Source organism: Bufo bufo, chromosome 3 (genome assembly GCF_905171765.1).
Source record: "Bufo bufo chromosome 3, aBufBuf1.1, whole genome shotgun sequence".
Lineage (NCBI taxonomy): Eukaryota > Metazoa > Chordata > Amphibia > Anura > Bufonidae > Bufo > Bufo bufo.
Window position 1 is genome coordinate 17,944,075 of NC_053391.1, and position 68,466 is coordinate 18,012,540.

Consider the following 68,466-nt stretch of genomic DNA (forward strand, 5'->3'; position numbering starts at 1 on the left):
CTCTGCAATTAATGTCACACGGTATGCTTTATAGTTTGTAATACTGACTTTTACTTCCATTAGTTTTTTTTTTGACAACTGTGGTTTGTTTCTTTTTCATATTTCTTTGTCCTGCTCACTGAGAAGGCCGCACACGCTCAGTTTCATCCTTCAACAGCCTCCTGAGCTGTGATAGGGAGAGAGCTGCAGCAGAAAGGATACGCCCCCTGAGCTGTGATAGGGAGAGAGCTGCAGCAGAAAGGATACGCCCCCTGAGCTGTGATAGGGAGAGAGCTGCAGCAGAAAGGAGACACCTCCTGAGCTGTGATAGGGAGAGAGCTGCTGCAGAAAGGAGACACCCTCTGAGCTGTGATAGGGAGAGAGCTGCAGCAGAAAGGATACGCCTCCTGAGCTGGCAGCTTGATATAAATCTAGCAAAGGGGGAGATTTCTGGATCAATGTGAGGTACAGGGCTGATTTCAGCAGGATCAGCCGACAATGTAATTTATATGGTTGCCTCCCTGTATACTGTACACCAGAATAAGGAGGCTAAGAAGAGCAGAGGAGAGAAGACAGCGGATGAGAAACGGGGAGAATGTGGGGCCGGTGTATGGCAGTTCAGGGGAGTGCTATACCATAAATGGGGTGTATCACTGATCGCTATTATAATCAGGCACCGCAGCGGCCTCTGAGGACATCACGGACTACTGCAGACAAGAAGTGAGCAGGAGCAGCAGACAAATGGGAGACGGAGACAGGCGGAAGGAAGAAAGTGGTGTCACGGATGGTGTTGCAGAAAGCTGGAACTTATAAATAAACATCCGACTGGCTTGATCACAAACTAAGGAGCATATGGGTGAGCCCTATAAAACCCCTAGAGCTCTCCCTGACTGCTATGCCCATGCAAAGGTCTTTATGGTAGACGATTGCATGCCCACGTACCTTATACTGTGTGACACCTGAAAACCCTATAATAGTGAGGGGACACGACCACCGGCTCCCTGCACTTAATACGGACGGAGTCAGGGTCACCTAGAATCAAGCCAGCAAGGAAACACAAATAAAGGAAACAGACTTATCTGAGGAATCAGAAGGAGCAGCCTCCAGCAGTGAACAACTCATCCAGGAAGAAGTATAAACCGCAAAGTGAGGCAGTATGGGAGGGAATATAAAGGGAGACAATCAGTGCAAATAGGTGACAGCTGGGAGAAGGAAAGGAGATGACAAAGTGAAACCAAAACAAAGAACTTAATGCAAGAGGTAGAGAAGAACGTCTAACAGACCTTCTCACAGAACTGGCGGTGACAAGTGGAGGATGAGGGAGGAGGCTGAGAATGAGGGAAGTGAAGAATAAGAGAGGAGGAAGCCGAGAATGAGGGATGAGAGAGGGAGATATGCAGGAGGAAGAAAGTGGAGGATGAGAGAGGAGGCCGAGAATGAGGGATTGGAGGGGGACATGCAAATGAAGAGAGTGGAGGATAAGCGATGAGAAGGCTGAGAAGGGGGGGGGGGGTGGGGGGTGAGAGAGGGATATGCAGGAGGAAGAAAACAGAGGATGAAAGGAGAAGAAGAAGCCAAGAAGGGGCATTAGACAATAGGAGGATGAGGGGTAGGTGAATAGGAGAAGGGGACATGCAGGAGCAAGAAAGTGGAGGATGAGGCCAAGAAGGGGAAATTAGACAGCTTGAGAATAAGTGGTCAGTGGCTGAGAAACAGGGATTAGTCAGGCACAAGACAGACCTGTGTGGTCAATTGGCCAAAAGATTGTTAAAGACACTGGACAGAACGGAGCTCACACCCTTCAGATTTGTTCCTAGAACGGGGCTTTATTCATTTTGAAGCTTTCACTCTGTAATAATCAACAATAATGAACCATTAATAATAATGAAATCTTACTTAAAAAATAAAGAATTCAGGATTTTCCAGTCACTTCAGTATAAAACAATCCTGGTGTTCCCCTGTAAACCCTGTAACAGAAGGAGGGCACAGTTCGGCCGCCCCCCCACGCTGCAGGCGTTCACCAGCGGCTGGCTCTCGGCATCCTCAGGAAAGCGTTCAGAGTGTCCTTTATTTTTTTGGCGATTTCTGTGGTGATAAAATAATATTTCTGCGTTTCCTGAACGATCGCGTTTCTTAGGTTTTCTGGCAGTGCCCGCTTCCCCCTGGAGCCGTCATAGTTTACCGTATGTGTCCACGTCTTGTAGACATCATATGGGACAAGTTCTTGGAAAAGTAACTGGGCAAACCGGTGGGGTTCATTACGAGCTGTTTCATGAAGGCGATCAAGCGTCGAAGAGTCCACGACCGGAAGGGTAAAGTCTGAAACGGGGGCAACGACCGCCAGGGGAACTGTACTTTCCGCAGCACACGGGATACCGCAGAGATATTGCCCGTTTTCGGAGGCGCTGGTGCTTGATCCGTTGACATAATCCTCTGGTTCCTCCTTGACACTGGGTTCAGGGTAACTCTGGTTTGTGTCCTGTAATGGAGGTGAATAATCAAATGTGTTGACATCGTGGGGCACCACTAGGTTCATGGTGGAAAGGGCTTTCTCCACGGCTTTCTCCACCACTTCACTCACAGAGGACATTGCTCGGTTTACAGTTTCTTCCACCATTTGGCTCATGGATGAAATTGCCTCCTTAATTTCCTTGAGCTCCATTTCCATTGTCTCTAGTCTCTCTTGGGCCCCACATCTGCATGTGCCAAAGGGCTGGGAGGGGAGCACAATGGGAGAAGGGTTGAAATTCGGGCCCTGGTGACTTCCGTTAGGAGCTGAACACATATTCTGATTTGTGGAAGGTTGGACACCAGTGATCGCTTCATCACCTGCCAGTAAATTCCTACCGGACCTCATCTGACGACCTGTATGTATGTGAGGAGCAATGGGGGGAGCTGGTGGGAAGGGTCCATCATCACAGATGACTTTTTCTGTGCTATGCGGTAAGAGTTCATGAGTAACAGGTACCTCAGTGACAGTAGTACTCAGAGCGGTGTCCTCTGTAGTTTCCAGAAGACTGGGGTCTGTGCGATGAAGGGTTATGGATTTTACCTTTGCCTTACGTTTGCTTGCAGAATTAGGCAGGTTCTCCTTTCTGACCAAGACCTTCCTGTTTGTTGTGGCCTCCATCTTGTTAGTGCCAATTGGCAGAGAAGCCTCTGACGTCTCATACGTCTCATCATTAAACTGCTGGTTCTTTTCTATCCTTGCCTTGGGCTGGAATTTCCTTTTGACCTTGCTGCCATCTCTTATCATACGGCTCGTTCTGTGTAGAAAACAGACAAACTGTGACTTAGATCCAGAATCTAACACCGAGCACCGCGCCATCGTGCCGTGAGCGCTGCCGCCCCTCGTGTTACCATACATCAGTGTTCTTGCTCTAATCACTTACCTGGGCCTTCCATAGCTCCAGCCCATTTGCCGTCTCACAGTTCTTATGCTGCTCTCCGATATCTCTACGTCATATTTGTCCTTTAGGATCCTCCTTATGTCTCGGGCACACGTTTCATCATCTTCACAGGTCAGTTCGTGGATTAGGTTTCTCACTTCTCTGCCAGTGGAGGAAAGGATAACGGTAAGTACAGTCCTGCGGGTCACTAGAGAGGATCTATATTGTGAAAGAGGCCTGAAATCATCATTACTTACAGGGTGGTTTTTGGACGAGTAAAATGTCGGGGTTTTTGCAGACCTTTAGCGTAGTACCACACGCTGTGCTTGCTCATGGGCACCCCGCAGTTGCGCAGCCACATATGAATTTCGTGAACACGGTGTCCCTTTTTAGTCATCGCGAGAATCTTGTCGATCCAAACTTGACTGTATTTCTTCGGCATTTTCTCCGGTGTGACGATGTGGAGTGCTCGACAGTAGAAGCAAGTTGTCCTGTCAGTGCATCACGTCCTGTAGAGATATATATGTTACTGAGAATAATAGCACGCCCCCTACTGCCTGCCTCTAAAACAGCAGAAGAGGTCGGGGGAGGACACTGGGCGGGAGACGAGCTCTTCAGGGGCTTTGTCTTGTAAATCTCCAGTAGTCACTATATGCATGCGATCAGACGTGTGAACCAGTCCACGAAGCGTCTGCACTAATCCAAACGTCCTCCGACACCTCTTCTAATAAACAGGAATCTCTGTACTGGGACATTGTTCTGTTCTTTACAGTGATGGCGCCCACTCAGGAGCCCAGCGTGTGCCCTAGACGGTGGTTGTCTGTTGTTTTACATAACAGATGCTCACAGTCAATGTCCATGATTGGCGACAACTCCAATCATGGACAACTAACCCCGTCAAATGTCATGATTGCCTGTTGCGACCACAGCATCTTAGCGGTCATTTATCAGGAGCGGCCGACCAACCGAACAACCCGACAGGATAAGAATTTGGGAGCTATTTGGTTGCTATAACAGCTGGGAACCTTCTAAGAACTCCCAGTCCTGACATAGTTCAGTTCTTAGTGAGGCCTGTATTTATCCCATACAGCGAACAACATGGCCAAATCTCTACATTTTTGTTGCTTCACCTCTTGCCAAAAAAAAAAAAAAAAAAAGGAATAAAAAGTGATAAAAAAATAAATTAAAAAAATCACACACACCCCAATATGGTATCATTAAAAACTACAGATCATCCCGCAAACAAATGGGCCCCCACAACCACTCCATAGACTGGGATATAAGAAAAGTTATGGGGGTCAGGATATGGCCTCGCAAAGAAAAATATCTTTTTTCAAAGTATGAAAACACAAGGAAAACTAGATACATTGGTGTCTCTGTAATTGAATCGACCTACAAAATCAGAATAGCGAATCATTTTTACCACACAGTTCACGCCGTGAAAAACACGATGGCAGAATTGCATCTTTTTTTACAATTCCACCCATTTAGAATTTTTTCCCGGCTTCCCACTACAGTGTAAGGAATAGTAAATGGTTCCATTAGAAAGTACAATTTATCCCTCAAAAAACAAGCCTTCATCTGGCCGTGTGAGCGAAAAAATAATAAAGTTGTGGCTTTTGAAAGGCAGGGAGTGAAAAAAACAAAAACAATGAAAATAATTTACACTAGGAAGAGGTTAAAAGCGATTCTGGACGATCGGACTGCTTTTCCGGTCAACATGGGGGTATGTCGGCGCTCTAATGTGTTTGTCTCGATGTCTCTCCTGCCTCATAAAGTAAAGCGGGGGCAGTCACACCAGAGGTGTACATACAAATCATGGGGCCCCATATCAAGAATCTGAATTGAGCTCTCATGCCCCATCCCTGAGCTCATTATATAGTGTACCATACCCCCCATGAACTGTGCATGCTGATTACTATATAGTGTGCCATACCCCCCATGAACTGTGCATGCTGATTACTATATAGTGTACCATACCCCCCATGAACTGTGCATGCTGCTTATTATATAGTGTACCATACCCCCCATGAACTGCGCATGCTGATTACTATATAGTGTACCATACCCCCCATGAACTGTGCATGCTGATTACTATATAGTGTACCATACCCCCCATGAACTGCGCATGCTGATTACTATATAGTGTACCATACCCCCCATGAACTGTGCATGCTGATTACTATATAGTGTGCCATACCCCCCATGAACTGCGCATGCTGATTACTATATAGTGTGCCATACCCCCCATGAACTGTGCATGCTGATTACTATATAGTGTGCCATACCCCCTATGAACTGTGCATGCTGATTACTATATAGTGTGCCATACCCCCCATGAACTGTGCATGCTGATTACTATATAGTGTGCCATACCCCCCATGAACTGTGCATGCTGATTACTATAATAGTGTGCCATACCCCCCATGAACTGTGCATGCTGATTACTATATAGTGTGCCATACCCACCATGAACTGTGCATGTTGATTACTATATAGTGTGCCATACCCCCTATGAACTGTGCATGCTGATTACTATATAGTGTGCCATACCCACCATGAACTGTGCATGCTGATTACTATATAGTGTGCCATACCCCCCATGAACTGTGCATGCTGATTACTATAATAGTGTGCCATACCCCCCATGAACTGTGCATGCTGATTACTATATAGTGTGTCATACCCCCCATGAACTGTGCATGCTGATTACTATAATAGTGTGCCATACCCCCCATGAACTGTGCATGTTGATTACTATATAGTGTGCCATACCCCCTATGAACTGTGCATGCTGATTACTATATAGTGTGCCATACCCACCATGAACTGTGCATGCTGATTACTATATAGTGTGCCATACCCCCCATGAACTGTGCATGCTGATTACTATAATAGTGTGCCATACCCCCCATGAACTGTGCATGCTGATTACTATATAGTGTGCCATACCCCCCATGAACTGTGCATGCTGATTACTATATAGTAGGGCTGCACGATATGGGAATTTTGTGCGATTGCGATTAGGGCCCTAAAAATTGCGATAACGATATGCGATGCGATATTTTAAGGGAATTGTGCTAGAGGTCTATTTGCTTGGATTTTCCCATATGAGCCGCTAACGCGGCTGGGTATGACATAGTTATGGGGGATCTGTGGATGACGCTGTGTTGTGGGGGATCTGTGGATGACGCTGTTATGTGGGGGATCTGTGGATGACGCTGTGTTGTGGGGGATCTGTGGATGACGCTGTTATGTGGGGGATCTGTGGATGACGCTGTGTTGTGGGGGATCTGTGGATGACGCTGTTATGTGGGATCTGTGGATGACGCTGTTATGTGGGGGATCTCTGGATGACGCTGTTATGTGGGGGATCTGTGGATGACGCTGTTATGTGGGGGATCTGTGGATGACACTGTTATGGGGGATCTGTGGATAACGCTGTTATGGGGGATCTGTGGATGACGCTGTTATGGGGGATCTGTGGATGACGCTGTTATGGGGGATCTGTGGATGACGCTGTTATGTGGGGGATCTGTAGATGACGCTGTTATGTGGGGGATCTGTGGATGACGCTGTGTTGTGGGGGATCTGTGGATGACGCTGTGTTGTGGGGGATCTGTGGATGACGCTGTTATGTGGGGGATCTGTGGATGACGCTGTTATGTGGGGGATCTGTGGATGACGCTGTTATGGGGGATCTGTGAAGGACGCTGTTATGGGGGATCTGTGAAGGACGCTGTTATGGGGGATCTGTGAAGGACGCTGTTATGGGGGATCTGTGGAGGACGCTGTTATGGGGGATCTGTGGATGACGCTGTTATGTGGGGGATCTGTGGATGACGCTGTTATGTGGGGGATCTGTGGATGACGCTGTTATGGGGGATCTGTGGAGGACGCTGTTATGGGGGATCTGTGGATGACGCTGTTATGTGGGGGATCTGTGGATGACGCTGTTATGTGGGGGATCTGTGGATGACGCTGTTATGTGGGGGATCTGTGAAGGACGCTGTTATGGGGGATCTGTGAAGGACGCTGTTATGGGGGATCTGTGAAGGACGCTGTTATGGGGGATCTGTGGAGGACGCTGTTATGGGGGATCTGTGGATGACGCTGTTATGTGGGGGATCTGTGGATGACGCTGTTATGTGGGGGATCTGTGAAGGACGCTGTTATGTGGGGGATCTGTGAAGGACGCTGTTATGGGGGATCTGTGGATGACGCTGTTATGTGGGGGATCTGTGGATGACGCTGTTATGTGGGGGATCTGTGGATGACGCTGTTATGTGGGGGATCTGTGAAGGACGCTGTTATGGGGGATCTGTGGAGGACGCTGTTATGGGGGATCTGTGGATGACGCTGTTATGTGGGGGATCTGTAGATGACGCTGTTATGTGGGGGATCTGTGGATGACACTGTGTTATGGGGGATCTGTGGATGACGCTGTTATGTGGGGGATCTGTGGATGACGCTGTTATGTGGGGGATCTGTGAAGGACGCTGTTATGGGGGATCTGTGGATGACGCTGTTATGTGGGGGATCTGTGGATGACGCTGTTATGTGGGGGATCTGTGAAGGACGCTGTTATGGGGGATCTGTGGAGGACGCTGTTATGGGGGATCTGTGGATGACGCTGTTATGTGGGGGATCTGTGGATGACGCTGTTATGTGGGGGATCTGTAGATGACGCTGTTATGTGGGGGATCTGTGGATGACACTGTGTTGTGGGGGATCTGTGGATGACGCTGTTATGTGGTGGATCTGTGGATAACGATATGCGATGCGATATTTTAAGGGAATTGTGCTAGAGGTCTATTTGCTTGGATTTTCCCATATGAGCCGCTAACGCGGCTGGGTATGACATAGTTATGGGGGATCTGTGGATGACGCTGTGTTGTGGGGGATCTGTGGATGACGCTGTGTTGTGGGGGATCTGTGGATGACGCTGTGTTGTGGGGGATCTGTGGATGACGCTGTGTTGTGGGGGATCTGTGGATGACGCTGTGTTGTGGGGGATCTGTGGATGACGCTGTGTTGTGGGGGATCTGTGGATGACGCTGTGTTGTGGGGGATCTGTGGATGACGCTGTGTTGTGGGGGATCTGTGGATGACGCTGTTATGTGGGGGATCTGTGGATGGCGCTGTGTTGTGGGGGATCTGTGGATGACACTGTTATGTGGGGGATCTGTGGATGACGCTGTGTTGTGGGGGATCTGTGGATGACGCTGTTATGTGGGGGATCTGTGGATGACGCTGTTATGTGGGGGATCTGTGGATGACACTGTTATGTGGGGGATCTGTGGATGACGCTGTTATGGGGGATCTGTGGATGACGCTGTTATGTGGGGGATCTGTGGATGACGCTGTTATGTGGGGGATCTGTGGATGACACTGTTATGTGGGGGATCTGTGGAGGACGCTGTTATGTGGGGGAGTGGGGGATCTGTGGATGACGCTGTTATGTGGGGGATCTGTTGATGACGCTGTTATGTGGGGGATCTGTGGATGACGCTGTTATGTGGGTATCTGTGGATGACGCTGTTATGGGGGATCTGTGAAGGACGCTGTTATGGGGGATCTGTGAAGGACGCTGTTATGGGGGATCTGTGGAGGACGCTGTTATGGGGATCTGTGGAGGACGCTGTTATGGGGATCTTTGGAGGACGCTGTAATGGGGGATCTGTGGAGGACGCTGTAATGGGGGATCTGTGGAGGACGCTGTTATGGGGGATCTGTAGAGGGTGATGTTATGGGGGATCTGTGGAGGACGCTGTTATGGGGGATCTCTGGAGGACGCTGTTATGGGGGATCTGTGGAGGATGCTGTTATGGGGGATCTGTGGAGGATGCTGTTATGTGGGGGATCTGTGGAGGACGCTGTTATGTGGGGGATCTGTGGAGGACGCTGTTATGTGGGGGATCTGTGGAGGACACTTATGGGGACCTGTGGATGGCGCTGTTATGTGGGGGATCTGTGGAGGACACTTATGGGGACCTGTGGATGGCACTGTTATGGGGTGGATCTGTGCTATGACGCTGTGTTATAGGTGATCTGTGCTATGACGCATGGGGCCGGGGGGGGGGGGGGCAGCATAAGACATATAGCATCTTATGCTGGTCCCCCTCATGGCCCTATGTGTCCCCTCATGTGTCCTAAACTGCGCACATAACTGGCTTTGCGTGTAAAGTATTTTACTAGTGTGTGAAACAATCTCTCTCCTATTGATAACATGGCCGCCTCTGTACTCACTGTCACTATGAATGCACTGCAGCGAGCGGGAGCGAGCGGAGCGGCCGGCGCGTGACTGACGTCACTTAGTAACGCTCCTCCCACTTCAGGAAGCAGGAGCGTTACTAAGTGACGTCAGTCAAGTGCCGGCCGCTCCGCTCGCTGCCGTTAGCTGCAGTGCATTCATCGTGACAGTGAGTACAGAGGCTGGACCTGTTATCAATAGGAGAGAGATTGTTTCACACACTAGTAAAATACTTTACACGCAAAGCCAGTTATGTGCGCGGGGCCCCTTCATATATAATCGCAGCATTTTCGGGTCGGCCAAATCGCCATATCGCATTTGCAGATTATCGTGATTCGATTATTTTTTCGATTTATCGTGCAGCCCTACTGTATAGTGTGCCATACCCCCCATGAACTGTGCATGCTGCTTATTATATAGTGTGCCATACCCCCCATGAACTCTGCCTGCTGCTTATTATATAGTGTGCCATACCCCCCATGAACTCTGCCTGCTGCTTATTATATAGTGTGCCATACCCCCCATGAACTGTGCATGCTGCTTATTATATAGTGTGCCATACCCCCCATGAACTCTGCCTGCTGCTTATTATATAGTGTGCCATACCCCCCATGAACTCTGCCTGCTGCTTATTATATAGTGTGCCATACCCCCCATGAACTGTGCATGCTGATTATTATATAGTGTGCCATACCCCCCATGAACTCTGCCTGCTGCTTATTATATAGTGTGCCATACCCCCCATAAACCGCGCCTGCTGCTTATTACAGTCATTTATAAAAGATTACAGCACCCTGATAGAAACGTTGAATTGGTGCAAAACTCTGCATGCAGCTATGACTTGCCACAAGAGGGCGTAAAAGTGCTTCCTGCACTGCCCTATAAAAAAAAAAAAATGCTCTCACGGGCTACTTTTGGGTAGTGTACCTCTTGGTGAGAGATGGTCGACTGCTGAACTCACTTGAAGACATTTTTCCCCAGCTGACAGACTGAGAGAATGAACTGCCCGCCATCTAGGCCGTTCTGACCTAGCAGTTAGGAGCAGGGGCGTAACTAGAGAAGACTTTTTGAATGGGGCCCTCCCCCGGCTAGTCAAAGACTGCCCACCCCCCCCATCCACACAGTAGTTATACCCCCTTTGTGCCCCCACACAGTAGTTATACCCCCTTTGTGCCCCCACACAGTAGTGCTCCCCTTTAGTGCCCCCGCACCCCAGCAGGCACCGTGCAGTGATGTCATCGCGCCTGCTGGGCTGTGAGAGCGCCTGGGCCGGGCAGCGCTCCTCAGTACACACCCTCTTCTATTGACGTCGCTGCGCAGCGCCTGCTGCCAGGGAACGAGGCCGGGGCCACAGTGGACATCCATTATGCTCCGGGCCCCTGGTTAGGAGATGTTGGGGGCAGTGGTTACATGAGGGCAGACGCTGTACTGGCTCCGTTCTGGCGTTCTGCGGATCGGACATACGGATGCAGATAGCACACGGATCATCCGTATTTTCGAGCCACAAAAAGCTAGAACATGTCCCCAAAAAGCAAGGGGTCTGCAAAACCTGTGGGTGCAGCACGGACTGTACTTCGAGGAGCCACATTATACATAGGGGTGGTATACTGGAATCACCTCCATATCTCAGCATTACATTTACACACAGGACTCTCCATTCCAACAGGGTGCGGTATTTGTTTTTTGTGAATGAGTGTACACAGCGCCCTACAGCCCCTCCTCCCCCTCAGTCCAGTGTACACACCGGCCGCCGGGACACCAGACACTTCCGTTTCCAGTCCTTACAGACGACTTACTGCAGGGGGCGCTCTCCTCCCTCAGACAGCCGGCGGGCCGCCCCGGAGCCGCTCACTGTGTCTGTCTGCTACAGAGCGCAGCGGTCAGGGGTCAAGCCCAGGGGGAAGGGGCGGTGCACGTCATCACGTGGCTAATGTTTCCCCGCCTGACTGGCCAATCAGCAGCCGCCTCTGCCACCACTGCTGATGCCGATTGGCCAGCGCCCAGCAGAGGGGCGGAGCGCGAGCCGCCACTGAAGGGTCTGGTTCAGGAGGCGGGGCAAGGAGCTGAGGGCGGGGCTATTTCTCCACAGCCGGGGCCCCTTCCCCCAAGGGCCCCACAGCGCTGCCTGCTCTGCCGCCGTGGGGTCATATTTCGTGTGACAGGACTGGGCTGACATCATTAACCCTTTAACGCCCAAGCCGGGACATGTTCATTCCTTCCTCGGGGCCACAACAGATCTGTTGTTTTTTTTTTTGCCGGGTGAGTTGTACTTTTCACTGGAAATCTTCTTCTTATTTTTTGTTTTGTTTCTATAATATATTGTATATAATGTATTTCTATAACATTGAGAAACTAAAAAAATAATACTGATTGTGGGGTGGAAATGGGAAAAAAAGGAAGCGACTGCGTCTTTTTTTTGATTTTATGGCGTTTTCAGGGCGTTAAATTTCTTTGTTTTTCGTTGGAGTTTGTCGCCCGTGATCTTATTTTGCTTCCTCTGACGGAGACGCGCGACAGGAGGTTTGTTTATTTTGCTATCGATTTTTACTGATCCGACTTTCGGGTTTGTGTAACTTTTTGATCATTCTGTATTTTATAGAATTTTTTTTGGGAGGTGACAAAAAATAAAAAAACGCCAGTTCTGGCTCCGAAGGCGTAATAATAAGTCATGTGACGTTCAAGGGTAAACGCACACGATCAGGTTTATGTGCGCCGAAGATCGTGTACATTGTATTCTACGAGAATTTGATATTCTCAATGCACACGATGCCGATTTATTTTTTTTTCCGTGCGGATTTTAAAATCTGCAGCACGTCAGTTTATTTTATTTTTCCTGACCGGATTTTGTCCTTTCACTTCAATGGGGGCGGAAAATCCGCACCAATTAATACGGATTGACCGCACGGATTTCTCTGCGAACAGCTGCGGATTTCCGTGTGGATTGTCCGCACATAAATCCTGAACGTGTGCATTTACCCTTAAAGGTATTCGCAAAACTTTTGATGGGTCAGATCAATTATCGGCCATTATTGATTCCGCTACCACGGACCACAACGGAATTCGGAATCCATATCGGGATTCTCCGCTAACCGGAAGCCGAACTTTAGACGCCGAACTTAAAACAGAAGTTCGCTCAACACTAGTCAGAGGGACATATCGAAAGTTCAGATGGGGGAGGGGGGGTACGAGCGCAGGCGATATGCGAACGGCACTCTCCTCTCGTTCTAGGGATCGGTGGGGGTCTCCGCGCTCAGACCCCCCCCCAAAACTTTTATAGGTCCCTCTGACTCATCAAAAGCTTTGTGACCTTTCGATGTTATATTTTTCCTTTTTAGTGAAGACTAGGAAAAAAATTTTTTTCTGTCTCTGTAATTTTTTATATTGTTTTTCAATATTCATAAACTTTATTCAGCCGATCATTTTTAGGTTCCTGCACATGTTGCGGGTTACGTGTGCTTTTTCCTGCATAAGGGCTCGTTCACACGAACGCGTGCTGCCCGTTGCCATATTGCGGACCGCATTTGCACACCGTTCCGCGTGCGTTCCGCATCACGGATGCGGACCCATTCACTGTAATGGGTCCGCAAATCTGGAGATGCGGTACGGAACACTTTCTGGGGTTCCGTTCTGCGCCTCCGCACTGCAAAAAGATAGAACTTGCTCTATCTTTTTGCGGATCGGACGGATCGCGGATCCATTCAAGTGATTGGGTCTGCGATCCCCATGCGGCTGCCCCACGGACGGTGCCCGTGCGTTGCGGACCCCAATTTGCGGTCCACAGCACGGGCTTCACATGGTCGTGTGAACGAGCCCTAATACAACACAACCAGCAAAATGCATGAGATTTGGTAAATCTTACACACTGTATATACTTAGCTTTTTTTTTTTATCAGTGCAAAAATTGACCTTTTTGTACAGATTTTAAAATCCACAGCGCGACGGTTCTTTGTGCGATTCCGCCTTTTTCTGTAGAGGGGTTTTCCACGCGCAAAAAAAATGGCACAAACAGTTGACGCGCTGCTGATTTCTAAATCCACGTGGCAGGTCAGTTTCCGCAGTGGAAAAAACCGTAGCGTACATGAGATCTGTCTGTTACCGTACACTTTGCCGGTGCTGTATTACGCTGTGCTTTTTTGCATGAGGAAGGAAAAAAAAACTGCGTAATCCGCACCGCGTGCAGGCAGCCTTGGGCCCCGTTCACACAATGTTTTGGTGCTGTTTTTCATGCGTTTTTCGCACCAAAACCGCCTCTAAAAACCTCCCATTCATTTCGAGAACTTCTCATTGAAATGAATGAAAAAAAAACAAAAAACGCACCCTGCAGAAAGTCAGTGTGGATTCCGCGCAGATTTTTTCAGCACTTTTTTAAAATACCCTTAGGACTCATACACACGATCGTATTTTATTCCCGGTTCCGTTTTTTTATGCGGAACCAATCACTTCAATGGGTCCGCAAAAACAACGGAAGGTACTCTGTGTGCATTCCTTTCCGTTCCACAAAAAAGTAGTGCATGTCCTATTATTGTCCGCAAATCACGGTCCGAGGCCCCATTCAAGGCAATGGGTCCGCAAAAAATACGGAACGCACACTGAACACATCCGTATGTCATCTGTATTTTGCGGATCCATACTGTAGAAATGCTATGTGCCCAGCCCATATTGCTCATGTGTTTGGTGATTAATAAGTTACTGTCTCCGTTTCCGATCCGCAAAAAAAACTAAAAAACGGATTACATACGGAAACCATACGGATATGTTTAGTGGACTTAAAATCAGAAAAAAAAAATCCTCAGATACGGAGCAACGGGCCCGTGAAGCACGGACCTCAAAACAACAACGGTCGTGTGCATGAGCCCTTAGGGTGCCTGCACACATGGCGGATTACGTGCGGTTTTGCGCGAGGAAAAATCCTAGAGTAAGGGCTCACACACACAAACGTGTTGCGGCCTGTGCCCTTATTCAATGGGTTTGCAATCTGCAAGTTCCGGAGCGCTGTGGAGGCACGGAGCAGAAGATTTTGGTCCGTGCTTCCGCACCGCAAAAGATAAATAAAACATGTTCTATTTTTTTTTTTGTGGTGCGGACTTAAGTCTTGCGGATCGCGCACCTTTTCAGGTTAATGGGTCCGCATCCACAAATGGCAGGTACACAGCCGGTGCCCGTGCATTGTAGATCACTATTTGCGTTCCGCAGCACGGACACGACGGCCCTAATACAGCACCGCCACAGTGGATGAGATTACACAGATTTTAGGTTTACTTTCCTACATGGAAATGGACCTGCCGCGTATATTTAGAAATCCACAGCACGTCAATTGTTTGCGCGATTCTTGGTGCGGATTTCCACCTGGGGTGAGATCAGTGGAAAATCTGCATCAAATCCACAACAAAAAACACCATGCATTTATTTTTTCCCAGAAATGAACAGAAATCCGTAAATTGGCAGAGAATTTCTGTTGGACAGCCCGCCGCGTGAAGGTAGCCTCAAGAGGCTTGATTCTGTGATCTCCGATCCCTGCTGCTGCCGGCAGTGCTGGCTAACAACCTGCCCGTGTATGAAGCGGGCTAAGCTAGAAAGCCCGACCCAAACATTACCGGGCCAGGGGGACACTGGACAAAACTGAAATCGTAACAAAAATGTAAAAAAAAAAAAAAAAGTAGAGTATATTAGTTACACTATTTAAAAATATGAAGACTGTTTTTTTTTGTTTTTTTTTAAATATATTTTCCCACATAAAAATAATGCTAAAGTAAAAAAAGACATAAAAATAAAGACTCACGAATCACTGAAAAAAAGGCAGAAAACATATTTAACGGAATGGGATAAAAAGTCTCTTTCAAAGACGCATAAACTTAAAAAAAGGAGACAGAAGACTAAAGAAAAGCACAATGTCCAGGGAAGGCGTTACCGCTGTGATTGGATCAGTGCGTCTGGCAGACGCCTTCACACTTCTGACCGCCAGCGATAAAGTGTCGTCATTTACAAGACAAAGCCCCTGAAGAGCTCGTCTCCCGCCCAGCGTCCTCCCCCGACCTCTTCTGCTGTTTTAGAGGCAGGCAGTAAGGGGCGTGCTATTATTCTCAGTAATATATATCTCTACAGGGCGTGATGCACTGACACTTTTACTTCTACTGTCGAGCACTCCACATCGTCACACCGGAGAAAATGCCGAAGAAATACAATCAAGTTTGGATCGACAAGATTCTCGAGATGACCAAAAAGGGACACCGTGTTCACGAAATTCAGACGTGGCTGCGCAACTGCGGGGTGCCCATGAGCAAGCAGAGCGTCTGGTACTACACAAAGGGTCTGCAGAAACCCCGACATTTTACTCATCCAATAACCACCCTGTAAGTAATGATGATTTCAGCCCTATCTCGCACTGTATCAGTTTTGCAGTATGCATCCTCTCTAGTGACCCGCAGGACTGTACTTACCGTTATCTTTCCTCCACTGGCAGAGAAGTGAGAAAACTAATCCGCGAACTGACCTGTGAAAATGATGACACTTGTGCCCGAGACATAAGGAGGATCCTAAAGGACAAATATGACGTAGAGATATCGGAGAGCAGCATAAGAAGAGTGAGACGGCAAATGGGCTGGAGCTATGGAAGGCCCAGGTAATGCTGATCTTCATTTATATGGCGCCAACATGTTCCACAGCGTTTTACAATCGGGGGGTTCATGGACAAACAGAGTCATACACACAATAGGGCAGTAGATCTAGGGCTGCACGAGCCGCCATCACCTGCCGATATCTGTAGAGCTTCTAAGTGCATGGGGTTTGGATATTTGGCGATGGATCAGGTTCAGAAGAATTAGGCTGAAGGGGGGGGGGGGGGGGGTGTTCGGGGTGAATGGAAGAGTTAGATCAGGGGATGAGAGAGGCTAACCTAAAAAGATGTATTTTTAGGGAGTGCCTAAAACTGTGGATGTTATGAATCAACCTAATTTCTTGGTTATGGCATTCCAGAGAACTGGTGCAGCTCAGGAGTGTCAGTGAGATGTTCAGATTATGGTAGATGTCAGTCGTAAGTGATTAGCCGAATGGAGGCCACAGGTAGGGTGGTTTGACAGAGATGAGGAGGAGATGTAGGAGGTGCAGCACTGCGGGGAGCACGGGTAGGGTGGTAGACAGAGATGAGGAGGAGATGTAGGAGTGCAGCACTGTGGAGAGCACTGGTAGGGTGGTAGACAGATGAGGAGGAGATGTAGGAGTGCAGCACTGTGGAGAGCAGGAGCAGGGTGGTAGACAGAGATGAGGAGGAGATGTAGGAGTGCAGCACTGTGAAGAGCACTGGTAGGGTGGTAGACAGATGAGGAGGAGATGTAGGAGTGCAGCACTGCGGAGAGCACTGGTAGGGTGGTAGACAGAGATGAGGAGGAGATGTAGGAGGTGCAGCACTGCGGGGAGCACGGGTAGGGTGGTAGACAGAGATGAGGAGGAGATGTAGGAGGTGCAGCACTGTGGAGAGCACAGGTAGGATGGTAGACAGAGATGAGGAGGAGATGTAGGAGTGCAGCACTGCGGGGAGCACGGGTAGGATGGTAGATAGAGATGAGGAGGAGATGTAGGAGGTGCAGCACTGCGGGGAGCACGGGTAGGATGGTAGACAGATGAGGAGGAGATGTAGGAGTGCAGCACTGCGGGGAGCACGGGTGGGGTGGTAGACAGAGATCAGGGGGAGATGTAGGAGTGCAGCACTGCGGAGAGCACTGGTAGGATGGTAGACAGATGAGGAGGAGATGTAGGAGTGCAGCACTGCGGAGAGCACTGGTAGGATGGTAGACAGATGAGGAGGAGATGTAGGAGTGCAGCACTGTGGAGAGCACTGGTAGGGTGGTAGACAGATGAGGAGGAGATGTAGGAGTGCAGCACTGTGGAGAGCAGGAGCAGGGTGGTAGACAGAGATGGGGAGGAGATGTAGGAGTGCAGCACTGTGGAGAGCACTGGTAGGGTGGTAGACAGATGAGGAGGAGATGTAGGAGAGCAGCACTGTGGAGAGCACTGGTAGGGTGGTAGACAGATGAGGAGGAGATGTAGGAGTGCAGCACTGCGGAGAGCACTGGTAGGGTGGTAGACAGATGAGGAGGAGATGTAGGAGGTGCAGCACTGCGGGGAGCACGGGTAGGGTGGTAGACAGAGATGAGGAGGAGATGTAGGAGGTGCAGCACTGTGGAGAGCACAGGTAGGATGGTAGACAGAGATGAGGAGGAGATGTAGGAGTGCAGCACTGCGGGGAGCACGGGTGGGGTGGTAGACAGAGATCAGGGGGAGATGTAGGAGTGCAGCACTGTGGAGAGCACTGGTAGGGTGGTAGACAGATGAGGAGGAGATGTAGGAGTGCAGCACTGTGGAGAGCAGGAGCAGGGTGGTAGACAGAGATGGGGAGGAGATGTAGGAGTGCAGCACTGTGGAGAGCACTGGTAGGGTGGTAGACAGATGAGGAGGAGATGTAGGAGTGCAGCACTGTGGAGAGCACTGGTAGGGTGGTAGACAGATGAGGAGGAGATGTAGGAGTGCAGCACTGCGGAGAGCACTGGTAGGGTGGTAGACAGATGAGGAGGAGATGTAGGAGGTGCAGCACTGCGGGGAGCACGGGTAGGGTGGTAGACAGAGATGAGGAGGAGATGTAGGAGTGCAGCACTGCGGGGAGCACGGGTGGGGTGGTAGACAGAGATCAGGGGGAGATGTAGGAGTGCAGCACTGCGGAGAGCACTGGTAGGATGGTAGACAGATGAGGAGGAGATGTAGGAGTGCAGCACTGCGGAGAGCACTGGTAGGGTGGTAGACAGATGAGGATGAGATGTAGGAGTGCAGCACTGCGGGGAGCACGGGTAGGGTGGTAGACAGAGATGTAGGAGTGCAGCACTGCGGAGAGCACTGGTAGGATGGTAGACAGATGAGGATGAGATGTAGGAGTGCAGCACTGCGGGGAGCACGGGTAGGGTGGTAGACAGAGATGTAGGAGTGCAGCACTGCGGAGAGCACTGGTAGGATGGTAGACAGATGAGGAGGAGATGTAGGAGTGCAGCACTGTGGAGAGCACGGGTAGGGTGGTAGACAGAGATGAGGAGGAGAGGTAGCACTGTGGAGAGCTTTGTGGGTGAGAGTGAGAAGTTTTCCATATTGTATGAGCAAACAGTGTAGTGACTGGCACAGGGCAGAGGCATTGGTACAGTGACCGACACAGTGTACAGGTGTCAGTGTAGTGAGGCATTGTTGCAGTGACTGGCACAGGGTGGAGGCATTGAAATAGTGACTGGCACAGGGTTGAGGCATTGGTACAGGGGCAGGGAAAAGTTATTGATGTAACTGGCACAGGGCGGAGGCATCAGAGTAGTGACTGGCACAGGGCGGAGGCATCAGAGTAGTGACTGGCACAGTGCGGAGGCATCAGAGTAGTGACTGGCACAGGGCAGAGGCATCAGAGTAGCGGTTAGACAGATACAGTTGCAAGAAAAAGTATGTGAACCCTTGGATTTAATAACTGGTTGAACCTCCTTTGGCAGCAATAACTTCAACCAAACGTTTCCTGTAGTTGGAGATCAGACGTGCACAACGGTCAGGAGTAATTCTTGACCATTCCTCTTTACAGAACTGTTTCAGTTCAGCAATATTCTTGGGATGTCTGGTGTGAATCGCTTTCTTGAGGTCATGCAACAGCATCTCAATCGGGTTGAGGTCAGGACTCTGACTGGGCCACTCCAGAAGGCGTATTTTCTTCTGTTTAAGCCATTCTGTTGTTAATTTACTTCTATGCTTTTGGTCGTTGTCCTGTTGCAACACCCATCTTCTGTTGAGCTTCAGCTGGTGGACAGATGGCCTTAAGTTCTCCTGCAAAATATATTGATAAACTTGGGAGTTCATTTTTCCGTCGATGATAGCAATCCGTCCAGGCCCTGACGCAGCAAAGCAGCCCCAAACCATGATGCCCCCACCACCATACTTCACAGTTGGGATGAGGTTTTGATGTTGGTGCGCTGTGCCTCTTTTTCTCCACACATAGTGTTGTGTGTTTCTTCCAAACAACTCAACTTTGGTTTTATCTGTCCACAGAATATTTTGCCAGTACTGCTGTGGAACATCCAGGTGCTCTTGTGCAAACTGTAAACGTGCAGCAATGTTTTTTTTGGTCAGCAGTGGCTTCCTCTGTGGTATCCTTCCATGAAATCCATTCTTGTTTAGTGTTTTACGTATCGTAGGGATGTTAGCATGTGCCAGAGACTTTTGTAAGTCTTTAGCTGACACTCTAGGATTCTTCTTCACCTCATTGAGCAGTCTGCGCTGTGCTCTTGCAGTGATCTTTACAGGACGGCCATTCCTAGGGAGAGTAGCAGCAGTCCTCCATTTATAGACAATTTGTCTTACCGTGGACTGATGAACAGCAAGGCTTTTGGAGATACTTTTATAACCCTTTCCAGCTTTATGCAAGTCAAAAATTCTTAATCGTAGGTCTTCTGAGAGCTCTTTTGTGTGAGGCATCATTCACATCAGGCAATGCTTCTTGTGAAAAGCAAACTCAGAACTGGTGTGTGTTTTTTATAGGGCAGGGCAGCTGTAACCAACACCTCCAATCTCATCTCATTGATTGGACTCCAGTTGGCTGTCACCTCACTCCAATTAGCTCTTGGAGATGTCATTAGTCTAGGGGTTCACATACTTTTTCCACCTGCACTGTGAATGTTTACATGGTGTGTTCAAGAAAAACATGGTAACATTTAATTCTTTGTGTGTTATTAGTTTAAGCAGACTGTGATTGTCTATTGTTGTGACTTAGATAAAGATCAGATCACATTTTATGACCAATTTGTGCAGAAATCCATATCATTCCAAAGGGTTCACATACTTTTTCTTGCAACTGTAGGTGACTCTGGAGAGGGGAGAGTCTGGTGAGGGGGAGGCCAATTAATTGTGAGTTGCTGCCTAGGCATGATGTTACTGGAGGACATGATGTTAGAGACAGCAAACAGTCACTGGAGGACAAGATGCTAGAGACAGTGGACAGTCAGTCACTGGAGGACATGAGGTTAGAGACAGCGGACAGACAGTCACTGGAGGACATGAGGTTAGAGACAACAAACAGTCACTGGAAGACATGATGTTAGAGACGTCGGACAGACAGTCACTGGAGGACATGATGTTACAGAGGACAGACAGTCACTGGAGGACATGATGTTACAGAGGACATGATGTTACAGAGGACTGTCACTGGAGGACATGATGTTACAGAGGACAGACAGTCACTGGAGGACATGATGTTACAGAGGACTGTCACTGGAGGACATGATGTTAGAGACGGCAGAGAGACAGTCACTGGAGGACAGACAGTCACTGGAGGACATGATTGCAGAGCAGCGGTTTTGACAAGAACACTGATGTAAGGTAACACGAGGGGCGGCAGCGCTCGCTGTCTGATGGCGCGGTGCTCAGTGTAAGATTCTGTATCTAAGTCACAGTTTGTTTTCTACACAGAAGGAGCCGTATGATAAGAGATGGCAGCAAGGTCAAAAGGAAATTCCAGTCCAAGGCGAGGATGGAAAAGAACCAGCAGTTTAATGATGAGACAGATGAGACGTCAAAGGCTTCTCTGCCGATTGGCACTAACAAGATGGCAGGTGATGAAGCGATCACTGGTGTCCAACCTTCCACAAATCAGAATATGTGTTCAGCTCCTAACGGAAGTCACCATGGCCCGAATTTTAACCCTTCTCCGATTGTGCTCCCCTCCCAGCCCTTTGGCACATGCAGATGTGGGGCCCAAGAGAGACTAGAGACAATGGAAATGGAGCTCAAGGAAATTAAGGAGGCAATTTCATCCATGAGCCAAATGGTGGAAGAAACTGTAAACCGAGCAATGTCCTCTGTGAGTGAAGTGGTGGAGAAAGCCGTGGAGAAAGCCCTTTCCACCATGAACCTAGTGGTGCCCCACGATGTCAACACATTTGATTATTCACCTCCATTACAGGACACAAACCAGAGTTACCCTGAACCCAGTGTCAAGGAGGAACCAGAGGATTATGTCAACGGATCAAGCACCAGCGCCTCCGAAAATGGGCAATATCTCTGCGGTATCCCGTGTGCTGCAGAAAGTACAGTTCCCCTGGCGGTCGTTGCCCCCGTTTCAGACTTTACCCTTCCGGTCGTGGACTCTTCGACGCTTGATCGCCTTCATGAAACAGCTCGTAATGAACCCCACCGGTTTGCCCAGTTACTTTTCCAAGAACTTGTCCCATATGATGTCTACAAGATGTGGACATATACGGTAAACTATGACGGCTCCAGGGGGAAGCGGGCACTGCCAGAAAACCTAAGAAACGCGATCGCTCAGGAGACGCAGAAATATTATTTTATCACCACAGAAATCGCCAAAAAAATAAAAGGCACACTGAACGCTTTCCTGAGGATGCCGAGAGCCAGCCGCTGGTGAACGCCTGCAGCGTGGGGGGGCGTCCGAACTGTGCCCTCCTTCTGTTACAGGGGAATCAGGATTTGGTTCCCTTTTTTATATTGAAGTGACTGGAAAATCCTGAATTCTTTATTGTTGTAAGTAAGATTTAATTATTATTAATAGTTCATTATTGGTGATTATTACAGAGTGAAAGCTTCAAAATGAATAAAGCCCCGTTCTAGGAACAAATCTGACGGGTGTGAGCTCCGTTCTGTCCAGTGTCTTCTCTTTTTGACAATCTTTTTGGCCATTTGACCACACAGGTCTGTCTTGTGCCTGACTAATCCCTGTTTCGCAGACACCGGCCCCTCAACCTCCTTATTTCTAATCCACCCTTCTCGGCCTCATCCTCCACTTTCTTCCTCCTGCATGTCCTGTCCTCTCTCATCCCTCCTTTTCGGCCTCCTCCTCTCTCATCCTCCGCTTTCTTACTCCTGCATGTCCTCCTTACTCATCCTCCGCTTTCTTCCTCCTGCATGTCCCCCTCTCTCATCCTTCTTCTCTGCCTCCTCCCCTCTCATCCTCCACTTTCTTCCTCCTCTCTCATCCCTCCTTTTTGGACTCATCCTCTACTTTCTTCCTCTTGCATTCCCCCCTCCACTTCCTCCTGCATGTCCTCCAATCCCATCCCTCTTTTCAGCCTCCTCCCCTCTCATCCTTCACTCACTTCCTCCTGCATGTCCTCCTCTCATCCTCCACTTACTTCCTCCTGCATATCCTCCTCTCATCCCTCCTTTTCGGCCTCGTCCTCTTTCATTCTCCGCTTTCTTCCTCCTGCATGTCCCCCTCTCTCATCCCTCTTCTCTGCCTCCTCCCCTCTCATCCTCCACTTTCTTCCTCCTCTCTCATCCCTCCTTTTTGGCCTTATCCTCCACCATCTTCCTCTTGCATGTCCCCCTCACATCCCTCCTTTTTGGCCTCGTCCTCTTTGATCCTCCGCTTTCTTCCTCCTGCATGTGCCCCTCTCTCTTCCCTCGTTCTCATCTTCCAGTTTTTACTACCTGTATGCCCTCTTCCCCATTTGCCGGCCCCTCCTCCTCACTGACTGCCAAAAGTTGCCGCTGATCGGCGTTAGGATACATTCTCACGACCGTATTTTTAGTCTGCGTCGGATCTAATTTTTTTTTGCGGATTGCACATGGGCCCATTCATTTCTATGGGGCTGCAAAAATGCGGACTGCACATGGACGTCATCTGTGTGCTGTCTGCATCCGTCCGTCCCGCAAATTATAGAACTGTCCTATTATTTTTCATTTCCATTACGCCCCATGACAGCACTTGTGAGATCCTCCCCCTTCCGGACAGGAAACAGGAACTTCCCACATCTTTAAATTGGTCCACTGCCTTCCACCACTCAGTTCTTTCCTGTTTCCTGTCCAGAGACAGGAGGAGTTCTTCTCAGGTCTGTTTTTGTGGCTGCAGGACCTCTAGGGTTAAAAGGCCGAAACCTATTGGAGGTACCTGGAGCCGCTGAGAAGCCCGGCAGTTTCCTTCTTTCAGCGCCATGGGGGGATGCCTGGGGCTGCCTCATCGTCCCTTGCCAGGCCGGCGAAGTTCGGCATGAGGGGGGAGGACACACCCAAATCGCGAAGCGAATGAACGCCCGGTATTGTTGCTGTCCTAGACCAACTACACGTATAAACCCAAAACTAGACTCAGAACAGCATAAATTATAGAAATACAAAATCTTTTATTGGACTTAAAAGTCCAATAAAAGATTTTGTATTTCTATAATTTATGCTGTTCTGAGTCTAGTTTTGGGTTTATGAGGGGGGAGGAGTATCTTCTCCTCTCATTTTGCGGCAAGCCGACTCTGGACGCGCGCGTCGGAAGGAACGCGTGCGTTTCACCGGCCGGAAGGGGAGGAGCCTAAACATGGCGGACGGTGTGCGGCCCATTTGAAAAAAGGAACGCCGGCCAGCATGGAGGGAGCAGCGGCAGCCAGATTCTTGACCAGACGGACAGATCTTCCCTCCCTTGCCCCCTTAAAGCAGCATCATGCAGGAAGAAGGGGAGGTTTAACTGCGCACAGAGAGGCAGGAGCTGCATTCGGAATCCAGCATGGTACTCCTGGGGGTAAGAGGGGTTAACCCCCGCCATCTCCCTTTGCAGAGTTTTATTGTTGTGGTCAGAATTAGACTGATTGGGGCTATTTATTAAATGCAGGTTAAAGAAGCCCCAAGAAAAGCTACCCACAAAACAAGAGCTAAGGAGTGTGGAATTTGCAAGCGAAAATTGGGCCCGTCCTACCCTAAGACATGTTGCCAACCTTGTCTGGATAAGTTAGTAGCAGAGGAGTCGCCATCTTTATTGCAAAACATCCAAGCGTTAGTTAAAAAAGAAGTTCGTTCTTCTGTGGAACATCTTAAAAAAATCTCTGCCTAGCTCATCCAGACATAAGAAGGCTCAGACGATAGTGGAGGATACTACGGATTCTGAGTCTGAGGAGGAGGGCGCCATTGCAAGCTCAGATTCCTCCTCTGAAGATTTGACAGGGAAACTGTTATTCAGAGTGGAGGATACAGATCTACTATTGAAAGCGGTTAGATCCACGATGGAGCTGGAGGAGGAAAAGGAGTCCAGGTCTAGGCCAGAACTCATGTTTGAAAGCCTGAAGCCAAAAAAGTCTAGGGTGTTCCCCATTCAGGGTTGTATCAAAGACCTGATTAAGCGTGAATGGGAAAAGCCAGACAAAAAATTCTTTATCCCTAGAGCGGTTAAGCGAAAGTACCCCTTTGATGATCAAGAAGTATCAGCTTGGCAGGAGGTACCCAGGGTAGACTCCCCCGTAGCAAAAATAAATAAAAAGTCAGCTCTTCCATTTGAGGATTTAGGATCCCTTAAAGATCCAATGGACAAAAGGGCGGACACCTACTTAAGAAAGAATTCGGAGGCATCCACGTCCGCCTTCAAACCAAATATAGCAACTACTTCAGTGGCAAGGTCATTAAAAGTCTGGTTGGAGGAACTAGAGTCTCATATAGAGAACAAGACTCCTAGGGATCAGCTTCTGGAAGCTATCCCAACTATGTCCAGAGCAGTAGACTTTATTTCTGATGCCTCCGCTGATGCATTGAGACTATCTGCTAGAGCGGCCGCACTGTCTAATTCAGCCAGAAGGTCCCTATGGTTGAAGCGGTGGAAGGGCGATGTAGCATCAAAGTCTAAGCTATGTGCCCTTCCTTGTCAAGGAAATTTTTTGTTTGGGTCCGCCTTGGACGACATTTTAGATAAGGCATCAGATAAGAAAAAAGGATTTCCAACCCAGTCCTTTCCTAAACAGGGGAAGCCATTTCGGAATAGCGAGAGAAAGAAGGGTTTTGGGGATCAAAAGAAAAGAAGGGAATGGCGATCGGATAAGTCAAAAAGTGTGCTGTTTAAATCCAGACCTCAGACTTCGAGTTCCTCTCAGCAATGACGCCAGGCCCCAGGTAGGCGTTAGTCTTTCTTCGTTTTCTCCTGCCTGGCGAAATATTACCGCAAGTGCCTGGGTAAGGAGTAATATAGAGGAAGGCTACCGCCTAGACTTCAAAAAGCTACCACCCAGGACATTAAAGATCACATCCATAAACCAACATTCTCCAAAACAGGCGGCACTTATGCATGGGCGTAGGAAGCGGGGGGGACGGATCCCCCCCAGGAAATAATGCGGGGGGGGGGGGGGGACAGGTATGGTCAAATCCCCCCCAGCGGCAGCGGGGCAATGTGTGCGGCGGTGGCGGGGCAGGCACTGAGATGAGCGCTTCCATTGTGGAAGCGAAGCGCTCATCTCCATAGTGATCTGTTTGTATCGCCGTCCTCAGGACAGCATTACAAACAGAAGGCTGCGGAGGAGCAGGGCAGGGAGGTGTGTCCCTTTCCTGTTCCTCTGATAGGCTGCCGGCACTACTAGGCCGGCAGCCTATCAGAGGCCGGCGTAGGCGGCGCGATGACGTCATCGCGCCGCCTGAGCCGTACAGCGCTGGAGTCGGGACACAGTGACAGGCCGGAAGAGGCCTGCATCGCATCGCTCCAAAGAGGTAAGTATAAGTGTTAATTTAAAAAAAAAAAATATATACAATACTTTGTTTTACTGGCACATGATTGGGGGGGGGGGCTATTACTGGCACTTGATTGGGGGGGCTATTACTGGCACTTGATTGGGGGGGCTATTACTGGCACTTGATTGGGGGGGCTATTACTGGCACTTGATTGGGGGGGCTATTACTGGCACTTTATTGGGGGGGCTATTACTGGCAAATGATTGGGGGGGCTATTACTGGCACATGATTGGGGGGGCTATTACTGGCACTTGATTGGGAGGGCTATTACTGGCACATGATTGGGGGGGCTATTACTGGCACATGATTGGGGGGGGCTATTACTGGCACTTGATGGGGGGGCTATTACTGGCACATGATTGGGGGGGCTATTACTGGCACATGATTGGGGGGGCTATTACTGGCACTTGATTGGGGGGGCTATTACTGGCACTTGATTGGGGGGCTATTACTGGCACTTGATTGGGGGGGGCTATTATTGGCACTTGATTGGGGGGCTATTACTGGCACTTGATTGGGGGGGCTATTACTGGCACTTGATTGGGGGGGCTATTACTGGCACATGATTGGGGGGGCTGCTATTACTGGCACATGATTGGGGGGCTGTTATTACTGGCACATGATTGGGGGGGGCTGTTATTACTGGCACATGATTGGGGGGGCTGTTATTACTGGCTGATGAGAGGCACTGGGGGGCTGATGAGAGGCACTGGGGGCTGCTATGATGCATGGGGCTCTTATCTGAGGTCTGATTGGGGGTCATTCATATTGGGGTCTGAGCTGAGGTGTGATCTGAGGTCTTATTAACATTGGGGATCTTATTAGGGCTGTTAGCTGAGGTCTGATTAACATTGGGGGTCTGATTGGTGGTCTGACCTGAGGTGTAATGAAAATTTTTTTTTTCTTATTGTGCCCACTTCCAGCCCGGAGCCCAGCTGCCCAGAGCACTGATCTGGAGCAGCTTGGAGAAAAAGGCCTCACAGTCTCCCACACTCCTTCTGCCCGGCCAAGCCAGCCAGCACCCCTAAGGCCAAGTCAGCAAGCACCGCTGAGTCTTCAGAACTGTAAGTGTGTGTGTGTGTGGGGGGGAGGGGGTTCACACACACACACACACACACTTAATTTAATGATATAAACAACTCGCAGTTTATTGAATAAGAATATACCCGGCGAGCAAAAATGCTGTCCCCCCAGATTTTTTGGGGTTCCTACACCCATGCACTTATGGAAGAAATAAACAACCTCCTGACCAAAGCAGTCCTTGTACCAGTTCCGGAACACGAACACGGAGAGGGCTTCTATTCGACCCTATTTTTGGTTCGCAAACCCAACGGTACATTCCGACTGATAATAAATTTGAAGAACCTCAACCAATATCTGACGTATCAAAAATTCAGGATGGAGTCAATCTCCTCCACAGTCCTTCATCTGTTCCCCAACTGCGTGATGGCCTCAATAGATATAAAAGATGCCTACTATCACGTACCCATTCATCCATCATCTCAGAAATACCTCAGGGTAGCAGTAAAGATGGGGGAATCGATCGTCCATCTGCAGTTCAGAGCACTTCCCTTCGGGATATTGCAGGCGCCGAGGCTCTTCACGAAGCTAATGGCAGAGATAAGAAGATCAGACATCATTATAATCTCATACCTGGACGACCTTCTCTTGGTAGGGCAGTCCCCAAAGGTGTTAATATCTCAAATACAGGAGGTCCTGGGTACCCTGATAAGTCTCGGCTGGTTAATAAACTGGGACAAATCGTCCCTGATTCCAACCTCCAGATGTATTTTCCTAGGCGTCTTACTAGATTCCCAGACGCAGAAATCTTATCTTCCGGTAGAGAAACGGAGAGCTATTCAGCAGAAAATCAGGGCTTTCAGCAGAACCAAGGAAGTGTCCCTAAGAAAAGCAATGTCTATTCTGGGTCTGATGACGGCTTGCGTTCCTGCTGTGAGGTGGGCCCAATTCAGGTCCAGAATCCTTCAATTGCACATTTTGTCCAATTGGGACGGGGGGTTGCTATCCCTGGATCACAAGATTGTGATCCCGGGGTCAGTGACCCGGTCCCTATCTTGGTGGCTAAAAACTCCCAACCTGAGTCAGGGAGTAGATTGGTTGAAGCAGGATCCCCTAATAATTACCACCGATGCAAGCCCTTGGGGGTGGGGGGCCCATTCAGTTTTGGGGTTTTTCCAAGGCCCTTGGTTAAGAACCCAAAGTGCTCAATCCCAAAATGCCAGGGAGTTGAGAGCAGTCCTGTGCGCATTAAAAGGAAAGTCTCCCATCATTGCCTCAAAAACATGTCCGGATCCTATCCGACAACGCTTCAGTAGTAGCTTATATCAACAAACAAGGGGGGACAAGATCTCCTCAACTAATGCAGCTAGCATCCAGGATCTTTTTGCTAATACAGGGGAAAGCTCTTTCTCTCTCAGCGGTCCATTTGAAAGGCTCAGAGAATCACCAGGTGGACTTTCTCAGCAGGCACAGATTCAGCCAGGCGAATTGGTGTCTGAACCAAGAGGTATTTCACCAAATAGAAGCCCTATGGGGATCTCCCACAATAGATTTATTCGCCTCGATAGAGAACAAAAAATGTGAAAGATTCTTTTCTCTGAGGAGGGAGATCAGTCTGAAGGCGCAGATGCGCTCTCACAACCATGGGGGAAAGACCTAGTCTATGCGTTTCATCCCATCAGCTTACTGCCCAGAGTGATTCAGAAGATCAGGAGGGAGCAGGCAACGGTGATCCTAATAGCACCGTTCTGGCCGAGAAGAGTCTGGTTTACCTGGTTAAAGAGACTATCAATAGCGGATCCCTGGATACTTCCAGAAAGGCAGGACCTACTCTATCAGGGCCCTCTACTTCATCCGGAGGTGAAGAACCTATACCTGACAGCCTGGATTTTGAGAGGCGTTACTTCACGACCAGAGGTTTATCAGAACAAGTGATTGTGACTCTTCTAGCCACTAGGAAAAAGATCACCTCCGAAATCTATCTGAGAGTATGGAAGACCTTCCTTCAGTTTGCAGGGCCAGGCCTAGATTTGAGCTCGCCCAACATTCCTTTAATTCTGAGTTTCTTGCAGGAAGGCCTTAACAAAAAAACTTAAACCTAGCACTCTTAAAGTCCAGGTTTCGGCACTGAGTGCTCTTTTTGACTTTAGATTAGCTACTCATCCCTGGGTCAAAAGGTTTATTAAGGGTTCCTCTAGGCTATGTCCTACAGTTAAATCTAAGACAGCCCCGTGGGACCTTAACTTGGTGCTATCTTTTCTAACCAAGGCCCCGTTTGAGCCCCTTGGAGACATCCCCTTAAAGATGCTATCCTATAAAACTGTATTTTTAGTGGCCTTTACATCTGCCAGACGAGTAGGAGAACTATCCGCTTTGTCACCCCCCCCCCCCCCATATACCCAAATTCTGGAGGACAGAATAGTGTTCAAACCGGATCCTGCATTCCTACCCAAAGTAGTGTCTGTATTCCATAGATCTCAGGAAATAGTTCTCCCCTCCTTTTGTCAAAACCCGAAGAATGAGGGTGAAGAGTCCTTTCATACTCTAGACGTGAGAAGGTGTGTCTGCGTATATTTAGAGTCTACGAAGGACTTTAGGAAAACCCCACAACTCTTTGTTCAGTTTCGGGGGTCAGAACAGAGGCTCGAAAGTCACAAGCCGTACCTTAGCCAGGTGGATCAAGAGAGCGATAGGTCTGGCATATTCACAGTCAGGTTGTCAGGTACCTTTGGATTTTTCAGCTCATTCCACTAGAGCAGTAGCCTCTTCCTGGGCAGAAAAGGGGTGCGCTACCATTGAACAAATTTGTAGGGCAGCAACGTGGCGTTCCCCCTCCATGTTTTACAAGCACTACAGATTAGACCTTTCATCTGTGCAAGATATGGCTTTTGGGAGAAAAGTGCTGCAGGCTGTAGCCCCTCCCTAATAGTTATCTAGTCTAGTCTCTCACAGGTGCTGTCATGGGGCGTAATGGAAATACTTCAATTACTCTTACCGGTAATAGGTTTTCCATGAGCCCATGACAGCACCTACATAATTCCCTCCCTAAAAAAAAATATAATAATTAAAAATAAATATAATATATATATATATATATATATATATATATATACACACACACACAGTACAGACCAAAAGTTTGGACACACCTTCTCATTCAAAGAGTTTTCTTTATTTTCATGACTATGAAGGCATCAAAACTATGAATTAACACATGTGGAATTATATATACATAACAAACAAGTGTGAAACAACTGAAAATATGTCATATTCTAGGTTCTTCAAAGTAGCCACCTTTAGCTTTGATTACTGCTTTGCACACTCTTGGCATTCTCTTGATGAGCTTCAAGAGGTAGTCCCCTGAAATGGTCTTCCAACAGTCTTGAAGGAGTTCCCAGAGATGCTTAGCACTTGTTGGCCCTTTTGCCTTCACTCTGCGGTCCAGCTCACCCCAAACCATCTCGATTGGGTTCAGGTCCGGTGACTGTGGAGGCCAGGTCATCTGGCGCAGCACCCCATCACTCTCCTTCATGGTCAAATAGCCCTTACTTTCAAAGTTTTCCCAATTTTTCGGCTGACTGACTGACCTTCATTTCTTAAAGTAATGATGGCCACTCGTTTTTCTTTACTTAGCTGCTTTTTTCTTGCCATAATACAAATTCTAACAGTCTATTCAGTAGGACTATCAGCTGTGTATCCACCTGACTTCTCCTCAACGCAACTGATGGTCCCAACCCCATTTATAAGGCAAGAAATCCCACTTATTAAACCTGACAGGGCACACCTGTGAAGTGAAGACCATTTCAGGGGTCTACCTCTTGAAGCCCATCAAGAGAATGCCAAGAGTGTGCAAAGCAGTAATCAAAGCAAAAGGTGGCTACTTTGAAGAACCTAGAATATGACATATTTTCAGTTGTTTCACACTTGTTTGTTATGTATATAATTCCACATGTGTTAATTCATAGTTTTGATGCCTTCAGTGTGAATCTACAATTTTCATAGTCCTGAAAATAAAGAAAACTCTTTGAATGAGAAGGTGTGTCCAAACTTTTGGTCTGTACTGTATATATAATATATATTGCAAAGGAAAAAAAAATAATTTCTGGGACCAGCAATACACCAATATATAGTGAAACTAAGAACATAAGCAAAAATAACACAAGGAAAACTGTGCCAAATATATGCCCGGGCATATCTCTTCTTTGACACAACAGTCAAAGAAGAGATATGCCCGGGCAAATATTTGGCACAGTTTTCCTTGTGTTATTTTTGCTTATGTTCTTAGTTTCACTATATATAGGTGTATTGCTGGTCCCAGGAATCTTGTCAAATACTGAGTGGTGGAAGGCAGTGGACCAATTTAAAGATCTGAGAAGTTCCTGTTTCCTGTCCGGAATGGGGAGGATCTCACACAGGTGCTGTCATGGGCTCATGGAAAACCTATTACTGGTAAGAGTAATTGAAGTATTTTGTGGACAAGAATAGTAATTTTCACAGTGGGGCCTGTGAAAAGTGCGGGAGGCACACATACGGCATCTGTATTTTGGTGATTTGTTAACCGCAGAACAGATCTAGGCGTGTGAATGTGGCCTTAGTCAGTTATTAGCCGGCCCCGCAATCAGCGATACAACCCATTTACAGTATAGCTCTCCCCTATCTGCTCCCCTGTACTATCCTCAGCCCCTCATTCTCCCCCTTTCTCAGTTTGCACAAAAAATAAAACAAAATCAAAATGTATAAAAACACATTTTTATATAACAATATACAGTGGCGGAAATAATTATTTGACCCCTCACTGATTTTGTAAGTTTGTCCAATGACAAAGAAATGAAAAGTCTCAGAACAGTATCATTTCAATGGTAGGTTTATTGTAACAGTGGCAGATAGCACATCAAAAGGAAAATCGAAAAAATAACTTTAAATAAAAGATAGCAACTGATTTGCATTTCATTGAGTGAAATAAGTATTTGAACCCTCTAACAAAAAAAGACTTAATACTTGGTGGAAAAACCCTTGTTTGCAAGCACAGAGGTCAAACGTTTCTTGTAATTGATGACCAAGTTTGCGCACATTTTAGGAGGAATGTTGGTCCACTCCTCTTTGCAGATCATCTCTAAATCCCTAAGGTTTCGAGGCTGTCTCTGTGCAACTCTGAGCTTGAGCTCCCTCCATAGGTTTTCGATTGGATTAAGGTCCGGAGACTGACTAGGCCACTCCATGACCTTAATGTGCTTCTTCTTGAGCCACTCCTTTGTTGCCTTTGCTGTATGTTTTGGGTCATTGTCGTGCTGGAACACCCATCCACGACCCATTTTCAGTTTCCTGGCAGAGGGAAGGAGGTTGTCGCTCAGGATTTCACGATACATGGCTCCGTCCATTTTCCCGTTTATGCGAATAAGTTGTCCTGTGCCCTTAGCAGAAAAACACCCCCAAAGCAAAATGTTTCCACCCCCATGCTTGACGGTGGGGACGGTGTTTTGGGGGTCATAGGCAGCATTTTTCTTCCTCCAAACACAGCGAGTTGAGTTAATGCCAAAGAGCTCTATTTTGGTCTCATCAGACCACAGCACCTTCTCCCAGTCACTCTCTGAATCATTCAGGTGTTCATTGGCAAACTTCAGACGGGCCTGCACATGTGCCTTCCTGAGCAGGGGGACCTTGCGAGCCCTGCAGGATTTTAATCCATTGCGGTGTAATGTGTTTCCAATGGTTTTCTTGGTGACTGTGGTCCCTGCTAATTTGAGGTCATTAACTAACTCCTCCCGTGTAGTTCTAGGATGCTTTTTCACCTTTCTCAGAACCATTGACACCCCACGAGGTGAGATCTTGCGTGGAGCCCCAGAGCGAGGTCGATTGATGGTCATTTTGTGCTCCTTCCATTTTCGAACAATCGCACCAACAGTTGTCACCTTCTCTCCCAGCTTCTTGCTAATGGTTTTGTAGCCCATTCCAGCCTTGTGCAGGTCTACAATTTTGTCTCTGACATCCTTGGACAGCTCTTTGGTCTTTCCCATGTTGGAGAGTTTGGAGTCTGCTTGATTGATTGATTCTGTGGACAGGTGTCTTTTATACAGGTGACTAGTTAAGACAGGTGTCCTTAATGAGGGTGACTAATTGAGTAGAAGTGTCTAACCACTCTGTGGGAGCCAGAACTCTTAATGGTTGGTAGGGGTTCAAATACTTATTTCACTCAATGAAATGCAAATCAGTTGCTATCTTTTATTTAAAGTTATTTTTTCAATTTTCCTTTTGATGTGCTATCTGCCACTGTTACAATAAACCTACCATTGAAATGATACTGTTCTGAGACTTTTCATTTCTTTGTCATTGGACAAACTTACAAAATCAGTGAGGGGTCAAATAATTATTTCCGCCACTGTAATAATAGCAAAGACAGGTGCACGCTGCGGTCTTACTAAACCCTCAAACTGATTTTAAAATTGAGAGATTAGCCAACATGTCCTACTGTGGAGGACATGTCTGAGCCCGAGCACCGCGCCAAGGTTTCTTAAGTAGCTCGGGTCCTAACACTCACCTACCTGAGCCGTATGGGCAATACCAGGGGCCAGTGGGCGAATTACAGGAGCATGAGGTCCGACTCACAGACAACTCACCAGTTACCTCCAGCATGTAGCCATGCTAGCAATAGGAGGAGGGAGGAGTCTGCAAGTCCCACTCAAGACTGGCTGGTTTTATATAAAACTGCAAAACATAATATATCATTAAATGCAGCAAACTTACTGACCAAGGACATCCCCGCCAGTATTCAGTAAAGAATGCAGAAAATAATTCAGTTCATTCGCCATCTGGTGGTGGAAGAGTGAAATTACATGTTCCATATCATCACCATGACGGCATCACAAGGAGATTGACCTCTGACTTCTGTAGGGGCAGGAACAGAGAAGAGGTTAAATAGCCCCCTCCCACCACCATTCCCCACTGTTTCCTGTTCCTACTGAGGCCAGGGGCAGAGAAGAGTCTCCCTGCACGTCAGGGAGATGAAGTGGAAATTTGTTATTCTTTTCTTGGGAGACCTGTAGGAACGGTCTCCTTTTTACCTTAAGCTCATTTCATTTCTTTGAGCTCCCCAGTCCGCCGGCGGCCACGTGCTAATGCTAGGCTGGGGAAATCGGGAGGGCTCGCTCTGGTACATCCGGAGCCTGCTCCCGGGCTGCTGGCTCCTCCTCTTCCCCTGTGGGTTGAGCTGGTAGCGCGGCCGGCGTGCAGGCACGCTGAAGATGCATGACGTCACTTCCGGGTCGCGGCGGTCATGTGGTACGACCCAGAAGTTCATAGGAGCAGGAGGCAGCAGGATAAAAGAACAGCGGGGAGCCACGGACAAACGCTGATCTGAGGTCTGAGTGTGTAGAGTGATACTTCCACTGTCTCAATATGTCGGGCCCTGAGCTGCAAAGTCCTAGGGAGCTTGATGCCCCAGCACTGCCTCCTGTAAGTTCCTCCTGACCGGGTCGTTTTTTCATATCCTCAGGCAAAGGAGGCGCAGAAGAAAGCTAAAAAAACTCTGCAAGGACTGCATATCTAATGTTATTCGTGAGGAGCAACCATCACTTATGGACGGTATCAGTACCGTGATTCAGGAAGAAATCCAGTCCTCCATGTCGGCTATGACAGAGACGACCCAGGGACCTCAAACCCCTAAGCGACTAAAAATGAGGGTAGTGTCCTCCTCGGATTCCGAATGCATGGGAGATGACATGTCTTCTTCCAACCAATGGGCTGATGACGAACCCCTATCTGAGGGAGAGGTGTCAGAGGGAAATAGGAAGTTCTACTTTTCATCTGATGAAATGAATGACCTCTTAAAGGTAGTTCGTGCTACCATGGGGGTTGAGGAAGTCCAGAAAGCACATTCCATACAGGAAGAAATGTTTGGTGGACTTAGAGTTAAACGTGCCAGAGTGTTCCCAATAAACGAGAACATTAAGGAAATAATTGTGGAAGAGTGGTCTGATCCTGAGAAAAGGCTGGGCATTTCCAAAGAATTTAAGAACCGTCTGCTGTTCGTTCCTTCTGAATCCAAATTATTTGATGATGTTCCGAAAATTGATGTTTGAGTGGCTAAAGTAAACAAAAAGACCTCTTTGCCATTTGAAGATGCGTCTCAACTCAGAGACCCGATGGAACGAAAAGCAACCTTTTGCCGAAATCATGGGAGGCATCTATATTCAGTCTTAAAGCAAATATAGCTGCCACGTCAGTAGCTAGATCCATGTATCTGTCGTTGAACAAGCTAGAAAATCACATTAGAAATAAAACTCCACGGGAGGAAATACTACCTTCTATTCCTCTATTAAAATCTGCAACAGTTACCAGAAGTTCCTAAGGTTTGCGATCAGGGATACAAAGGGTCAGATTCTTCATTACCAATTCACAGCACTGCCTTTCGGGATTTCCTCGGCCCCAAGAGTATTCACCAAACTAGTGGTCGAGATGGTTGCTCATCTGAGGCAGGAGGGCCTGATTCTAGTACCATACGTAGACGACTTTCTAGTCATCTGCGACTCAGTGGATCATTTAACTTTCGATTAAAAAATATTTTTATCCCGTCTGACAGACTTGGGTTGGGTGATGAACCCAGGAAAATCCTGTCTCCAATCTTCTACAAGCGTAAAATTTCTGGGAGTGGTCTTGGACTCAAACAGAACACCTACCTTCCCCAGGACAAAATATATGCCCTCAGACAGAAGATTAAACTGATCCAAAAGAGAAGGAGTTGCTCTGTAAGAGAAGCAATGAGCATACTGGGTTTTCTAACCTGTATTCCTTCGGTAGCATGGTGTCAATCACACTATCGCACCTTGCAGGTCTGGATCTTACAACAATCGGACAAACAGTTAAGGTCGCTAGACCGGAAGTTACTGATACCGGGTTTCGTAAAAACATCTCTCTCCTGGTGGACAGTTGCACAGAATCTACCAAAGGAGAAGTTTGGAACAAATCTCCCTCTATAATGATTCTGACAGATGCGAGCAGAACAGGTTGGGAAGCAAGAATCGGAGACAGCTATTACCAAGGTACTTGGGACAAAGTAGTAACCAACCAGTCTTCAAATTTGCGCGAGTTGAGAGCTGTCTGGGAGACACTAAAATCCGCCTCGAGGTCTCTTCAAAATCATCACGTGAAGATACTATCGGACAACATGACTACGGTTGCATACTCCCTACACCAGGGAGGAACGAGATCAAAGAAGCTTCTAGGTCTTTCAAAGAAGATATTTGCCTGGGCCGAGTGAGAGGTGAAGTCAATCTCGGCGATTCATCTCAAGGGCTCCTTAAATCAAGAAGCAGATTCTCAGCCGGCAGAGAATAGATCAGACAGAGTGGTCATTTTATCGAGAAGTATTCAACATGATAAACAGACAGGTGGGGCTCTCCAACAATAGACCTGTTTGCCTCAAGAAGAAATACAAAACTAAAAATATTTTGTTCTCTGAACCCAAGGGACAATCCTTCCCTAACTTAGGACTGGGAGTTAGCTTATGCATTCCCTCCTCTTCCCCTGATTCCGAAGGTAATTCAGAAGATCCTCCAGGGAAGAGTGACTGTCATTCTAATCACCCCCTACTGGACGAAAAGGAGTTGGTTCTCCCTCCTCCAGAAGCTAACTATTGCAGATCCTTGGGTGCTGCCCCACAGGAACAACATCTTGCATCAGGGTCCTATTCTGCATCCACATCCAGAGATACTCAAACTCACAGCTTGGATCCTGAGATCTCCGTATTAAACGCCAGGGACTTTCAGACAGTCGTTATATCTACACTGAGATGTTGCAGGAAAAAAGTGACCTCCGCAATATATTTGAAGAAAAAGGAAAAAAAAATTGTTCCTGGTCGGGGGAGATAAACCCAAATTTTGGAAAACCTAGTATCCAGAAAATTTTAGATTTCCTGCAAGAAGGTCTGGAATTGGGCCTTACACCTTCCACCTTAAAGGTCCAAGTTTCCGCTCTAAGTACCTTCTTCGATACTAATTTAGGAAGCCAGCTTCCAGATTAAGACTTTCCTTAAAATCTTGCACCCCTACCTGGGACTTAAGCAAAGTCCTTCAGGCAGTAGCCTCCCCCCCTAAGTTGTGTAATTCTTTAGTTCTCCTGTGATGCCGTCATGGTGATTTCATGGAAACAGAATTACCGGTAGGACTAATTCAAAATTTTTCACATTCAGCATTCACACGACCGTATTTTTACTCCAAATCCGTAACAATGGATGTAAAAAAAAATGGATGCAACACAAATGACTCCTAAAGGGAACCTGTCACCAGCCACCTCCCTGTCCAGTTGTCTGCATAGACACATAGCTGTGGATCACCTAATTTAAACGTTGTTTTTCTTTTGTTGATCCGAGGCTCCGTTCCCGAGATCGGTAACTTTTTTTCTTAATATGCAGATTACGTCTTTGGTGCAATGAGAGCGGTACCATTGCTCTAGTTGCACCCAAGCTCCACTCCTTCCTGTAATCCTGCTTTGTGAGGGAGGGGCTAGCCACAGAAATCAGTGTAGCGTGATGCAGCAGGAGCAACGATGATTCCCTCATTGCACCAAAGCCCTAATTTGCATATTATGAAAAAGTACCGTTACTCAGGAACGAAGTCTCGGATCAACAGCTATATCTCTATGCAAGCAGTTTGATAGGGATGTCGCTGGGGACAGATTCCTTTTAAAGGGGTTTTCCGAGATTTTTGTATTGATGGCCTTGGTGGGCACTGATTAATTCTACGTTACATAATGGGGTCTCCGCTCTGTTTCTTAAGATACAGAGATTCTTTCTTTTCCGTTCACGGATTTGTTAGGTAAAGACATTTCTGTGGCCACCAGAGGGAGCTAAGTGAACTCTAATGAGCCTGTATGCAGAGGTCTACAGTTTGCTCCCCCTAGTGGGCGACTTTTACATGGAAAAAAATGTCACCGAAAAAAGATCATTTCTGTAAAACAGAGGTAATGATGATGACACTTCGGTGGCAAATTTGTACATTTTGTAATATTTTCATCAACCCTTTTCTAAGTACACTATTATGTTACATAAAGGAGGGCTCCACTCACATGAACAGCTGACATGTAATACTAGATTTTTCCTGCAGCATCCCCTGCAGGAGCTATGTAGTATTACACGCCAAGTGTTCAATGGCCAACCATGTAATTCTTGTGATTTAGTCTGATCTGGGGGCCTCCTAATATTAAAACTCCTTTACTGTAAAAAAACAACGGATGGGCCAACGCAGGAAAACGCTGCGAGCAACAAGACCCGGTCCATTGCAAATGAAGCTTTTGCACACATTTTGTAACAATAAACAAATCTCACTGACACCACAGTTTCTGCGATTGATCTGACAACCTCCCTGTCCTTATATGCCTTAGCTTTTGTATGTGAACCTCAGTGTCAGCTAGGCATTCTATATTCCTGTATTCGGGGCTCTGGGCTGACATCTAGTGGACAAGTGAAGAATGTTCTTTGTAAAATCCCCTCTAGATCTTCACAATTTTAGCTGCTCAACAATTCTGGCATTTGTAGTTCTACCAGAGAAAACTAAAAGAAGCCCCTCGGACGCCCTTGACCAAATTCTTGGAATCTCTTTAAGGTGTATGTGGTAATCGCAAAAGTAATGATTCCCTAATACCATGTTATTACTGGAGTGGTTTAAGGAAAAGGGGTCCCTTTTGTAAAGGCAATGCTCCATCCAAAAATGTACACACCGAGGGCCCCATTGCAACTGCATGGTCAGCTTTTAAACTATGTATGCCCTTGAATGCTGGGAAATTAAGATCAGTGGAGACATCATTAAGAAGCTCAATAAAGTCAATAAGTATGAAAATATTTGAACATATCTGTAAAAATCTGTACAGAAATCAATTATCCTGCTACAAAGCTCCAAACTCCCTGCACTGACATAGTTAAATGACATAATTCTGCCTGCAGCCACCACTAGGGGGAGCTGAGCAAACATGGTTTTATACAGATGGCACTAGCTCCCTCTAGTGGTGGCTGCAGGCAGCAGAATTGTATCATTTCGCTCTATGGCCGTCTGCAATGAAATGGGGTTTTGTATCAGACATTCACCAGCATTTTGCAATCAAAAGTACAGATTACAGAAGGCAGGACTTCATTAGCTGCAGATAGAGCAGACTTTTTTGCCTGATATCAGCTGCCACATGTCCAGATATATTTTCTTGCCCCAAGTACATATTGGCCATGAAGATAGTGATCACAGAAAATTACTCTCATTTCAGTCTTGTCACTGGGATGTCTATTGATTTTCTGACGGCCGAGCAATTTGTGCTGCTGACAGAATATATCTTGTGCGCTGCTCGTAATAACCCCCCCCCCCCCACCCACACTATTAACACTGTCAGGACCAGAATTCTGCTCCTCAGTGGTTATCAACTAACATTGGGAGGGGGTAAGAAGAGAGGGGGCTTAAATAAAATGGGGGTCTGTATAATAGAGAGGGATTATATAAGACAGGGGATGTATAAGAGTGGTGGGCTCTAGTACAGAGGAGGCTGTATAAGAGCGGTGGTGTCACGGTCCCTCCAGTGACAGAGGTTAGAAGATCTGAGAGACTTGCATTACGTGAGGTTATCTGATAGAGATGGCCTTGCGGTTCGCCCGGCGGTCATTTCGCGGCAAACTTTGCCCGTTCGCGATTCGCCGAACATGCGAATATATGGCGATATTCACACGTGCCATATTTTTTTGCATAGCGCCGAACTTTGACTGCTATATACCTTCTTCCACCAAATACTGATTGAGGGCTGCGATACACCTACTTCTACAAAATACTGATTGAGGGGTGCGATACACCTACTTCTACAAAATACTGATTGAGGGGTGCCATATACCTTCTTCCACAAAATACTGATTGAGGGGTGCCATATACCTTCTTCCACAAAATACTGATTGAGGGGTGCTATTGCTATATACCTTTTTCCACCAAATACTGATTGAGGGCTGCAATATTTTTTCTTCCACAAATACTGCTCTTCTCTACGGACTTAGGCAGAGGAAGAGGCAGGCCGTTCCGCAGGGATGGTAGGGGTCGGGCAGGTGCACCAGGCTGGAGCCTAAGTGGGAAGTTGGAGAAGGCGCATGCGATAACTTCAAAGGGCTCACCAGAGTTGGTTGAGTAACTCACTCAGCCTTCTGCTTCTGCACCCTCCTCATCCTCTGTATCTGCACCCTCCTCTTCCTCTGTATCTTCACCCTCCTCATCCTCTGTATCTGCACCCTCCTCATCCTCTGTATCTGCACCCTCCTCATCCTCTGTATCTGCACCCTCCTCATCCTCTGTATCTGCACCCTCCTCACTCTCTGCTGTGTGCACCCCCAAAGACTTCCCTTGATTGTAACAACCAAACAAATATGGAAAAGATTGACCCCCCCTTTTCAAACCGCGTTCTAAGTTCACCCCACCTTTTTCCCAATATGGCAATATCGAAACTTTTGTTAATCTAGTGACCAATGACCTGAAAGGGATCCAAACCTCACGGTCCCTGGGTAATGACAATCTAGAACCAGAGGAAAAAATAGCCCTGAGAGAACTGATGGGAAATTCAGAGCCAGTACTCAAACCGTCAGAGAAGGGTGGAAACATCGTGGCCATGGGAAGGAAAATGTATGAAAGTATGGTGATGGATTTGTTGAAGGACACAAACATATAAAAAATTTGACTCAAACCCTACGGTACAATATGTAGAGGAACTGAAGGCGATATTAGGGGTGGCGAAAAATGATAATCTCCTTTCTAAAGATGAGTATAAATTTCTTCTAAATTTGCGACCAACTATAGCAACTATATATGCCATTCCCAAGATCCATAAGCAGAGATATCCCATACCAGGGAGACCGATAATTTCGGGTAACAACAGTCCTATGGAAAATATCAGCGAATATGTTGACAAATTCATCTCGCCGTTTGTTCCCTCTTTACCGTCTTATGTTAGAGACACGAAGGATGCAGTCGCCAGATTACAGGAAATTCAGGTCACAGAACATGCCCAACTTGCTAGCTTGGACATTGAAGCTTTATACACTAATATCAAACACGATTTGGGAATCAATGCAGCAGCATCGTTTCTCTCTACTAAAGGTACACAATTTCACGCGCACAATAAGTTAATACTCACACTCTTACGTTTCCTCCTCACACACAATTATTTTTTGTTTAATGGGCACTTTTATTTGCAGTTAGTTGGGACAGCTATGGGGAGTAAAGGTGCACCAAATTTTGCAAACCTATTTTTAGGTTGGTGGGAGGACACTATAGTTTTCACAGATGATTTCTCGCAGTATACCAAGCGCATTATTTTTTGGGGTCGCTATATCGACGATGTTCTGATTTTGTGGGATGGCACAACAGCATTGTTTCACAACTTTGTTGCCAGTCTTAATCAAAATGATGTAGGTATGAAATTTACCTCAGAAATTCATCAGAATACGCTCACTTTTCTTGACCTTAGAATTTCTTTGGAATCTGGCGGCCGCATCAGGACAGAGGTTTACCGAAAACCAACCTCAACTAATACCTTGTTACATTGGCAGAGCTACCATCCCCTGCTTCTAAAAAGAGGAATCCCCACTGGCCAATACGCGCTCGCCGAAATTGTTCTGACGATGTGGGTTTTGCTCGTGAATGCAATACCTTGTTGCACAGTTTTCACCAACGAGGGTACCCGAAAAAGACCCTACACAAAGCGTTTCATAGGGCTAAGAGTACCAACAGAGTAGATCTCCTAGCAAATAAACAAATGACGTTTGAGACTTCACCAATAAGATGCATTGGTACTTTTGATGCACAACACCGGAAGGTGTTCCAAATTTTAGGAAAACACTGGCATGTGCTAAGTACTGATAATGATTTAAAGGAAGTTGTGTCATCCAAACCTAAGATTACATACCGGAGAGGAAAAAATCGAAAGAACTTTTTAGTGCATAGTTTTCACAGCACGGATCCACCTAAAACCACCTGGTTAAAGTCCAGTACAGTAGGTACCTACCCATGTGGTAGATGTAGCTTCTGCCCATATATACAAAAACTTAAGATGTTTACGACCCCACTGGATGACAGAAAATATGAGATCAGGGAATTCATTAATTGCCAAACAATGGGCATTGTCTACATTGCACAATGTCCGTGTCCCAAATTGTATGTGGGCAAAACGTCTCAAGAATTTCGACGACGAATTTGCCAACACATAAGTAGCATCAATACCAAGTCGGATACAGCAATATCAAGACACCTTAGAACTTTTCACAATGGTGACCCAAAATCCCTAAAGTTTTGGGGTGTCTGCAAAAAAACTTTGGGGCCACGGAGAGGGAATTTAGATCAAATCCTGCTAAAGGAAGAAACGAGGTGGATTTACCGCCTGAATAGCCTTAGCCCAAATGGGCTAAACCAAGGCTTTACCTATACATCTTTTTGTAAGATGAAGACAGAACACTATATATATTTTTTTGAAATAAATAGATGTTTATGTGAGCAGATAGAGACGCTGGTTTATTCAATCTGATAATAACAGTTTCAATTTGGGTATTAAATTCACGTGTAATACACACTTCCTTTCCTGTGGCGAGTGGAAAACAGAGCCGGATATAGGTATTCCCAGATGGGGCAATGCCGTCTCACATCAATGTTTTGACAATAGTGATAACAGGAGTTATCAGCTATAAAGCTAATAAACTTTATGATATATGGAGGTCACTCTTGAAAGTGACAAGTCGATTGTTAGGATGATAGAAAAACAATGTAACTAAAAATAGCAGTGGAATAACCATCACTAGAGGACAAGGATTGTGAGAAGGTGTATGACCCTTAGGGTGTCCTATACTGGTACTGTAAATTAGTACTATTCGCAATATATACATGTGCAATAATATAGATATCTGTGGTAGGGCTTTGTCCCTGCCGTCTAGGTGCAAGTATATATGATGTTGTGGCAATATGAATATAGTATATGAGCAGCCGCAGTACCCTATTTAGCCTGAGTCCCCTTTAGGTCCTGTAGCATGCGCAGTAGTAACCAGCAGTGGCACTCAGAGGCTAAGTGTGAGCCTGCTATCTTTGCTGTTCTCTCAGGTTTCTATGTCTTAGCGCATGCGTGGTTATGGGGATAGAGGCAATTACTGAATACTTTGCTTCTTCCTTTCCTAAGTTCCGGCGCATGCGCAGGAAACCAGTACGAACCGAAGAGAGGTGGATGCGGTGATCGGCACAGCGCAGAGAGTTTTTTCGTTTTCTGCCTAAGTCCCAACGCATGCGCATAATGATACATGGGACCTGCAGGAAGGGTAAGTGTGTGCGGCTGTTCTTTCTGCGCATCGGGTCATCCTGGACCCTCCTCTTAAGTGACGCCACAAAACCTGTCATTGCAAAAATTAGAGATGAGAGGTTAAATTCCTCCACCAGCATCAGATACTCAAGTCTGCCCGATACCCCTGATGAAGCCAGAATAGCTGGCGAAACATGTTGGGGGGGCGGATGTTAGGTTTTTAATTTGCTGACCCCACTGAGCCTTTACAGTGATTTGTGTGCCTGATACCACAATATATGGTACCTTTAGGCTTATCTAATCTTGGTGTGTATTCCCCAGACATGGGGGCCAAGTAGTTATCAGGCACTTTTTTGAATCTGTCTATACAACTGGGATTATGATGTATGACTGAGCGGTGTTAGTGCACTCCCGCCAACTCATACACCTAAGTGACCCTTTATATACAGTAAGCCTCATGGGGTGCAGTGCTTTTAACCCTATAGGTAGCGCACAATATATTATTTTGTTTTTTTAACATGAACAAGTAAAAGTTATGTTTTATTAGTCTGGGACAAGAGTGGTTTAGGTAGCCTAGTAGGCAATAGTGTTTAAGTAATAAATAAACCCTTCCCAGATAGGGTCCTTCATAGAAAGCACCCCCAAAGACACCACCACCACCATAGCCCCTCCACTCGAGTCAGAGGAATTATTTTCCCATCCATTCCCAGACCTTACTGATGCGCATCCATTCTTGGCATCGGATGAGGAGGCAGCAACGGCCGCCACCCAGCGGTCTGACGACAGTACCCAGATCAGCTCAAAGAGGGTGGTCCCCGCTGTTGCTGCCTACTCCGAGATCTCTAATGTCAGTGGTGGTGAAGGTGACTATGATGACGTGTCGATGGACGTCACGTGGGTGCCCACAAGAGAGGAAGAGAAGTGGAGTTCAGAGGGAGAGACAGAGCAGCAGATAGCGAGCAGAAGGAGGAGAAGCAGGCAGAACTCGCAGTGCACAGGAGGCAAAAAGCAGACTGCAAATGTATATGGAGCGAGCCATCCACCATGCACGGTCACATCTTGCGCTCCCAGGACGCCGGCACTTGGCTATGCAGTGTGGCCTTTTTTGTAACGTGTCAGCTACTAATAATAGTGTTGCCATCTGCAGCCTGTGTTGTCAACGCATAAGTCGTGGTAAGCCCCAAACTCACCTAGGGACGACCGCCTTAAGAAGGCACCTGGCCTCCCATCACCAAGTCCAGTGGGAACAAAGCCCCACTCCCGGCACTCCTCGTCCTGCCTTTTCTCCTATCTCCTCCCATTTGTCCTCCACCTTCCACCCTGCCGTCGTCGTGTTCATCTGGCACAAGGCAGGCTTCCGTGGCCCAAATGATGACGCTGGATAACCCTCTTGCCCAACGGCTGACCGCTGGCTTGTCGGAACTGGTAGCCCGCCAACTACTGCCATATAAACTTGTGGACTCGGAGGCCTTTAGAAAATTTGTGGCCATTGGCACACCGCAATGGGAAGTCCCCGGAAGGAAATATTTCTCCCAGAAGGGCATCCCAGAGCTATATGGCCATGTTCAGCAGCAAGTTAATATATCTCTGACACAGTGTCGGTGCCAAGATACATCTGACCACAGACATGTGGTCTAGCAAACACGGGCAGAGAAGGTACATAACTTTTACTGCCCACTGGGTGAACCTTCTGACGGCTGTAAAGCATGTAACCCGTGACACCTGTGTGGATTTGGTGTTACCGCCACGGATTGCATGCAGGCCTGCCTCTTCTCCGCCTCCTACTCCATCCTCCATCTCTTCCTCGGCTGACTCCTCCTTTTCCACTGCTACCGCCTCTTCCGCTGCTCCCCAGAACCTACTCGATGTGCCAGGTGAGCCATGCTGTGCTGCGGCTGTTGTGCCTGGAAGCCAAGAGCCACACCGGTCCTGCACTGCTTTCAGCTCTGCGGTCACAGGCCGATCAGTGGCTAACCCCGCTCAATTTGACAGTTGGTAAAGTGGTGTGCGACAACGGTGCCAATCTGCCAAGCTCCCTGAAACAGGGCAAAATGACACACAAGACGCATGGCACACGTCCTGAACTTAGTCGTGCAGCGATCCGTTGCCAAATACCCCGGGGTCCAGGACGTCTTGCGGCAGGCCAGGAAAATCTCTGGCCATTTTAGAAGATCTTACACGGCCATGGCTCACCTTGCTGACGTTCAGCGGTGACACCACTTGCCCGTCAGACGTCTGATTTGAGACTGCCCGACGCACTGGAACTCCACCTTGTATATGCTTGATAGGCTGCTCCAGCAGAAACGTGCCGTTAACGACTACCTGTACGAACTCTGCAGCAGGACAGGTTCTGGGGAGCTTGGTTTCTTTTCACCGCACCAGTGGCTGCTCATGCTCAACGCATGCAGACTTCTGCGACCATTTGATGAGATCACCAAACCGGTCAGTCGCAGCTAGGGCGCCATCAGTGACATCGTATCTTATGCCTTCTTTCTGGAGCGTGCATTGCGTCGTGTCATTGATCAAGCCGTCGAGGAGCAGGAAGATGAGGAAGTCGCAATGCTGAATGAATTCCCAAGGGGGGCTGCTCCATCTGAGACAAGTCAGCAGGAGTCTGACGAGGAGTCAGAGGAGGATGGTGACTGGGAGGAGGAGGTGCAAGAAGAGCAGGCTTTAAACGTTTTGGGCATCCCTGGTGTTGTCTGTGGCTGGGGGGGAGGAGACCGAGGATGACATTCTCCTGGGCGATGAGCAGGAGCCAGGCCGCTCCACCGCTTCCAATTTAGTGCAAATGGAGGCCTTAATGCTCCAGTGTTTGAAGAGGGACCCCTGTATAAAAAGCATAAAGGTCAAGGACCTGTACTGGGTGGCAACGTACTTAGACCCCCGGTACAAACAGAAAATGGCGGACATGTTACCAACATCACAGAGGGCTGTCAGAATTCAAATTCAGCATTACCAGGCCTTGCAGCGAGAGAAGCTGCATTCTGCGGTTGCGGGCGCTGGCAGAGGAATTTCCACCCATAGCGAAACAGGTGCAAAAAGAGGGCGGTTTGAAGATGTGTTGGTCACTTCGGATATGAGATCATTCTTGCAGCCAACCCATCGACAGCCGACCTCCGGATCCAGCCTCAGGGAACGCCTAGACCGACAGGTGACCGACTACATCGGGTTAACAGCTAATGTGGATGCTCTGAGAAGCGAGGAACCCCTTGACTACGGGGTGTGCAGGCTTGACCTGTGGCCAGAGCTGGAACAATTTGGCTTGCCCCTATAAGAGAAGGAAGCAAAGGAGGAGCCTAAGAGAAAGAAAAATATGCCTCCCCCTCTGCGCTAAAATCTTTGAGAAGTATAGACAGCTGAGGCAGTGCACCCCACCCCCACACACAAAGTTTCAGCTGTGATGCCCCACCACCACTCCCAATTCCCCTCATGATCTCAAACCTAGGAGCCAGCTGAACTGTGATCTCAAAGGGAACACTGTAATGCTTCAGTCCACCTGCGGTGGCGCTGCAGGATAACCGAAGACGTCATAGAATAACAAAACTCACCATAGTCTTCTCATCCAGTTCCACCTGATACATCATCTGATGAGTAAGGTCACCAGAAACTCTGAAGATGCACATTAGTCATATCTGTGTATTTACAATGGATCACGTACGATACTTGTATTCACTGGGATGAGTCACGTGTATTATTCCTCACTCATCATCTGCCTAACCCTAGTGAGCAAATATAACAAATACCGCTACATCCAAGAGGAAAAGACTATAAAGATCTATGTACCTGTACATATGGATGTATTATAGTGGTTATATTCTTGTACATAGGAGCAGTATTATAGTAGTTATATTCTTGTACATAGGATGCAGTATTATAGTAGTTATATTCTTGTACATAGGAGGCAGTATTATAGTAGTTATATTCTTGTACATAGAAGGCAGTATTATAGTAGTTATATTCTTGTACATAGGAGGCAGTATTATAGTAGTTATATTCTTGTACATAGGAGCAGTATTATAGTAGTTATATTCTTGTACATAGGAGCAGTATTATAGTAGTTATATTCTTGTACATAGGAGCAGTATTATAGTAGTTATATTCTTGTACATAGAAGTATTATAGTAGTTATATTCTTGTACATAGGGGCAGTATTATAGTAGTTATATTCTTGTACATAGGAGGCAGTATTATAGTAGTTATATCCTTGTACATAGGAGCAGTATTATAGTAGTTATATTCTTGTACATAGGAGGCAGTATTATAGTAGTTATATTATTGTACATAGGAGCAGTATTATAGTAGTCATATTCTTGTACATATGAGCAGTATTATAGTAGTTATATTCTTGTACATAGAAGCAGTATTATAGTAGTTATATTCTTGTACATAGGAGCAGTATTATAGTAGTTATATTCTTGTACATAGGAACAGTTTTATAGTAGTTATATTCCTGTACATAGGAGGCAGTATTATAGGAGTTATATTCTTGTACATAGGAGCAGTATTATAGTAGTTATATTCCTGTACATAGGAGCAGTATTATAGTAGTTATATTCTTGTACGTAGGAGCAGTATTATAGTAGTTATATTCTTGTATATAGGAGCAGTATTATAGTAGTTATATTCTTGTACATAGGAGCAGTATTATAGTAGTTATATTCTAGTACATAGGGGGCAGTATTATAGTAGTTATATTCTTGTACATAGGAGGCAGTATTATAGTAGTTATATTCTTGTACATAGGAGGCAGTATTATAGTAGTTATATTCTTGTACATAGGAGGCAGTATTATAGTAGTTATATTCTTGTATATATGAGGCAGTATTATAGTAGTTATATTCTTGTACATAGAGGCAGTATTATAGTAGTTATATTCTTAACCAAATTTATTTTTATTAAAAGAATAAAAGGCAGAATAACAAGCATTTCATGGAAGTGAAGTGACAAATAATGCAAATCAAAGCTGTACATGGTGTCTAAAATAAAACCATTAATGGCAAAATAATAACAGTAAGGAACAACGGGAAAGGAAAGGAATGGTAAGGGGGGGGGGGTGGTTGGGGGGGAATCAAGAGATATCTAACTCCGTCAAGTAAACTTTCTAAAGTTTTTCCATGGTGACCAGATTTTAAGAAATCGAAGGCGGGTGAAGGATTCCCAATGGGCCAGCTCTTCAAATCTATAAATCTGATCCACCTTGTCTCTCCACATAATTACAGTAGGAGGTTCAGCATTCTTCCAAAGCAGCGGTATCAGCAATCTCGCCGCCGTGATGAGCATAGTGGGAAGATCAGATCTACAGGGGGACAGCGAGTCATTGGGGCACCAAAGTAAGATCAGTTTGGGATCTAGTTTGAGCTGCGTAGCACAAACCTCATTGATCAATGCTTCTATGCTTAACCAGAACGCTTTGATCCTCTCACAATACCACCAAATGTGTGACAGGGAACCTATATCCTTCCCACACCTCCAGCACTCACTTGAGATGTCTATGTTGAGCTTGTGTATAAATTCCGGGGATTTGTACCATCTGGTAAGTAGCTTATATGAATTCTCTTGTATTCTAATACAGCGACTAATGCCATGAGAGGATAAAAGCCCTTTCCGGATCTGAGAGCCGAATAGAGAGCTCCCTTTCCCAAGAATTGAGGAAGTGTAGCTCAGGAGGGGAGGATGAGAGCAATTCTTTATATATGGTAGACAGCGGTTTAGGAATCTTACATGTGTCTGAAATCCGTTTTTCTAACCAAGAAGGGGAGCTAGTGGTAGTTGAAGGTGGAAGTTTAATTAATTTAATATCTTTCTGCAGGGCGAACACCTGAAGAAAGTGGGCATTTTTAATTTTGAGGACATTCAAGACTGGAGTCCAATCTAGGTTCCCATCTGGAGTCTGGATCTCACTAATGGGAATTTCAGCCAGGAGAGGCCAGATGCCTGAAGGCGTCTTAGCTTCCGGTTGAACGTAGAACTGTAAGGAGGAGAGTGGTGTGCCTGGGATAGGAAATGTAAGCACTTTGGCTTTGTATTGCCTGGCCAATTCTACCAATAGGCTCTTCCATAGGGGCAAGAAGGAGGAGCTACCATCCGTCTCATTTTAGTGGTAAGCAGAGAGCGCTCTAGACGCACATATGGCGCATCATAGGAGTTATTAAGAAGAGACAGACCTCGGAATAGTTCATAAGCCGCATAGTAGGAGCGCATGTCTGGCAGACCAAAGCCGCCAAACCTTTTCTCTCTGGTCAGCACAGAATAAGCAATTCTGGCAGGTTTGTTGCCCCACAAAAAGAGTGAGAAAACTCGCCAAGTGTCGACAAAAAATGAGTGCGGCAGCCAAATAGGCAAAACTTGTAGTAGGTACAAAAATTTAGGGGCTATAAATGTCTTGAGGTAGCTCCTCCTTCCACACCAGGAAATAAACTGGAGTTTGATAGATTGTAAGTGTTTCCTAACCGATGAGAGTAAGGGGGCATAATTAAGAGCAAACAAATCCTTTGCTTGAGCCGGGACATGTACTCCTAAAAATACTATATCTTTTGTACCCCATTGAAAGGGGGTAATTTTCTGAAGGGCCTCTTTCACCGAGTCAGGGCAGGTGACATTGAGGGCCATGGACTTACTATAGTTGATTTTGAAGTTTGAAACAAAACCAAATTCCTCAAAAAGGAACAAGAGCCTAGGGAAAGAAGTTTCGGGATTAGACGTCATTATTAATAGGTCATCAGCAAATGCGGCTGTCAAGTGGGTCTGAGAATTGATGGTAAGGCCCCTAACAGCAGGATCCTGCCGGATCTTACACAGCAAAGTCTCCATAACTAAGACAAATAAAGATGGAGAGAGGGGGCAACCCTGCCTTGTCCCGTTAGAGATGGCGAAGGAGGGAGAAAGCATACCGTTTATTTTGAGTCTGGCAGACGGGGCTAAGTACAAAGTGAAGATCGCGGATATGGAGCAGTAGGAGCAGTATTATAGTAGTTATATTCTTGTACATAGGAGTCAGTATTATAGTAGTTATATTCTTGTACATAGGAGCAGTATTATAGTAGTTATATTCTTGTACATAGGAGTCAGTATTATAGTAGTTATATTCTTGTACATAGGAGCAGTATTATAGTAGTTATATTCTTGTACATAGGAGCAGTATTATAGTAGTTATATTCTTGTACATAGGAGGCAGTATTATAGTAGTTATATTCTTGTACATAGGAGGCAGTATTATAGTAGTTATATTCTTGTACATAGGAGCAGTATTATAGTAGTTATATTCTTGTACATAGGAGCAATATTATAGTAGTTATATTCTAGTACATAGGAGCAGTATTATAGTAGTTATATTCTTGTACATAGGAGGCAGTATTATAGTAGTTATATCCTTGTACATAGGAGGCAGTATTATAGTAGTTATATTCTTGTACATAGGAGCAGTATTATAGTAGTTATATTCTTGTACACAGGAGGCAGTATTATAGTAGTTATATTCTTGTACATAGGAGCAGTATTATAGTAGTTATATTCTTGTACATAGGAGTAGTATTATAGTAGTTATATTCTTGTACATAGGAGGCAGTATTATAGTAGTTATATTCTTGTACATAGGAGCAGTATTATAGTAGTTATATTCTTGTATGTAGGGGCAGTATTATAGTAGTTATATTCTTGTATGTAGGGGCAGTATTATAGTAGTTATATTCTTGTACATAGGAGTAGTATTATAGTAGTTATATTCTTGTACATAGGAGCAGTATTATAGTAGTTATATTCTTGTATATAACAGCAGTATTATAGTAGTTATATTCTTGTACATAGGAGCAGTATTATAGTAGTTATATTCTTGTACATAGGAGTAGTATTATAGTAGTTATATTCTTGTATATAGCAGCAGTATTATAGTAGTTATATTCTTGTACATAGGAGCAGTATTATAGTAGTTATATTCTTGTATATAGCAGCAGTATTATAGTAGTTATATTCCTGTACATAGGAGCAGTATTATAGTAGTTATATTCTTGTACATAGGAGGCAGTATTATAGCAGTTATATTCTTGTACATAGGAGCAGTATTATAGTAGTTATATTCTTCTACATAGGAGGCAGTATTATAGTAGTTATATTCTTGTACATAGGAGTAGTATTATAGTAGTTATATTCTTGTACATAGAAGGCAGTATTATAGCAGTTATATTCTTGTACATAGGAGCAGTATTATAGTAGTTATATTCTTCTACATAGGAGCAGTATTATAGTAGTTATATTCTTGTACATAGGAGCAGTATTATAGTAGTTATATTCTTGTATATAGCAGCAGTATTATAGCAGTTATATTCTTGTACATAGGAGCAGTATTATAGTAGTTATATTCTTCTACATAGGAGGCAGTATTATAGCAGTTATATTCTTGTACATAGGAGCAGTATTATAGTAGTTATATTCTTCTACATAGGAGCAGTATTATAGTAGTTATATTCCTGTACATAGGAGCAGTATTATAGTAGTTATTAAAATGGAACATGAGTCCTACAAAGCAGAGTCCATGAAATATGTAATTCTTTTATCCTTTTCACTAGAAGGATATATAGTTAATCTTTAACAGGGAAACACGTTCACTTTGTAGAGTGGTTATCTCACAGAGGTGCTGTTTATAAGCCTTTTAAGATAGGAAGTGGTCACTTAACCTGAGGAAACATTATGGCATTCTTAGTAAACTCTTTCCCACCCCTGAAATGTCCTCTTAAAATGTCTGAATTAAACTCAACTCTGAAGGCGTGTTGTATCTTGAGAAGCCCAATAAACTCTGCAAGTGATTGAGGGCAGGTGTCATGGTTGGTTTAGGGGTTGGTAATCTGGATAATGACTAGGGGGGCGTGAACTAACTTGTATAGCGCAAGGACACTTTACTGCTGAGCTCCTTTTACATCCTTGAAGTATCCAGACAGTCCACCTCTATTACTGACTACTCGAGCTTGGACATTACTGGGGTGATCCTGCACAATCCCCTGGACTAAGTTTGGGGTGTTTTGGAGGTCCTGAGCTCTTCCTTGTAGCACTGTAAGAGTTTTTTTTTCCCACCAGACAGGTCCTCCTCAGTTTTCTAGCGTACAGCCGTGGTCACTTTACCTCCTTATTGGCGCCTCGGGAGGTGGAGCAGCAATACCAGAATCTAAATCAAAATGGTAGTAGGCGGGAATTTTGGGAGTAAGGAACCGCAGGAGATGACTGGTGGCCATTTTGCACACATGTACTGGAAGGGCTGCGTCACAGTCTATGCTCCCGATCTGATAACTGCTCAAATTTTTCTGTCCTCTGTGTTTGCTGCCCTGAGTGCTCTTCTGGAGGATATTGTGCACCATGGTGTAGCAGTGCTGGTTTTGGAGAGGAGGCCATTGGAGGTGAGTTTTCCAAGATATTGCTAAATAATTTGCATTTCAGGAGGGCATTTCTAGAACGATCTTTGGTGTACAAGTCAAAAAACCAGCATGGCCCCATCACAAATGCCTGTAGAGCCTCAAGTGGACGGGGTGAGTTAGATGGGTAAGGTGCTGATGTCCCACGAAGTGTAGGGGACCCAAACATGAATAAGATCCAGAAGCCAGGCTATAATCGTGCATTTGCAAGTAGACATGACATTGTTAAAAATCAGATTCCACACTCTCGAGTGCAGGTTGGGGATGCAGAGGACTCTGCCTATTCATTGGGCTTTGCAAGACCCTGCAGGAAGAAGCGGAGGATGCGGAGAACCGGACATAACATAAGAATCCTGAGCTGTTGAGTCTCCCAGAAAAAAGCTGGGCTCTCCGATCTAAAGGCCTTTCCTCAGGATGTCCTCTCCAAATACTCTCTTACAATGTTTCATAATTGAGAGGGCGCACCGGATGCCCACCAAACCATTACCTCCAGGGGCCCTTCCGCATCCTTTCATCATGAATATACTAAATTATTAATATACTAAAATACTAATTAGGTATGAGAATGCAAAACTCTCCTTCTATCCGGAGCTTACCTCCAATGTACAGAAGAGAAGAAGACGACAATTTGCTCAAATGATGGCACCTTTCCACCATGTTATACACAACAAGCCTACGGATCCAATATGGAGACAGAACTTCAAGCTCCAGAGGAGACATCAGGTTGGCTAGACATTCATCTCTCGTCTAGGTCATGAGTGGCACCTAAGTCCCTGACTTTTAAAGATGTAAGGAGTCCTGAGACCTCACATGTGAGACTGACTGTATTCATTTTCATGTTCTTAAGAGTTTTTCAATTGGAGTCGAGGCAGAGGTTTCCAGTTGGGGTTGTGTCCCTTCACACTGGCAGCACATATTGTGCACAGCCCCTACTGGTAACACCACCTGGACCATCATTGCAGACTGTTCACAATTCATTCATTAACTTCTAGTAGGAATAATAAAGGAATGGCACAACATAGCGTCTTAAGACTAGATGCTCCAGAATTGTTAGAACATTGGGAATGGAAGTAGTTACTAAAACAGACATGTCAGGAGAGGTTCTCGTTAAGAGGTATGTTCTGAATGTTCTCTTGCAGGAAAAGCTGGTTGGTACCTTGGCCCTGGGGTCGCATCAGGCAGAGTACCCCCGTCTCAGCGTTGTCTTCTGGTCTTGTGTGCAGTTTCTCCTACTAAACACTAGTCTCTATCTGCAGACCTCTAGGGGCTCTGACTGCTGTACTTTTATATAGTTTCCAACTGATCCAGAATCTGAGAGTTAAAGCTGGAGAAGCACAGCCTAACAGAAACAATTTTGCAGTCTACAGCTGCCATTGACTTGTATTGTGCCTCAATACAAGTCAATAGGAATGACTAAGCAGTTTCCAGATATAAACAACCGTCTGCCAGAGCTAAACTACATGGTCAAAAGTTCAGTTTTTCCCCCTCAAAAATGTAACTCGGCATTGTCTCTTATTGTACTTTGAAGGGGTCTTCTGAGATTTTAAGACTGATGACCTATCCTCAGGATAGGTCACTAGTATCTGATTGGTGGGTGTCCTACCCCCGGGACCCCCGCTGATCAGCTGTTTGAGAAGGCAACGGCACTCCTGTGAGCGGGCTTACCAAGCACAGTCCCATTGAAGTGAATGGGGCTAAGCATGATACTAAGCGCAGCCGCTATACAGTGTACGGCACTGTGCTTAGTACGCTGCAAGAAGGCTGCAGTGTTTACAGGAGTGCTGGTGCCTTCTCAAACAGCTGATCGGCGGAGATCCCGGAGGTCGGACATCCACTGAACAAATACTGATGCCCTATCCGGATGATAGGTCATCAGTATTAAAATCTCGGAAAACCCCTTTAACCCGTAGGAGGACCTCCACCATACATATACGGCGCTGGTGGACGTGACTTAAGGACCAGCGCCGTACATGTACGGCGGGCTGATTGGGCAGGTGAAAGAGCTGCACCCGCCCGAATAGCGGCATGGACCCGGCATTCACTGACAGCCGGGCCCCTGATGCATACACCGGCATCGGTGATGCTGGCGTGTTAACGCCTTGTATGCCATGGTCAAAGCTGGCCGCGTCATGGAGAGGGTTTGCGGCGGGTAAAGGTGCCCTCCACAATTCCATCGGGTCCACGTGCTGATGCTTTCCATAGGCATTGGGGCTTGCCTTCTACGGAAGCCTGTGAGATCCAGCCCCTTAGGGCATACAAGCTGACAGGGCAAAAAAAAAAAAAAATCCCAGAATATGGAGACACTAAAACATGATTTTTTTTTGTTTCAAAAATGCTTTTATTGTGTTAAAAGTGAAAAAAATAAAAAAAAAGTAGACATATTAGGTATCACAGTGTCCATAACAACCAGGTCTATTAAAATATCACATGACCTAACCCCTCAGGTGAACACCATAAAACAAAAACAAGTGTCAAAAAAGCCATTTTTTTGTCACCTTACATCACAAAAAGTGTAATACCAAGGGATCAAAAAGTCATACACACCACAAAATTGTACCCATCAAACTGTCATCTCATCCCGCAAAAAATGAGCCCAAAAAATAAACTATGGCTCTCAGAATATGGAGACACTAAAACATGATTTTTTTGTTTCAGAAATGCTTTTATTGTGTAAAACTTAAATAAAATTAAAAAGTATACATATTAGGTATCACCATGTTCGTGACGACCTGATGCATAAAAATATCACATGATCTAACCCCTTAGGTGAATGCTGTAAAAAAAAATGTAATAAAAACGGTGTTAAAAAAGCAATTTTTTGTCACCTTACATCACAAAAAGTGTAATACCAAGCAATCAATAAGTCATACCACCCCAAAATAGTACCAATCAAACCGTCATCTCATTCCGGAAAATTGAGACCCTACCTAAGACAATCGCCCCAAAAAAAAAAAAAACTATGGCTATCAGAATATGGAGATACTAAAAAATATTTTTTTTTTTCAAAAATGCTTCATTATGTAAAACTGAAACAAACAACCAACCAACAAAAGTATTGATATTTGGGATCGTTGCATCCGTTAGAACCTGCCCTATAAAAATAGAACATGATCTAACCTGTCAGATGAACATTGTAAAAAAAAAAAAAAAAAAACAGTGCCAAAACAGCTATTTTTTGTTACCTTGCTTCACAAAAAGTGTAATATAGAGCAACCAAAAATCATATGGATCCTAAAATAGTACCAACAAAACTGCCACCTTATCCCGTAGTTTCCGAAATGGGCTCAATTCTTTGGAGTTTCTACTCTCGGGGTGCATCAGGGGGTCTTCAAATGTCACATGGCAACTTAAAATTATCCCAGTGAAATCTGTCCTACAAAAACCACATGGCACTCCTTTTCTTCTGCGCCCTGCCGTGTGCCCGTACAGCAGTTTAAAAATGGGGTGTTTCTGTAAACTACAGAATCAGGCTAATAAATACTGAGTTTTGTTTGGCTGTCAACCCTTGCTTTGTTACTGGATTTTTTTTAATTAAAATGGAAAATCTGCCCAAAAAAGTGAAATTCTGAAATTTCATCTACATTTTCCTTTAATTCTTGTGGAACACCTAAAGGGTTAATAAAGTTTGTAAAATCAGTTTTGAATACCTTGAGGAGTGTAGTTTCTAACATGGGGTGATTTATGGGTGGTTTATATTATGTAAGCCCCACAAAGTGACTTCAGACCTGAACTGGTCCTTAAAAAGTGGGTTTTGGACATTTTCAGAAATATTTCAAGATTTGCTTCTAAACTTCTAAGCCTTCTAATGTCCCTAAAAAATAAAATGGCATTCACAAAATTATCCAAACATAAAGTAAAAAAAAGGGAAATGTAAAGTAATAACTATTATATGAGGTATCACTATCTGTTTTAAAAAGCAGAGAAATTGAAATTTGGAAAGTTGCAAATTTTTGGGTAAATTTGGGATTTTTTTAAATTTTAAATAAAACTGAAATATATTGACTGAAATTTACAACATGTCATGAGAAAACAATCTTAGAATGGCCTGGATAAGTAAAAGCGTTCAAAAGTTATCACCACATGTCAAATTTCCAAAAAATGGCCTGGTCCTTAAGGCCTTTTTCACACTACAGTATGTCCATTTCGGTATTTTGCGTTCCGTTTTTCACGGATCCGTTTTTCAGTTTTTTTGTTTCCGTTGTGGTTCCGTTTTTCCATATGGCATATACAGTATACAGTAATTACATAGAGAAAATTGGGCTGGGCATAACATTTTCAATAGATGGTTCAGAAAAAAACAGAACGGAAACGGAAGACATACGGATGCATTTCCGTATGTGTTCCGTTTTTTTTGCGGACCCATTGACTTTAATGGAGCCACGGAACGTGATTTGCGGCCAAATATAGGACATGTTCTATCTTTCAACGGAACGGAAATACGGAAACGGAATGCATACGGAACACATTCCGTTTTTTTTGCGGAACCATTGAAATGAATGGTTCCGTATACGGACCTCAAAAAACAGACCGCAAAACGGAAAAAAAAAAAACGGTAGTGTGAAAGAGGCCTGAGGCTGAGTTCCCACGGGCGTGACATTCACTTCTATGGGGCCTGCGTTGCGTGATAAACGCACAATATAGAGCATGCTGTGATTTTCACGCGTGATGCGTGAAAATCACCGCTCATCTGCACAGCCCCTTAGAAGTGAATGGGGCCGGATTCAGTGCAGGTGCAATGCGTTCACCTCCCGCATTGCACCCGCACGGAAATCTCGCCTGTGTGAACTCATCCTAAGGTGAAATATGGCAGGGTCCTGAAAGGGTTTTCTGTGGGAGAAAAAAAAGTTTCTCATATCATAAAAAACACAATAAAAATTAACAAAACTGGTATTGCCGAGTCCGAAAATCATGTATCCCTCAGTGTGAACGCCGTACAAAAAATACACAGTCAGAATAGCTGTTTTTGGTCACCTCTCAAGAATTTTTTTTTTTTAAAGTCATATGTACCGCAAAATGGTACCAGTAAAATCAACAGCTCACCCTGCATAAAAAAAGCCCTCAGACCAGCTCTATGGACAGGAAAAAATGGGTGTCAGGATATAGTGACACAAAGCAATTTTTTTAAAATTAAAGATTTAACTTTAAAAAGTAACACAAAAAAAATGCATAAATTGTCGCAGTGGTACTGACCTGAATATATCATATTTACCGTGAACCCTGCAAAAATTAAACCCGAAAAACCATGTCAGAATTGCATTTTTTTCCACAAGTATATATATATACTGCTCAAAAAAATAAAGGGAACACAAAAATAACACATCCTAGATCTGAGTTAATTAAATATTCTTCTGAAATACTTTGTTCTTTACATAGTTGAATGTGCTGACAACAAAATCACACAAAAATTCAAAAATGGAAATCAAATTTTTTTAACCCATGGAGGTCTGGATTTGGAGTCACACTCAAAATTAAAGTGGAAAAACACACTACAGGCTGATCCAACTTTGATGTAATGTCCTTAAAACAAGTCAAAATGAGGCTCAGTAGTGTGTGTGGCCTCCACGTGCCTGTATGACCTCCCTACAACGCCTGTGCATGCTCCTGATGAGGTGGAGGACGGTCTCCTGAGGGATCTCCTCCCAGACCTGGACTAAAGCATCTGCCAACTCCTGGACAGTCTGTGGTGCAATGTGACGTTGGTGGATAGAGCGAGACATGATGTCCCAGATGTGCTCAATTGGATTCAGGTCTGGGGAACGGGCGGGCCAGTCCATAGCATCAATGCCTTCGTCTTGCAGGAACTGCTGACACACTCCAGCCACATGAGGTCTAGCATTGTCTTGCATTAGGAGGAACCCAGGGCCAACCGCACCAGCATATGGTCTCACAAGGGGTCTGAGGATCTCATCTCGGTACCTAATGGCAGTCAGGCTACCTCTGGCGAGCACATGGAGGGCTGTGCGGCCCTCCAAAGAAATGCCACCCCACACCATTACTGACCCAATGCCAAACCGGTCATGCTGGAGGATGTTGCAGGCAGCAGAACGTTCTCCACGGTGTCTCAAGACTCTGTCACGTCTGTCACATGTGCTCAGTGTGAACCTGCTTTCATCTGTGAAGAGCACAGGGCGCCAGTGGCGAATTTGCCAATCTTGGTGTTCTCTGGCAAATGCCAAACGTCCTGCACGGTGTTGGGCTGTAAGCACAACCCCCACCTGTGGACGTCAGGCCCTCATATCACCCTCATGGAGTCTGTTTCTGACCGTTTGAGCAGACACATGCACATTTGTGGCCTGCTGGAGGTCAGTTTGCAGGGCTCTGGCAGTGCTCCTCCTGTTCCTCCTTGCACAAAGGCGGAGGTAGCGGTCCTGCTCCTGGGTTGTTGCCCTCCTACGGCCTCCTCCACGTCTCCTGATGTACTGGCCTGTCTCCTGCTAGCGCCTCCATGCTCTGGACACTACGCTGACAGACACGGCAAACCTTCTTGCCACAGCTCGCATTGATGTGCCATCCTGGATAAGCTGCACTACCAGAGCCACTTGTGTGGGTTGTAGACTCCGTCTCATGCTACCACTAGAGTGAAAGCACCGCCAGCATTCAAAAGTGACCAAAACATCAGCCAGGAAGCATAGGAACTGAGAAGTGGTCTGTGGTCACCACCTGCAGAACCACTCCTTTATTGGGGGTGTCTTGCTAATTGCCTATAATTTCCACCTGTTGTCTATCCCATTTGCACAACAGCATGTGAAATTGATTGTCACTCAGTGTTGCTTCCTAAGTGGACAGTTTGATTTCACAGAAGTGTGATTGACTTGGAGTTACATTGTGTTGTTTAAGTGTTCCCTTTATTTTTTTGAGCAGTGTGTATATATATATATTACAGTTTTGCAATAAATTATATAGAACATTAAATAGTGGCATTTAAAATACAAAAAACAAGTACTTGTACGGCAATTTTAGCTTCCTACAGATCGCCCTCTAGTGGTAACAGTAGGTAGCTCTGATTTTTACAAGGAGATGAAGAGGTACCGCTTGCTGCAGGTTGTCAGGGCATGCTGGGGGTTGTAGTTTTGCAACAGTTGGAGAGCGCTGCTGCATCTCTGCCATCCTGTTATCATATGTGCGGCCTCCGCTTCCCCTTGAGCTCCAGATTCTTCTCGGATCCTGCAGAATCTCATAAAACTGCTAAATGCTGGGTTTTATTGGTCGCTAATGAAGCATTTATTGAGGCATTTCCATGTTTTACGGGACAGGCAGGGAGCGCTCCGGAGCCAGTTCTTCCAGCATCCTCTTCAGCTGGTCTGGGGGCAGAGAATGCACAGCTCATGGGAGTGTTCCCAGCAGCACAAAGTATTTCAGGAGAGGAATATGCTGATCTTGTGGGAGGTGGTCATAGACGAAGAGTTACATCGTTGAAGGAGCAGGCTCCTCCCAGCAGCACAGAGTATTTTAGGAGACAAGTTTGCAGATCTTGTGGAAGTTACATATTAGAAGGAGCAGAAACCCCCCCCAGTGGCACAAAGTATTTCAGCAGAGGAGTGCATTGATCTTGCGGTCAGTCACAGACTGAGACTCACGTGTCTGGGAGAGATAAGGATCGGGCAGATGGATTTGAGCATGCTTGAGTCTGCCAGCAGCTTTCTCCCTGCTCCCATTCACAATACATGCACACTCGGCTGAGCCAAGCATGCATACGTATAAGAGAGAACAGTTATCTCGCGTGTATGGCCGGCTTAAGGGTCTCTGCAACATTTTTCTTATACAGAAGCTCCAACCCCCTGCCCGACACTGGTAAATGATGATATTTTTGATGTTCTGCACCTGCCAGTAGGGGGAGCTGACGTACAATCTCCCATTAGAGTAATAGTATAATGCGGTATACAATGGGGACTGTAGGCAGCACTATGAATGCACCACTCAGCGCTGCCCCCTGCTGGAAGAACTTTTTTTAATTTTCTTTTTTACTGTTTCTGAGGCCACTTGCACACGGCCGTGGCCCATATTGCGGCCTGCAAACAGCGGGTCCGCAATATGCGGGCCCCGGCCTTTGTGCAGACCCATTCACTTGAACTTGTTCTATTTTTTACGCTGCGGACGGATCATGGCCCCATTCAAGTTGAATGGGTCTGAATCTGGGATGGGGCCCGTACATTGGGGCCCGCACATTGTGCAAGAGGCCCGATACAGAGACATCTATATGGCACATGAGTCTCCAAATAAAATTTGAATTGGGTGGCGAGCATCCAGCTGAGAAGGTCAGCTGACAAACAGGGCCTCCCCAGAAAAATTCAGTACCCCAATTTTCTAGCCCCCTCTACATTAACCCTCTGTGAACACTGTAGATGCCCCCACCTCACTCTCTCCTGTACACGGAGAGTTATTATTACGTGTAAGTGCCTACTGTGGTTTTGTGACCTCGGCCTCACAGCTGCCGGGTCCATCTGCTCCTCTCACATCCGGCCTCATAGCTTACATTATTTATTTCTGACCCTTCTTCACCCCCGGTGACATCATCAATCACAGAGGAGACATCATACATGACCCCCGATGTGTCCCTGGTGATGTATCAGTAAAATGGCACCAAATGTGCAGAGATTAGAACAGATCCAGGTCATAATAGTGACCCCCGCCCCCTCGATACCTGTCTTTCAATTACATGATTAGTTGGTCATGTCCCTTTAAAAAAAAAAGAAAACTGGGGCAAAAAGTTTAAAAAAAAACGGTGCCAAGTGCATTACGGACACTGCGCCATTACGGACACTGGGATCTGATAGGTTGATACAAGAAATTCTTTATGCTCTATAGCTCCACACCTGTCCGCTGGTGGTGTGCAGTATTGCAGCCCATCAACATTCACTTCAATAGAGCTAAGCCGCAATACCAGACACAGCCTGCGGACAGGGGCGGTGCCCTTCCTGGAAGGAAGCAACCATGTTTTTTAAGTCCTAGACAACCCCTTAGATCATTGCATAATAAAAAGTTCTGCAACTTTCAAACATGCTTTATATTTTAGGAGATCAGTGCAACATCTTTGCCTGCTGTCAGTGAATGGAAATACTCCTCTTCACATCCATAAGATGAAGACTCATCCGGACCTAGTCCTGCTCGTACAACTGTAGGTTTGCTACAATGAATCAGTTTAGAGAATCATCTGTGCGCTAAACACAGCAGCGCAAATTTGTATCCAGTCCTGAACTCGAGCTGTAATGGCAGCCAAAGTGGTCGCCCACCGTTTCCAAGTAAGGAGAGGACTTTTTTTTTTAAGGGAGAAATTATAAATTTTTATTTAATTTATTCTATCATGGAAACTTTAAAAAAAAATGAATTCATGTTTGGTACCCGAACTTCTTCACAGAAGTTCGGGCTTGGGATCGGTGTTGTGTAGATTGTATTATTTTCCCTTATGACATGGTTATAAGGGAAAATAATAGCATTCTGAATACAGAATGCATAGTAAAATAGCGCTGGAGGGGTTAAAAAAATAATTAAACTCACCTTAATCCACTTGATCGCGCAGCCCGGCATCTCTTCTGTCTTCTTCTTTGCTGTGTGCAGGAAAAGGACCTGTGGTGACGTCACTCCGGTCATCACATGGTCCGTCACATGATCTTTTACCATGGTGATGGATCATGTGATGACCGGAGTGACGTCACCACAGGTCCTTTTCCTGCACACAGCAAAGAAGAAGACAGAAGAGAAGCCGGGCTGCGCGATCAAGTGGATTAAGGTGAGTTTAATTATTTTTTTTAATTTTTTTAACCCCTCCAGCGCTGTTGTACTATGCATTCTGTATTCAGAATGCTATTATTTTCCCTTATAACCATGTTATAAGGGAAAATAATAATGATCGGGTCTCCATCCCGATTGTCTCCTAGCAACCGTGCGTGAAAATCGCACCGCATCCGCACTTGCTTGCGGATGCTTGCGATTTTCACACAGCCCCATTCACTTCTATGGGGCCTGCGTTGCGTGGAAAATGCACAATATAGAGCATGCTGCGATTTTCACACAACGCACAAGTGATACGTGAAAATCACCGCTCGTGTGCATAGCCCCATAGAAGTGAATGGGTCCGGATTCAGTGCGGGTGCAATGCGTTCACATCACGCATTGCACCCGCGCGGAATACTTGCCCGTGTGAAAGGGGCCTTAGGCCTCTTTCACACGGGCGTCATGTTTTTGGCCCGGATAAGATGTGGGTGTGTCGCGGGAAAATGCGTGATTTTTCCGCGCGAGTGCAAGACATTGTAATGCGTTTTGCACGCGCGTGAGAAAAATCTGCATGTTTGGTACCCAAACCCAAACTTCTTCACAGAAGTTCGGGATTGGGTTAGGTGTTGTGTAGATTGTATTATTTTCCCTTATAACATGGTTATAAGGGAAAATAATAGCATTCTGAATACAGAATGCATAGTACAATAGCGCTGGAGGGGTTAAATTATTTTTTTTAACTCACCTTAATCCACTTGCTCGCGCAGCCCGGGTTCTCTTCTGTCTTCTTCTTTGAGGAATAGGACCTTTGATGAAATCACTTCGCTCATCACATGGTCCATCACATGATCTTTTACCATGGTGATGGATCATGTGACGGACCATGTGATGAGCGCAGTGACGTCACCACAGGTCCTTTTCCTGTGCACAGCAAAGAAGAAGACAGAAGAGAAGCCGGGCTGCGCGATCAAGTGGATTAAGGTGAGTTAAATTAATTAATTTTTTTTAACCCCTCCAGCCCTATTGTACTATGCATTCTGTATTAAGAATGCTATTATTTTCCCTTATAACCAAGTTATAAGGGAAAATAATAATGATCGGGTCTCCATCCCGATCGTCTCCTAGCAACCGTGCGTGAAAATCGCACCGCATCCGCACTTGCTTGCGATTTTCACTCAGCCCCATTCACTTCTATGTGGCCTGCGTTGCGTGGAAAAAGCACAATGAGGAGCATGCTGCGATTTTCACGCAACGCACAAGTGATGCGTGAAAATCACCGCTCATCTGCACAGCCCCATAGAAGTGAACGAGTCCGGATTCAGTGCGGGTGCAATGCGCTCACCTCACGTATTGCGCCTGTGTGAAAAGGGGCCTTATGGTTCATTGGGTGAAAGATCCATTGTTCCCTCATATCTATACACTTCAATAGTTTTTGCCTTACGAAATAGCTAAAAAATAATCTGAACATAGAAAATCCCAACTGCATCAAATAATGAAATAATATACAAGACGGGCTCGAATATACAGAGAGGAACCAGAGAAACACTTTCTGGGTCAATATTGTGGATGTAATGATGCAAATCTGTACCTCAGATCAAAAAGGAGCAAAGAGGGACTTGGGTCAAATATAGGGACTGTCCCTCCAAAAGAGGAAGACTTGGGAGGTCTGGCCTAGGGAGATATTGTATATAATGGACCAGTTGGCCCATCTTATCATTGCCCCCAAAAAAGATCTATATGTTCTAGACCCTAGAGCAACACGAATATTGCTTTGCTCCTGGGCTTCGCATCCTCCAAGAATCCAACAGACGGACCTCCCGCATCATTAAAGGGTTCTACCTGGAGACACCTGCTGGGTAAAAGGGCAGAATTTATCAATATTAGGGTCCACCATATTATTACAGTCCCCCACGAGCAGCACGGGGACTTCCGGTCACTTGGCAACAAAAACGAGAACCTTTCGTATCACTACAGGGCAGTAGGGGGCGGTATATATATTCCCGCTATCACATACAGAGTATGAAACACCTTCCCGTATAGACAGACGTATCGTCCTTCAGCATCGGGTACTTTTACACTAGCGTTGCTAGATCCGTTGCCAGATTCCGGAAATCGTATGCAAACGGATATATTTTTTTCCCGTTGATCCGTTAGACTTATTGATTGAAATACCGGATCCGTCCTTCCGGTATCATCCTGAATAACGGATCCGGTATTTATTTTTTCAAAGCTAGAAAGAACTGCACATGCGCAGACGGGAAAAATGGATGTGGCAATTTCCGGAACACTTGTTACCGGATCCGGCATTAATGCATCTCTATGGAAATGAATGCAGGATCTGGCAAGTGCGGTATTGTTCCGGGATTTTATCCGGTCAAATACCTTACAAGGGACGGAACGGAAGACATCCTGAGGCATAGTGAACGGATTGCTTTCCATTCAGAATGCATTAGGACAAAACTACTGCGTTTTTTCCGCGGTATTGAGACCCTTTACCGGATTTCAATACCAGAAAAGGATAACGCTAGTGTGGAAGTTCCCTTAGAGAGACATTCATGACATCTATCTCTATGTATTAATGTGCTGACCCCCTGGGTACGCAGCCCGATATTGGTGTCCCGCCCATGGAGGCGCCAGCGGTTCAACTTGATCATCAAGCAGGCGTTTCTTGGAGACAACAGATCAGGGGTCGGTATTGTTTTATACTATCCAATATGGCCCAGCCTTATCCGCCTCACATTGCAATGGAGGAAAGGGAGTTGACTAGCCATAGTATATTATAGTAATTATAAAGGTGTACTGGTTGGTCGGACCCCTCCTCCGCTCCTCCTCAGCAATATATACAGAAACCTTAAGGGGGAGATTTATAAAAACTGGTGTAAACTAGAACTGGCTCAGTTGCCCCTAGCAACCAATCAGATTCCACCTTTCATTTTCCAAAGGAGCTTTGAGGAATGAAAGGTGGAATCTGATTGGTTGCTATGGGCAGCTGAGACAGTTTTCCTTTACACCACCTTGCCTTCGCTGGACTTTCCGCACACTAACCCAAATTAGAATACCAGAAAATATTACCCAAAACAACAACCATACAAATGAGAACACATGCTACTAGTCAGACTCCCCCCACAGACCCGCCGCCCGGTCCCCCCACCGTCGTTACCCAGTTACATACCTCCCAACTTTGTAAACGAACAAAGAGGGGCACATTGTGTGGCACGCAAAGTGCACCGCAGTAAAAAATCTCTGCACTAGGCCACGCCTCTAACTCCGCCCAAAACATAACTGTATACCTAATCCCACCCAGTTTCCTTAATCCCCCACATAGTAATTATTCCCCCTTCATGCCACCACACAGTATTTATGCCCACATTGTGCTTCCTTCACAGAATTATGCCCAGCTGTGCCCGAGTAATATGCCCACATTGTGCCCTCCAGTAATATGCCCACATTGTGCCTCCCAGTAATATGCCCACATTGTGCCCCCCAGTAATATGCCCACATTGTGCCCCCAGTAATATACCCACATTGTGCCCCCCAGTAATATGCCCACAATGTGCCCCCCAGTAATATGCCCACATTGTGCCCCCCAGTAATATGCCTACAATGTGCCCCCCAGTAATATGCCCACATTGTGCCCCCAGTAATATGCCCACATTGTGCCCCCAGTAATATGCCCACATTGTGCCCCCCAGTAATATGCCCACATTGTGCCCCCCAGTAATATGCCCACATTGTGCCCCCCAGTAATATGCCTACAATGTGCCCCCCAGTAATATGCCCACATTGTGCCCCCAGTCATATGCCCACATTGTGCCCCCAGTAATATGCCCACATTGTGCCCCCCAGTAATATGCCCACATTGTGCCCCCCAGTAATATGCCCACATTGTGCCCCCCAGTAATATGCCCACATTGTGCCCCCAGTAATATGCCCACATTGTGCCCCCCAGTAATATGCCCAGTTGGAGTTTAGACAATGTCTGAGACAAGTCCAGGCCTGAAGCCTGTTGTTCAGGAGAAGATTCCCTCCTGAATTCCCATATGCAGAAGCAGGAATACCTTAGACTAAGAGCCTGAGGAACCATTCAGAAGCTGAGAGAGACAGAGGCAAAGATCAGGAAAGCAAGAGGTACTCAGAAAGACAGAGGAGGTACTTATAAAGCTATAGCCAAGGATATAAAGCCAGACTTAGGTTAATGGGCCTTGGTGAAGAATTGCTATGTTCCAGGATCAGACAGAAATAGAGTGCAAGCTCCTGTGCTGCAAGTCCTGTGTTCAACACTCTCAACACTCTGTAATTACCCTGCTGTAACTGAATTGCCTGCATCGACCGAATTGCAAAATCGACTGTATGCTTAGGAACTGCATTTCCATTATTGTCTCTGCTTGAAAAACTACTAAAGTTGGAGTTCTGTTTTAATGCTACGTTTCCTCAATTTATTCCTGCATCCGCAAACGGCGTGCCACCGTTTACTTGGCACTGGCGTCACGAACTATCTTTACCTATACCTGCCCTTGCAGAGAGTCAGCTGTACCAGGTTAGTGTATATTGCACTACATCACCCAGAAACACCTACTACACACAACTTGAGTACGCTGCACCTCTCTTTTGGCGTCACAAACAGGATACGCACGCTTTCTAGTGCAAGAAGCGTGAACTTTGTGCCTTATACAGTTGCCCTGTGACCAAAGTGACAATTTGCCTGTTTTATTCAAGTGGACTTTGTGGACTGAAAATCGTACCCAAAGTGTACCAAAAACCTCTAAAAAGCGCTGTACAGTGTTGCGCTACCCAGAGGAAGAAAATCGCCGCATTGGAGTGTGGTTTTGTGGACTTTAAACATTCCTGCTTACCGTCAGTGAATAGACAGCGTTTGTACCTAAAGATGGCCGCTGAGCTTGCTGAATTTACTGCTGCGTCACCTTCATCCCGAAAAGGCGGGAAAAATTGGCGCCTTTCTGAGGAAAAAGCGGGAAGAAGGTCAAGGGCAGGCGCCACGGCTTATCTGGACATTTGCATGTCTGCCACATGGACACCGCCTTCCATATACTGGAATACCTGGGGGGCGGCCTCCCAGTGCAGTGGGAGGAGCTGGCTACCCTAATTGACGCGACCCTATCGCTCTCCTCAGAAGGATCGAGCATGTTGGATTGTGAGCAGAGTGTTGCTGCAGCGTCCGCACCTGAAATTGAAAAGATAACTGACATCGGTGTAGAGCTAGAGGAGGCTCCACCGGCCTACGTTCCGGGACCGGAGCAACCCGCCTGCCGCCCAAGGGAGAAAGAACCCGAGCCCTACTATGGCTCGTGGAGGGACTTTTTCCAGCCATCTTTCAAATGGTCTTCCCTGATGGCGGAGATCCGAGAGGCCGCTATCAAGCGGAATACAAAGACTAAAATCGTCTATGAGGAACTAACCAAGACCATACATGAGAAGCATACGCACACCCAACCCCGCCTGGAAAGGAGAAAGGGAGTGGTGCTGTCATTTGACAAACCCCGTGGCTACGGGTTTATTCAGGACTATCTAACTGGCAGAGACCTCTATGTTAATCGAAGGTCTGTCAAAAGAGACTACCTCCCTTCGTACCAGCACAGCCTCCGCGAGGGAGAGGAAGTGGAGTACACCCCTGCCGAGAGCCTACGAGGCCCTTATGCGACTGCTGTGACCCGTCCCAAGCGAGCACCTGAGGACTGGGAGGCAGAAGAAAGAGAAGACTACTCTGGCTGCGAGCGAGAACCGGAACGCTCTCCAGAGCCGGCCCATCACGCCTTTCAGGAGCGGAGCTCCTTCATTGGGCCTAATGTCTTCTGGCAGCCAACCGTGTTGGAGAAATGGGTGAGCCCCTATCCTTCCCCTGAGCTGCCTCGTCGGGAGAAGACAATATCTGAGCTGGAGCAGTTAAAAGGACTTAGTGCTACCTTCCAGAACATCCGGA

The 68,466-nt window shown here is 46.2% G+C and overlaps 2 protein-coding genes across 3 annotated transcripts; one reads left to right on the forward strand and one right to left on the reverse strand.

The window, feature by feature from the left end:
• Positions 1-1,800: 1,800 nt before the first annotated feature.
• On the reverse strand, positions 1,801-11,531 carry LOC120994399. The gene is made up of 4 exons (XM_040422932.1): positions 11,418-11,531; positions 3,626-3,877; positions 3,372-3,530; positions 1,801-3,245 (listed from the first exon to the last, which is right to left on the reverse strand). Exons 2-4 carry the CDS (start codon positions 3,808-3,810, stop codon positions 1,997-1,999), a joined length of 1,593 nt encoding a protein of 530 aa, XP_040278866.1. The 5' UTR covers positions 3,811-3,877; positions 11,418-11,531; the 3' UTR covers positions 1,801-1,996.
• Positions 11,532-11,682: 151 nt separating this feature from the next.
• LOC120994400 lies at positions 11,683-22,261 on the forward strand. Of its 2 annotated transcripts, XM_040422933.1 has the most exons (5): positions 11,683-11,880; positions 15,039-15,098; positions 15,724-15,971; positions 16,082-16,240; positions 21,097-22,261. In XM_040422933.1, exons 3-5 carry the CDS (start codon positions 15,787-15,789, stop codon positions 22,049-22,051), a joined length of 1,299 nt encoding a protein of 432 aa, XP_040278867.1. In that variant the 5' UTR covers positions 11,683-11,880; positions 15,039-15,098; positions 15,724-15,786; the 3' UTR covers positions 22,052-22,261. The 2 variants fall into 2 exon arrangements, with proteins under 2 accessions (XP_040278867.1, XP_040278868.1); XM_040422934.1 differs by lacking the exon at positions 15,039-15,098.
• The last annotated feature ends 46,205 nt before the right edge of the window (positions 22,262-68,466 follow it).

Coding starts and splice junctions, on each gene's coding strand:
- LOC120994399 (XM_040422932.1), bottom strand. CDS start 3,810: ATGCCGAAGAAATACAGTCAAGTTTGGATCGACAAGATTCTCGCGATG. Junction 3,531..3,625: donor ACTCGTCCAAAAACCACCCT/GTAAGTAATGAT, acceptor CTCCACTGGCAG/AGAAGTGAGAAACCTAATCC. Junction 3,246..3,371: donor TGGAGCTATGGAAGGCCCAG/GTAAGTGATTAG, acceptor TTTTCTACACAG/AACGAGCCGTATGATAAGAG.
- LOC120994400 (XM_040422933.1), top strand. CDS start 15,787: ATGCCGAAGAAATACAATCAAGTTTGGATCGACAAGATTCTCGAGATG. Junction 15,972..16,081: donor ACTCATCCAATAACCACCCT/GTAAGTAATGAT, acceptor CTCCACTGGCAG/AGAAGTGAGAAAACTAATCC. Junction 16,241..21,096: donor TGGAGCTATGGAAGGCCCAG/GTAATGCTGATC, acceptor TTTTCTACACAG/AAGGAGCCGTATGATAAGAG.